The sequence below is a fragment of the Haliotis rubra genome, unplaced genomic scaffold, assembly GCF_003918875.1.
Source record: "Haliotis rubra isolate DU_JTF1 unplaced genomic scaffold, ASM391887v1 Scf1663, whole genome shotgun sequence".
Lineage (NCBI taxonomy): Eukaryota > Metazoa > Mollusca > Gastropoda > Lepetellida > Haliotidae > Haliotis > Haliotis rubra.
Window position 1 is genome coordinate 66,656 of NW_025765629.1, and position 66,239 is coordinate 132,894.

General features: G+C 44.2%; 1 protein-coding gene across 1 annotated transcript; it reads right to left on the bottom strand.

Moving 5' to 3' along the window:
* Window positions 1-8,484: 8,484 nt before the first annotated feature.
* LOC124272106 (low-density lipoprotein receptor-related protein 4-like) lies at window positions 8,485-56,360 on the bottom strand. The gene is given in 40 exon segments (XM_046707260.1): window positions 8,485-10,978; window positions 13,043-13,190; window positions 13,763-13,853; window positions 14,120-14,187; window positions 14,550-14,625; window positions 14,921-15,031; window positions 16,263-16,407; window positions 16,897-16,965; window positions 16,967-17,046; window positions 17,644-17,738; window positions 17,875-18,093; window positions 19,829-19,851; window positions 19,853-20,007; window positions 20,937-21,068; window positions 23,035-23,257; window positions 23,830-23,992; window positions 24,108-24,366; window positions 25,737-25,874; window positions 26,045-26,176; window positions 26,634-26,777; window positions 26,780-26,822; window positions 27,123-27,260; window positions 27,262-27,325; window positions 27,736-27,923; window positions 28,154-28,362; window positions 28,639-28,764; window positions 30,037-30,213; window positions 30,724-30,941; window positions 31,366-31,522; window positions 32,105-32,335; window positions 32,568-32,693; window positions 34,379-34,504; window positions 36,201-36,317; window positions 36,753-36,884; window positions 37,328-37,444; window positions 37,659-37,784; window positions 42,658-42,774; window positions 44,431-44,544; window positions 51,597-51,737; window positions 56,288-56,360. Coding segments are annotated over 40 exon segments (5,418 nt in total). The 3' UTR covers window positions 8,485-10,771.
* Window positions 56,361-66,239: the final 9,879 nt, after the last annotated feature.

Consider the following 66,239-nt stretch of genomic DNA (forward strand, 5'->3'; position numbering starts at 1 on the left):
ACACACACTGTCTCACACGCACAGGCACACGCTCTTTCTCTCTGTCTGTCTGTCTCTCTCTCTCTCTCATTCTATCTCTCTCTCTCACACACACATACACACACTTACACATTTACTGTTGATCAGGTACGTCGGGGGTTGCCGTTGTTTTTGGACTTCCATTGATCTGTGCCCTTGTTCATGATGAATCCTCTCTCGAGACTTGGTGGTGAGGTGAGACTTGATTAATGGCGGTTATGTTAGGTTTATGGGTGGTTTGTCAAGACGCCTGACAGACGAGAAACCAACCATGATTGTTTGGCTAATAGAAACAGATGAGTGATGTGTACAACCACGTGTATATGAAGACTCTCAGATACTTCTCCCTGACAGGTGCCCGTCATCAGATGGAGCAGGCACGTGAACTAACCCGGATGTACAGACAACGCTTGTCATACCGATCTTGAGTACACTTATACTCCGACAGAAAGTGTACATGGTGATAGTTTATGTCGATGTATGAAACATATACAATCCATGGCTTCACTTTCAAATTTCAAATAATTATGATACCAAGTGTTAAAGTGAAAAGATGAGCATTTCTCAAACCACCTGCGGTAATGGTCCAGACGGAAAGATGTGGTATAAGTCAAATAGGGAAAAGCTTCTTTTTCTCTTTATTAATAAATTAACTAGAGTTGGTTTTAAGCCTTCAGATTTTCTAGTTAATAATAAAATCCGAGTTCTGTCATCGTCATCATTAATACACACCGTCTTGTGAAAGCCTGTTTATGTGATTGTTAGGAGGGTGAAAAGGTTGGATAAGGTATTTCTAATGTTTATACAATGTAATATCTATTTCTTCTGAGGTATTCTTCAAAGTATATTAAACGAACATTTTCCCAAAACTATTGTGCGGCTGTGAAATCTGTGATTTTGTCGTAAGTGAATTACATACAGACATGCTCAGTTCCATCTCGGCAGGAGCTGGTGGGGTAGCCTAATGGTTAAAGCGCCCGATCGTCACGCTGAAGTCCCAGGTTCGATTCCCCACATGGGTACAATGTGTCAAGCCCATTTCTGGTGATCATGATATTGTTGGGATGTTGCTAAAAGCGGCGTAGAACTTAACTCACTGAATCAGTCCAAGTCGGCAACCCATCATGAAGATGATGGGAGAATGTGCTGGATGTCATGTGTGCATCATGACGTGTGCTTTAAAATATATTGAACATTTTTGTTAAACAGTGATACAATAGGATATTGTAAACTACCTTCTCTTCTTCAATGCCGTGGAATAGCAAGTTATTTCTCCTTGAACGGGACTCATAATCATCAAGTCTATCATTTAGCTGCTTTATCTGGTCACACATGAGTTTATTATCAGAACGGAGCTGGGTCATTTCTTCCCTCTGCTCGCTTGCCTGTGCCGCCATTCACAATTTAAATCTTTACTTAATGTCGAACACTACTTGTCATGTGATCTCCTCCCATATCAAAGGAAAGTTATGGCTATGTTCCGCTGTAACAACTTTAGATTAGCAGTGGAAACCGGCCGCCACACAAATACACCCTATGATCAACGTCTCTGCCTTTACTGCCACTCTGTTGGTTTAAACTATGTTGAAGATGAGCTCCATGTTCTACTCATCTGTGGTAAATATTCTGAAATAAGAAATAAATGTTTCACAACCCACCAGACCCACCCTCCAACAATTGAAACTTTTGTGCGTTTAATTACTCGCAACGACATAAATTATCTAAAATCATTAACTACATTCCTCTCCACTGTATTAAAACTAAGACATAAATCCACTACTACTATCAATTGACCCTGTATTCCAATCGTCATCCTATATCCAGCATATATGTATTCTTTATAATTGCACTATGTTGTATTATGGGCCAAGGGCCTACATTACTGAAATAAAATGTCTGTCTGTCTGTCTGTCTGTCTGTAAACTACCGACAAAACTATTTGGGAGTAACAAACATTGCAATGACCATGTTATGGTTTCATGGGGGAAATATATTTATCTTTGTCTCGGAATTCACTGAAAGGTTTGTGACGTGAAACAGCAAATTAGCTTCAACATAATCCTTAGATAGACACTCTTTCACAGTGGATCTTAATTTGAACGTATTGTTATCTTTAAGATTGGCTGAAATTGAATATAGCAGATACTAGCACATGAAAGTGTCGGAACGCAGAGTTGGAATGAACATACATGTATACCAAACCCCAAGTGAATGGTGTATCACATACATCTTGTATGTGTAGTTAACAAGACCCGTTTAATATGGTAATGTCGTTTTCAAGGGCAGGTATGATACATAATTTACCAATGTGTATTCATCCGGTAATGTAAGATATTCTGTTTGTGGACTACAACCCTATAACACGGCAGTGAGGCATCACACTACATCTACTGACTAAACACTGAATAATTGCTTTAATTCCACTTCCGAGAAACACGAACACTCTGGAACATATATCTCCCCCGACATTCTACAAGCGTTATGTCACTGGGTCGATATCAATAGCACTGTTAGCACCCCCTGCGTCGACAGTGACACCTGCATCTACTACACCACAGAACATCGGCATCGGCACACCTCCTCAGCTGATAGGCGCTTCAACTCGCCTACAGCAGATTATTCTGGTTTACACAGCACAACGGTGAGACTTAGCAGGGGTGTTCCGGCAAATACAACATTACATTTGGGGAATGCGTTATAAGATACTGTGGAAAAACAGGATTCCATGTTTATCTTGTACAAAGAGGATATACAGAGTTGAAGTAAATAAAAAGAATTCCAATTTCTCCCACTGGTCCAAATTAACTTCAGAGACAACCTTGTGATATTTACACAGAGAATCAAATCACGGAAAGGCATTCCAGAATCCTCTCCCCCTCCCGGCGCTGACGACCTGGACCCCTCCCCCTTCCCCTTCACGTGCACATGTCACTGCCCGGGGTACACAACAACACGCTGTGCTGACATATCCCACCGACATACGGAGTCACGTGACCAGTGTGATAACATCATTATTCTATAGGGCGTTTCTGGCTGTGGGTGGGCAGTTTTAATTTCATCCCTGGTCAGACCAGAAAGCGTCTACTATACCTCGAAGAAAAGATAAATTGGTAATAAAACCAGCAACACACTTCCTGAATCTTGCATTTTGTTGCTGTTGAGTTAGTCAGTTATTACGGTTTTGCGCCGCTTTTATCAATATTCCAGCAATATCAGTGTGTGTGAGTGAGCGAGCAAGTTTAGTTTTACGCCGCTTTTAGCAATATTCCAGCAATCTCACGGCGGTGGACACAAGAAATGGACTTCTCACATTGTACCCATGTGGGGATTCGAACCCGGGTCTTCGAGAGTGAACAATTTAACCATACCCCACCGCCCCCACTCGATGTGATGAACTCTGACAATTGAAGCAACATAAGGTATACCAGGAAACTAGGAGGTGAAACACTTCAACCACTTACTCTGTTCTCACTCCGTCACATTGTAACAATATTACATAGTATGATTAGATATTTAGCACAAATAACGCTAAAATTAAGCCTATTGTATATTTTTAGTCTGTCACAATCAAAGTAGCGGATACATTAAGGTTTTGATGTTAAAGTGATGACAAAGTGCACACTCCGGCACAGCGATGACTTAACATAACATCACTGCCACAGGCTAATTTGCATATCACGTGACCGGACTTTTCTCTTGTTTGTAATCAAACGCGCATATTCATTATAAGAAGAGACTGGACTCACGAGAGCTTTTCGGCGCTCTCTTCACAATGTTTTACATTGTTACATATATATTCTTCCACAACTGCGACAGTTACGTCTATGACAGTACATATTTAGATATCAAACTGGCTGCATCGTTTGCTCTCCGTCGGCTTCGATGACAGCACGTGGAGCCGTACAACCTATGTAAACAAAGGATCGCTACGCAAATCGAAATAGTGTTACATGTTTTTGGATATTTTCTCAGTGAAACTAAACCATTCTATTAAAGATGTTTAGTTAGATGTGTAGACTTGTCAAAAATAAAAGAGTAAAAGAAATCTGTACATTATATTGAATGGACGGTGCAAGATGTGACGAATCGTGACATTTTTCTGGCCTGTGGCAGAGGTACAATGCTGGCTTGCCGCATGGAACTCTGGGTAGGAGAGTGGACAAAGTGTATAACACAGTGACATGCGCTGTGTGGAAAACGTCGTGCTGGATTTGGGAGGACAGCCCAAAACACGCATATCGCGATCAGTTTCCATGTTTGTAAATCCGTCCAATCCCAGTCATGTACTGGCAAACCAAGGATAGTCACAATCAGATTAATCCAGGGATTCAGCACAGTTACGAGAATTAACTCAGGCGACCGCTTCCAGTATTTGTGGCTCGTCGTCTGCAACAGAACAGTAACTGAAGGAGAGGGGAGGTAACTCTCCTCATCCACCCCGCCATAAACACTTCGGCAGTGCATAAACCAACATCCGCAGTGGAGAACGCTCAACACTGATGCTAGTCAAGTAAGAATACACAAATCAGTGCCAAAATTAACCTTCATAATATTTTATTATGAATCTATGTACAATGAGGAGGCATGATAATATGGCAACATGTTAAAGGAACATTGGATGTAAAAGTTCTAAAACTCGAACAGAAAAATTCAGAATTGTTATTATAAATAATTCAAGAAGAATCATATCAACATGATTACACAATGCCATTTAGAAAGTGGTCAAATGTAACATGTGTTATATTTGGGATTACACTTCCTTTGTAAAGTACAAATTCTAGTACTTCTTGAGTTGAGCCCCATCCGGGATTCGAACTCACACCCTCAGAGTCACGCACCTAATCGCCAGCACACAAAGTCAGCCGCCTACTGAGCGGGTTAGGCGGCTGACTTTGTGTGCTGGCGATTGGGTGCCTGACTCTGAGGGTGTGAGTTCGAATCCCGGATGGGGCTCAACTCAAGAAGTACTAGAATTTGTACTTTACAAAGGAAGTGTAATCCCAAATATAACACATGTTAAATCATATCAACAGTCTTGAAGACGATACGTAGAGCCTAACCACTCCAAGAAGAATTGTAAATGTTATACCAACAAATACAAGTACATTAAACCTGAAACGAGAACCCATGACGTGCCTTCGCCATTTCTTTGTTTGGCAATCTCTCACTAACAGTGTAACGGTAAATATTAGTTTTGACAATATGAAATATACAAACAATACATTCATAAAACCTGTCCACCTTGAAAATAACATCTAATTCTTTGGCATAATTTGTCATGAAAGTCCTCAGTAACTACTATATTATCAATAACCACTTCATAAGATCTTACAAGATTGCATAAAACTATTACAAAGTTAAAACTGGTTTCATGTTAAAACCTAATTTATCAAATAAACCAAGAAATATTGACAGGAAAGTGTAGAAAATATTGAGTAAATCTGTAAGTCGAATACCGGAAAAAACATTGTCAAACACTGTACAAACATTGCAGGGTTATTTGTTTGTTGTTAAAACACAGACATCTTCAAACATCACCAGACTGCACGAGGCAGACACTGATTAGGGTGTACAATCCGAACTTTAGTGGAAAATTACTAACCCAAGAAGACAGGATATCAACCTACAGCTTCTCTTCTTGTTCTTATTAAAACTTTACCATGAACATGAACCGACCCACTCTGTAAGGTCGGGGTGTCTGTAAAACACTGCCAGGAATTGTTTCGAGGGTCAGTGACACATCATGGCTGAACAAAACTGTCCCAAACTGACGTCAGTACTGCGAGGTATACTATGCGACGTACCACTACTTGTATATGATGAGGTGGTATGGTGGAACTCATGGATATATAGTCCTGAATACAATATTTAAAACATAGAAAAAGATAATTTAATCTTTCAGTCTTCCCCTGGTAATCTGTCTGTCAGATGATTTCAGTCATGAAAATATGTAAAACAATGAACAAGGGAGATAATTCTATGAATACACAACTTCTTTCGTAAAATGAGTATTTCAGTGTACATACTACCACCATTATCAAGCCAGTAATGTGATCTATGGGTTGGAATCACTGTAGTACATCAGCTGTATACCCACAACACTATCATCCCTGTCCATCACACAACCTTCTGACTGCAATCTGAAGAAGTAAAGTGCGACATCCTCAACATGGGGATGGAAAGTTTTCCCTTAAAAAGAAAGACATATTTTTCCCTTTATTCGGTAAATTAGGAAGATCACATCTACAATGAATATGACACAGTAACAACAGAAAACCTGTTCTAACCTGCAGTTTCTTTCTTGTGTTTTCATGTGGTGGTGTTCCGGGAATCACTGACATGACCTCAATACACCCATGACCATGTTACAACCCAGGTGCTGCATGTTACATCCCAGGTGCAGCATGGTACATCCCAGGTGCAGCATGGTACATCTCAGGTGCAGCATGTTACATCCCAGGTGCAGCATGGTACATCTCAAGTGCAGCATGTTACATCCCAGGTGCAGCATGTTACATCCCAGGTGCAGCATGGTACATCTCAGGTGCAGCATGTTACAACCCAGGTGCAGCATGTTACATCCCAGATGCAGCATGTTACATCTCAGGTGCAGTAGGTCTATGGATCCCCTCCAGTTGTCACAGTCAATAAGTTAATACATAGATCTGCATAGAATAGAGATATCAGAGACCATATACACAGAGCTCACATGTACAATGTTTATACATCCTCTAAGTACAAGTACAATTGTATATGTTACACATAGTTCCTCCATAAAAAGGTCAGGATCATAACTTCAGTTTACAATCTGATCCCTTTGAGGGTTTATTTTGCTATTTTGAGTGGTGTAGTGGTTAGAGCGTCAGCCCGGAGAGCGGAAGGTTGCGGGTTCGATCCCCGACCGTGTCATACCAAAATACGTTAAAATATGGTACTTGTTGGTCCCTGCCTGGCGCTCGGCATTAATGGGTACAACAAGGACTGGTCAGCTCGAAGTCAGTATAATGTGTCTGAGTGGGGTATTCATGCTTCACTGCGGCATGGTATCTCAGTGGGCTAGCACTATAACACCAGCTTAAGTCTGGGCTAGTACAAGCAGCCGCAAATACACATACACGCGCATGCACGTCGTCATATGAGCGAAATATTCTCAAGCACGACGTTAAACCCACTTTCACCTCACCTCACTTACCCCCTGACCCTGTCATTACTCACCCCAGCCTTTATCATCACTTACCCCCTGACCCTGTCATTACTCACCCCAGCCTTTATCATCACTTACCCCCTGACCCTGTCATTACTCACCCCCAGCCTTTATCATCACTTTACTCCTGACCCTGTCATTACTCACCCCCCCTTCTATCATCACTCACCCCAGCTCATACCCCTGACCCTGTCATTACTTATCCTTTATCATCACTTACCCCCCCCTTACTTCATTACTCACCCCAGCTTTTATCATCACTTACCCCCTGACCCTGTCATTACTCACCCCCAGCCTTTATCATCACTTACCCCCTGACCTTGTCATTACTCACCCCAAGCCTTTATCATCACTTGCCCTAACCCTGTACCATTACTCACCCCCAGCCTTTATCATCACTTTACCCCTGACCCTGTCATTACTCACCCCAGCCTTTATCATCACTTACCCCTGACCCTGTCATTACTCACCCCCAGCCTTTATCATCACTTACCCCCTGACCCTGTCATTACTCACCCCAGCCTTTTATCATCACTTACCCCCTGACCCTGTCATTACTCACCCCAGCCTTTATCATCACTTACCTCCTGACCCTGTCATTACTCACCCCATCATTTATCATCACTTACCTCCTGACCCTGTCATTACTCACCCCAGCCTTTATCATCACTTACCCCCTGACCCTGTCATTACTCACCCCAGCCTTTATCATCACTTACCTCCTGACCCTGTCATTACTCACCCCAACCTTTATCATCACTTACCCCTGACCCTGTCATTACTCACCCCCAGCCTTTATCATCACTTACCCCTGACCCTGTCATTACTCACCCCCAGCCTTTATCATCACTTACCTCCTGACCCTGTCATTACTCACCCCAGCCTTTATCATCACTTACCCCCTGACCCTGTCATTACTCAACCCAGCCTTTATCATCACTTACCCCCTGACCCTGTCGTTAATTACCCCTATACACAATTACTACTGCTATTCCCTGTTGTTTCTTTCCCATACCGCCGTAAACTGCATCTTTATTTACTCCGTCAATACTACCCCTATCATTGTAACACTGATACCTTACAGAGGACTGACTGAGTTTAGTTTTATGCCGCTTTTAGCAATATTCCTGCAATATCACGGCGGGGGACACCAGAAATGGGCTTAACAAATTGTGCCCATGTGGGGAATCGAACTCGGGTCTTCGGCGTGACGAGCCAACGCTTTAACCACTAGGCTACCCCACCGCCCAGCTTACAGAGGAACTATGTGTAATACATGTACATGAGTACAGCCAATAGATACATTTACACGATCCTGGAGGCCGATATACACACTATACAAGTTCCAGACAGCCGATATACACAATGTACAAGTTCCAGACAGCCGATATACACAATGTACAACTCAAGATCAGCACAAACTACCAGCATGGCTCAGAGATCCAAGAATATCATTAGATCATGTGATTACTACAGCAGCCAATCACACTGCAGCTTATGATCACATGACTGAGGTGTGGGTTATGATTGGTTAAAATCAGAGACATTATGATCGGCAAGTCAAGGCAGTCACGTGTGATCAGCAAACCAACATTCAGCTTTGAGCAGAGATCAATGTCAGTCTTGTTTCCGTTGTCATACGTTCAAGCAGCAGCATCCAAGATTGATGAATTAGAAAATTAGATCATCATTTCGTACAGCAAAATAACTCTGCTATCTCTACACTAGTTATCTGTACAGTATAAGGGAGATAACCCTTCATCAGGCCACTAGACAGCAGACACATTTTGTACTGAGAACAGCTTCAAGTCTTCGTACAAACTAGTGGTCATGTCATAGAGTCATGTGTTGCATAAAACATAGGTGCTTGTCATAATATATGTATAAAATAACATCTAAAAGTACTTGGAGACAAAAATCCACAATGATATTTCCTGACAGTTGCCTGTGAATATAATGCATTGATGTTGACCTCAGGCCAGAAATCTTGACCATACAGTACAGAGATGACCTGAGGTTGATTTGTAAATTAACCAGTATTCAAACTATCAATTCAAACAAGTCATTATCTCTCTCTGCAGGTGTACACTATTACTGCTGTTGTCCTTTATGTTCCCATTGTTTCCTGGTGAGTATATACAGATATATCTCGGCTAAAATACCTGACAATCATCTTGTTAAAATTATTCATGTTGGTACAGAATCTGTAATGTTTTAACATACTGAGTTGAGCTTAAAATCTATAGTGATAAAAAACCCATAGCAAGTCACAACTGTCCAGTCAATAGTCATGACAAAAACCATCCTCGTAGCATAGATAATCATTATCCCTGAAACAAAACCTTACTTATCCCATGCCATTTCCTGGTACATAAGGCTAGAAGATGCATGACGACTACATTTGGCACAAGAGTTATACACGATCATTAGCATGATAAAATAAGTATACACTGTGAGTTGTATGTAAGTAGTAGATTCACAGCGTGGGCTGGGAGATACACTTTGTTCACCGCCATGAACTCTGCCATATTATCAGTCAGTGATACACAAGGATGCCAGGTTTCAGCCTAGTGACATCCTGGAGACTGCAGAACATCTTGAGATAAATCAATACTTGAGTATTGGGCAGTGATTCCAGTCGGGCTACGACAGCTACAGTGAGGTATGACACTACAATGATATGTTCCAACACAACCATGAAGTAATACAAGTCGGCCCAGTCTGCAGGCCCAAAAATACACCTTTCAGAAACGACAGATCCAAAATAGATACTGGTTGATACATTTACCAATATTTGTCCAAATTCCATCCAGATAAAAATATGTAAATTTGTAATAGCAGTTATTCAATTTGAAGGATTAGATTTGCAGATTTGCACCCTATATAAGACTGATTGAGAAACCATTACTGGGGCTTGTCAGTTGTTACAGGTGAGATACAGATGACTACAGCTCAGTCTCTGGATTGTCTGTGTGTCATGTTGAAGCAGTTCCTGTCTGTGGCCTGTTTGGAAGCACGTTGTCACACTTGAGTCAGGGAACAGCCACAGGGAACATGAATACAACACTTAGCAGACAGATGTTCCCAGCAGGAGAAGACTATCACAAAACTTGACTTAATCATATACGTCTTGAGTTACTCACAGAGCACATTCTCACAAGCATTCAACACAATATTCACTTGAAATCTGTCAGTAACCACTGTCACATAAGTTTTGTGGATAACACTGTCATTTTGAGGTATTCTCATAATCAGTTGTATGGAATATATCCTCTGGTCATTGGGAGGTTCAGGTGTATCCACAGATAATCACACAATCAGATCCACAAAGAAATACATCCATAGTGACACCAGTTGTATGGGAAATAGTTTCAAGTCTGTGGTACAGACATAATCAGTTGTATGGAATATATTATCAATTGAACACAGAATCACATCCACTCGAGTCAGATCAGCACTTGGTTTGGTGGGACTTCTCATAAGTTTCTCTTTGGATGGGTACTCCCACAATTAGCTTGCACCATTGTATCACAGGCTGGGAGCACTCACTCACGTGTCCACAGGTTTATACGGGATATTCAGTTTGGATGTTTCAGTTGTATATTTTGTATTATTTTTAAAGATATTTTTAGTGATGGAGGAATCTTCTGAAGCGTCGCCCTGCGGAGAGTTGCTGGTCTCCATCTGTTGTACGAGGGCGGCACGCTCCATGTTGTTCAGCTTGTCGCTGTCCACCGGAACCATGCTGAGCCGCTCCTGTCAACATCACAACACCACTTAAACATCCTGTCAACAACATCACTGGAACATCACAGAAACATCTCCTCACTTTCAAACATGAATGCTCACAGCAGGTGGGATGTTATCAACTGTATGCTCACAGCAGGTGGATTGTTATTAACTGTATGCTCACTGTAGGTGCGATGTTATTAACTGTATGCTCACAGCAGGTGGGATGTTATTAACTATGCTCACAGCAGGTGGGATGTTATTAACTGTATGCTCACAGCAGGTGGATTGTTATTAACTGTATGCTCACTGTAGGTGCGATGTTATTAACTGTATGCTCACAGAAGGTGGGATGTTATTAACTATGCTCACAGCAGGTGGGATGTTATTAACTGTATGCTCACAGCAGGTGGATTGTTATTAACTGTATGCTCACTGTAGGTGCGATGTTATTAACTGTATGCGCACAGCAGGTGGGATGTTATTAACTGTATGCGCACAGCAGGTGGGATGTTATTAACTGTATGTGTACAGCAGGTGGGATGTTATGAACTGTATGCTCACAGCAGGTGGGATGCTATGAACTGAATGCTCACAGCAGGTGGGATGTTATTAACTGTATACTCACAGCAGGTGGGATGTTATTAACTGTATGCTCACAGCAGGTGGGATGTTATTAACTGTATGCTCACAGCAGTTGGGATGTTATTAACTGTATACCCACAGCAGGTGGGATGTTATTAACTGTATACCCACAGCAGGTGGGATGTTATTAACCGTATGCTCACAGCAGGTGGGATGTTATTAACCTGTATGCTCACAGCAGGTGGGATGTTATTAACTGAATACTCACAGCAGGTGGGATGTTATTAACTGTATGCTCACAGCAGGTGGGATGTTATTTCAATGTATACTCACAGCAGGTGGGATGTTATTAACTGTATGCTCACAGCAGGTGGGATGTTATTTCAATGTATACTCACAGCAGGTGGGATGTTATTAACTGTATACCCACAGCAGGTGAGATGTTATTAACTGTATGCTCACAGCAGGTGGGATGTTATTAACTGTATGCTCACAGCAGGTGGGATGTTATCAACTGTATGCTCACAGCAGGTGGGATGTTATCAACTGTATGCTCACAGCAGGTGGGATGTTATTAACTGTATGCTCACAGCAGGTGGGATGTTATTTCAATGTATACTCACAGCAGGTGCGATGTTATTAACTGTATGCTCACAGCAGGTGGGATGTTATTAACTATGCTCACAGCAGGTGGGATGTTATTAACTGTATGCTCACAGCAGGTGGATTGTTATTAACTGTATGCTCACAGCAGGTGGGATGTTATTTCAATGTATACTCACAGCAGGTGGGATGTTATTAACTGTATGCTCACAGCAGGTGGGATGTTATTAACTGAATACTCACAGCAGGTGGGATGTTATTAACTGTATGCTCACAGCAGGTGGGATGTTATTAACTGTATACTCACAGCAGGTGGGATGTTATTTCAATGTATACTCACAGCAGGTGGGATGTTATTAACTGTATACCCACAGCAGGTGAGATGTTATTAACTGTATGCTCACAGCAGGTGGGATGTTATTTCAATGTATACTCACAGCAGGTGGGATATTTATTAACAGCAGGTGGGATGTTATTAACTGTATACCCACAGCAGGTGAGATGTTATTAACTGTATGCTCAGAGCAGGTGGGATGTTATTAACTGTATGCTCACAGCAGGTGGGATGTTATTTCAATGTATACTCACAGCAGGTGGGATGTTATTAACTGTATGCTCACAGCAGGTGGGATGTTATTAACTGTATGCTCACAGCAGGTGGGATGTTATTAACTGTATGCTCACAGCAGGTGAAATGTTATCAACTGTATGCTCACAGCAGGTGGGATGTTATTAACTGTATGCTCACAGCAGGTGGGATGTTATTAACTATATGCTCACAGCAGGTGGGATGTTATCAACTGTATGCTCACAGCAGGTGGGATGTTATTAACTATATGCTCACAGCAGGTGGGATGTTATTGTCTGTTCATGTAAAGTAGAGGCTCTCGGGAACACACTTACATCTCGTTTATGATATCGGAACCTCTGCCAGGGTCTCACAGACCGGCTGTGATCGGAATTGATGGTCTCAGAACTGGCTTTTTGATACGTTGGGTTGGCGTAGGTCAATGTCGTAAACTCTTCCACATTGTACTGACGACGCTTTTGTCTGAAATGTACAGTTTATCTGGATGAATGACCTGTAGCAAAACTATGCATAAAGGTTCATGATGATAAACGTGATATATCAAAAATAAGTATAAAGCAGGTGAAGCCCAGATCAGCAATATTCCAGCCATCACAGCAGCCTGGGAATAGCAGTCCAATAAGTTACTGTGTTGTGTGTGTTATCTGATCTTATTACTCGCCCGTGGAAGATACTGCAGTCTAATATTTTTACGGCAATATTACACTACCATAATATCGCTAGACATATGGCGTCATAATGGTTTACAGTTATGACGTCACAATGTTAATACCTCTGTCACAGTGGTAAAAGACCTTGCATGACTCGCAGAAAGCTGAGCGTCATAACACTGTAGGCAGTTTTTATCAATTTATGTTGGAGAGTATGTCGCTTCGGTGAAATACCATTCCTATTAAACTCGTGAACGATTTAGTATCAAACGAGCGAAACAAATAATTAAGTCTTTTAATAAAAATGAAATTACGCGGAGGGTCGTTTTGTATCCTCTATAAATGTAACTAACTGCTGTTGGCTATTGTATATTTGACACCTACCTTTTCCACAGAACAAAAAACACAATAAAGCCAATGAGGACGATGACCGTGATGATGCCAAGGACGATGTATGCTGTGCTGATCCTCTGAGCTGGAAATAGATAAACACTCATGTCATGGTGACCTCACAGGGAATATACTCTAGGTCATGGTGACCTCACATGGAATAGATTCTAGGTCATGGTGACCTCACAGGGAATAGACTCTAGGTCATGATGACCTCACAGGGAATAGACTCTAGGTCATGATGACCTCACAGGGAATATACTCTAGGTCATGGTGACTTCACAGGGAATAGATTCTAGGACCCTAGGTTGCCCCAGACAACACACACCCCTCCCCTATCAACACACTCACCATGGCTGGACACTGCCAGTGTGTCCTTGCTGCAGAGTCCGGTCTCGGAATCCTCATCCGTACATTCTCTGTAACAAGAAGCATGATGTCTGGGTGGGGTATTCTGTGTCAGGGTATCTCAGTGAGCCAGCACTATAACACTAGCTTCAGCCTAGACACATACAAGTACATGTACAGAAACATCTAACTGTGCAGTCAGTACACATGGCTGCTGAGGGTGTCAGCATGACGTTGATGTGAATCTTTTCAAAGTGTCTGACAATGAACCCACTGTGGTGACAGTAATATCTGTTCAAAACATAATGACGGGTCAAGAGGTGAACAATAGATGGCTTAAGACAATTTGCCAAGTTTTGCGATCAGTCAAGGTATTCAGCAGACTTAAGCAGTAGCAGGGCGAGATGATGGGGATTCAAGGGAGACAACTCACTCGTTTGGCTCCATGTGGGAGTTGATGTCAATACTTGGGATGTCTGGGTTGTGAGGAAGGTTGGCCGCTCTTGGAACTGAAACATGTAACTCCACCATTACTACCTGTTAACTATGGAGCGTGAGATCGTGTTTAGGAAGTAACATGACATATTGCTGTAGACTGGGTTCAAACCACTGCAAGATATGAGCTGTCTGATGACCACCACGTAGTCCCTACCCTTAAAACTCACAGTGTTTCTGTATGGAGAAACTTATATAGTCAAAAAGAATTCATGCACATTTCTGCAAAATACATACAGCTTGCTGCTGTAAAGTCAACCAGAGAAACCAGATCTCAGTTGGCATGACAACAGGTACGGAAACTCTCACCTGCCATACAGGGATGGCCATCAGGGATGTTTGGACACTCACACACGTAGCCATCAGGTCGGGCCAGACACAGGTGAGTGCAGCCCCCATTCTGGCTGCAGCCATTGGAACCTGGGGAGGAAACAACCGACTGAAAACATCTGTACATAGTCTAACATGGACAAATCAGAACAGAGTGACCCTCTCCTGTATATGCCCTTTTCCACTGAAATTAAACCGATATAGCTCCGCACTGTACGTTCACTACCCTCCCCACTTACACCACACGTCCTATATTGTTCCTCCCCCTGTTAGCTCCTCCCTGTGTGACCAATACCCTTACCACTGAACCAATACCACCACCACCCCACACACTGAGACCACACCCACTACAACTCCTCCCCATGTGTGACCACCACCCCACACTTAGACCACACCCACTACAACTCCTCCCCATGTGTGACAACCACCCCACACTTAGACCACACCCACTACAACTCCTCCCCATGTGTGACAACCACCCCACACACTGAGACCACACCCACTACAACTCCTCCCAATGTGTGACCACCACCCCCACACTTAGACCACACCCACTACAACTCCTCCCCATGTGTGACCACCCCTCACACTGAGACCACAACCACTACAACTCCTCCCCATATGTGACCACCACCCCACACACTGAGACCACACCAACCCACCACGACAACTCCTCCCCATGTGTGACCACCACCCCTCACACTGAGACCACAACCACTACAACTCCTCCCCATGTGTGACAACCATCCCACACACTGAGACCACACCCAGTACAACTCCTCCCCATGTGTGACCACCACCCCCACACTGAGACCACAGCCACTACAACTCCTCCCCATGTGTGACCACCACCCCTCACACTGAGACCACACCCACTACAACTCCTCCCCATGTGTGACCACCCCTCACACTGAGACCACACCCACTACAACTCCTCCCCATGTGTGACCACCACCCCCACACTGAGACCACAGCCACTACAACTCCTGAGACCCCCATATGTGACCACCACCCCCCACACACTGAGACCACACCCACGACAACTCCTCCCCATGTGTGACCACCACCCCTCACACTGAGACCACAACCACTACAACTCCTCCCCATGTGTGACCACCACCCCACACACTGAGACCACACCCACTACAACTCCTCCCCATGTGTGACCACCACCCCACACTAAGACCACACCCACTACAACTCCTCCCCATGTGTGACCACCACCCCACACACTGAGACCAGACCCACTCTGACTCCTCCCCATGTGTGACCACCACCCCACACACTGAGACCACACCCACTCTGACTCCTCCCACTGTACCTGTCTGTCTCTCTGGTGCCACCATGTGGATGTCCATCAGCCCCTCGAGGCGACTCTGTATGATTGTGCGGTCCTTGCCGTCATGTTTGCTGGCTCGCTCGATGTTCTCTGTCTGCCAGTCAGACCAGTAGATGTAGTCTTGATACTGAAACATGACACAGGCGCAGGTCAACAGGTATCACTCACAGCATAACAACAACAGTGGAGCAGGCACTTGTATAGACACAGCATTATATCCAGGCAGAGAGGCCAGTCCAGTGAATGACACCAAGACCAACGATCTACAGATCAACAAGACACAAACATAATTGTACAGAGGAAGTTGGTTGATATGTTTGATGGTCGACATGTTTGATGGACAATTTGTTTGACAGTTGAAATGTTTGGACGATATGTTTGATGGTCGATATGTTTGATGGTCGATATGTTTGATGGTCGATATGTTTGATGGACGATATGTTTGACAGTTGAAATGTTTGGACGATATGTTTGATGGACGATATGTTTGATGGACGATATGTTTGATGGTCGATATGTTTGATGGTCGATATGTTTGACGGTTGAAATGTTTGAAGCTTGATATGTTTGATGTTAAATATGTTTGATGTGTTCGATGCTTCTTCCTGGTGCCTACCACTGTGAGGCCAAATGGATGAGGTATCTTCTCCAACAGAGTTGCTCGGTTCTTGCCATTGAAATCAGACGGTCTCAATCTTGTCAAACTTTGCATCCACCCAGTACAAGCGTTTGGCATCGTAGTCCACCGACAGACCATTGGGGAAGCCTGCAACACCAGGAGGTAGAGTGAGAACCATAGTGTCATCATATGTCGGTCTACCTTCTGTCACAGGGCACCTGCCTGTCAATATGTATGTTACTGTATCTATCTCAATCTGTGTCAGTCTGCACTTGTCTGTCCATCTGTCAGTATCTGTCTGCCTGTCTGTTCATCTCTCCATACTTATCTGACATCATGCTGTTCTTTTCATGTTAATAATTGTGACTGCAGTGAACACCATATCTTTAGCCGTTCAAACGAACAAACATACCTCTGCCCCGAATCCCCTCAGGAGGTCAAATCTTATATGACATAAATAACGCACAACAGTAAAGAGCAATGAGTGAGTGAGTTAAGTTTTATGCCGCTTTTGGCACCATTCCAGCAATATCAAGCCGAGGGACACCAGAAATGGGCTTCACACATTGTGCCCTTGTGGGGAATCGAACCCGGGCCTTCAGCGTGCCGAGCGAACACTTTAACCACTAGGCTACCCCACCAGCCCTAAAGAGCAATGACATAAACAGCACACACTAACAAAGAAAAGAGACAATCATTTCAAAGTAGAAACTTTGTCATGCAATAAACAGATCATCTCCTCACCAAGGTTGCTGTGGACAATGACTTTCCTCTGTGCGCCATCCAGATACGCTCGCTCGATCTTTGGCTGTGCTCCCCAGTCAGTCCAAAACATCAATCTGAAGAATATATGACACATCGTCTCAGGAAAGAAAGATTTCGAATGGATAGGAAAAAAGTAGAGTTTCTCAGGAGAGAGTGAGGACAAGCAGTTACCTAATTTGGGAAGAGAGTGCATCACCAAGAGTTACCTACCCTTTCTTAGGGAAGAGTGCAATGGCCCTGGGTTCGTCCAGCCGAGCTGAGATGAGAGTTTTCCTGCAGGAGCCATCCAGTTTGGCTACCTCGATGACGTCACGGCCGGTGTCAGTCCAGTAGATGTTCCTGCCAATCCAATCTACTGCCAGGCCGTCAGTTGTTGACAACTGCTTCTCAACCACATTCTTGGTTGCACTGCCGTTGAGGTTTGCTTGTCTGTCACAATAAAAAATCCTGCTTATTGTGTATTAACTAATGTACAGCCCTCCCACTCATGTTCTACCTAATTGTGTTAGGCTGATGTGTGTTAGGCTGATGTACAGCCCTCCCACTCATGTTCTACCTAATTGTGTTAGGCTGATGTACAGCCCTCCCACTCATGTTCTACCTAATTGTGTTAGGCTGATGTACAGCCCTCCCACTCATGTTCTACCTAATTGTGTTAGGATGATGTACAGCCCTCCCACTCATGTTCTACCTAATTGTGTTAGGATGATGTACAGCCCTCCCACTCATGTTCTACAGCCCTCCCACTCAACCTAATTGTGTTAGGCTGATGTACAGCCCTCCCACTCATGTTCTACCCTCCCACTCACTAATTGTGTTAGGCTGATGTACAGCCCTCCCACTCATGTTCTACTTGTGTTAGGCCCAGCCCTCCCACTCATGTTCTGTGTTAGGCTGATGTACAGCCCTCCCACTCATGTTCTACCTAATTGTGTTAGGCTGATGTACAGCCCTCCCACTCATGTTCTACCTAATTGTGTTAGGATGATGTACAGCCCTCCCACTCATGTTCTACCCTAATTGTGTTAGGCTGATGTACAGCCCTCCCACTCATGTTCTACCCTAATTGTGTTAGGCTGATGTACAGCCCTCCCACTCATGTTCTACCTAATTGTGTTAGGCTGATGTACAGCCCTCCCACTCATGTTCTACCTAATTGTGTTAGGCTGATGTACAGCCCTCCCACTCATGTTCTACCTAATTGTGTTAGGATGATGTACAGCCCTCCCACTCATGTTCTACCTAATTGTGTTAGGCTGATGTACAGCCCTCCCACTCATGTTCTACCTAATTGTGTTAGGCTGATGTACAGCCCTCCCACTCATGTTCTACCTAATTGTGTTAGGCTGATGTACAGCCCTCCCACTCATGTTCTACCTAATTGTGTTAGGCTGATGTACAGCCCTCCCACTCATGTTCTACCTAATTGTGTTAGGCTGATGTACAGCCCTCCCACTCATGTTCTACCCTAATTGTGTTAGGCTGATGTACAGCCCTCCCCTCATGTTCTACCTAATTGTGTTAGGGCTGATGTACAGCCCTCCCACTCATGTTCTACCTAATTGTGTTAGGCTGATGTACAGCCCTCCCACTCATGTTCTACCTAATTGTGTTAGGCTGATGTACAGCCCTCCCACTCATGTTCTACCTAATTGTGTTAGGCTGATGTACAGCCCTCCCACTCATGTTCTACCTAATTGTGTTAGGCTGATGTACAGCCCTCCCACTCATGTTCTACCTAATTGTGTTAGGCTGATGTACAGCCCTCCCACTCATGTTCTACCTAATTGTGTTAGGCTGATGTACAGCCCTCCCACTCATGTTCTACCTAATTGTGTTAGGCTGATGTACAGCCCTCCCACTCATGTTCTACCTAATTGTGTTGGGCTGATGCCACAAGAAAACTAGAAACTACCAGCACGAGAAACACTTGAAACTCAGGAGATCAATTCATCAGTGGTGTCCGAGTCATTAGATTTCATCAAGAAGCTTGTCTAATAACATCAACCTGCTCATCCCTGCTACATTATCATATTCTGGGGATCGGGACAGCAGATATGGACATGCTGTCGTGGAGGTCAATACAACTTTGTTCAAATAACTGTGTTTGTCACTGTTTATGTCAGCCCCCAGTAACTGTCAATACCCTCAGAGTCTCCCTTACCTGATGACGTCAAGGTAGACGTCCTGAGTAGAACACCTTCTTCTCCTTGAAGTCAAAGTCGATGGCGACAACGTTGTGTAGGTCGGGGATGGGGAGGTAGACGTCTGTGTGGTCGTAGCTGTCCAATGAGATGCGACGGATGCTGCCGCGACTTGCAAACAGGAGATATGTCTTGGGAACTGAAGTGACACAGACGATCATAAACAAAACATAGAAGTATGTATAAGGATATACCCAGTATAGGATAAAACAGATAAACCTGGACTTCAAATAATACTGCATCCTTATGGGGAAATAAACTAGGTTTTCAGCACAATGTGCGTGCTCCGCTAAGTTCGCTCACTGCCATGTACTTCATCTCAGTGTAACCCCCGACTTACAATCTTCACATGTCTGACACAGTGTAACCCCCGACTTACAATCTTCACATGTCTGACACAGTGTAACCCCCGACTTACAATCTTCACATGTCTGACACAGTGTAACCCCCGACTTACAATCTTCACATGTCTGACACAGTGTAACCCCTGACTTACTATCTTCACATGTCTGACACAGTGTATCCCCCGACTTACAATCTTCACGTCTGACACAGTGTAACCCCCGTCTCACATGTCTGACACAGTGTAACCCCCGACTTACAATCTTCACATGTCTGACACAGTGTAACCCCCGACTTACAATCTTCACATGTCTGACACAGTGTAACCCCTGACTTACTATCTTCACATGTCTGACACAGTGTATCCCCCGACTTACAATCTTCACATGTCTGACACAGTGTAACCCCCGACTTACAATCTTCACATGTCTGACACAGTGTAACCCCCGACTTACAATCTTCACATGTCTGACACAGTGTAACCCCCGACTTACAATCTTCACATGTCTGACACAGTGTAACCCCCGACTTACAATCTTCACATGTCTGACACAGTGTAACCCCGACTTACAATCTTCACATGTCTGACACAGTGTAACCCCGACTTACAATCTTCACATGTCTGACACAGTGTAACCCCCGACTTACAATCTTCACATGTCTGACACAGTGTAACCCCCGACTTACAATCTTCACATGTCTGACACAGTGTAACCCCCAACTTACAATCTTCACATGTCAGTCCATCTTCCTTCAGCAGGAGCCCCGAGGGACAGGCACACGTGATCCCCTTGGGGCGTGGCAGGCACAGGTGGGAACACCCTCCATTCTTGTCTCCGCACCGGTTCACGTGAGTCTCTGGAAAAATGAAACACTGCTGATAATACAAAGGGTCCATAAGTCCACCCAATCAACATCCCACACACCACATATATAATCCTACTTACCAACCTTGACTGATCCACACTATGACTATTCACCCCACCCCTATCCAATCATCTACCCAACTGATCTGCTCTTTATCCACCCACCATGCTTCATCCACTATCCATTATCCATCATTTCCATCCATCCACCTATCCACCTTTCCCATGCCCATCCACAATCCAAATATCCAGCCTATCCACCCTGCCACAATCCAAATATCCACCTGCATCCACCCAATCCACCCTCAATTTCATCCACTCCTGCCAACATTATCCAAACACAATCCATTCTAAGCCAACATCCAAACATCACTCTATCCACCCCCTATCCAAAATCACCTATCCATCCACTTTACAATTTAGCCATCCACCTTATCCACCCCTGCCAGCAATATCCAACCATCATTCCCATCCACCAATCCAAACATCCACCCCACATCCACACAATCCAAACATCAATTCCGTCCAATTCTGCCACATTATCCAAACATCACCCCATCCACGCCAATATCCAAATATCACTCCCATCCACAACAATATCCAAACATCACCCCCATCCACCCTGCTCCACTCTCCAACATCCTATCCACCCAATCCAAACATCACCCCCCATCCACCTGCCAACACTATCCAAACATCACCCCATGTCCAACATTAATTCAAACATCACCATGCCCTGCCAACAATCCAAACATCACTCCCATCCACCCTGCCAACAATGTCCAAACATCCACCCTACCACCCACATACTCACTTTCCATCCTGCCGCTTTGATTCACCATCCATGCCTGCCACATACTACTCCATCCATGCCAACACCTCAAACACTCACCCCATGGGACTCCCTCAACACTATCCACTCCATCCACCCTGCAAAACAGGGATCAGTCCATCCCCTCCCATCCACCACTACTAACAAGGTCGCACTCCACTGTCATCACTACATCCACTCCATACCCACCCACTGCCATACTACCTGACCTGCTGGACTGATCCACCCCATCGACATACTCCATCCACTACTACCTGGCCTGCCAGATCCACCCATTTACCTACCCACATACTACCTGACCTGCTGGACTGAGTCCACCCCTCAACACTGGCCTCACCTACATGCACACCTGACCCTGGACTGATCCACCCCAATACCTGCTACCCACCCCATACTACCTGCTATGGGACTGGAAGCACTACCCACCATCCATTACCACCTGACCTGACACTGATCCACCCATAGATGCACTACTCCATCCATACTACCTGACCTGCTGGACTGATCCTGATCCACCCCACCCATTACTTCACTGATCCACCCATACGACTTCCTACACCCATACTGGGACCTGACCTGCTGGACTGATCCACCCTGCTGGTTGGGATCCACCTTCCACCCGTCCACTACCTGGCCTGCTGGACTGCCATCCACCACATACTACTCTGGACCTGGGCTGGGACTGATCCATCCCCTACCCTGCTACCACTGGATCCCCAGCCTGCTGGACTGGTCCACCCCATGCCTACCGACCTGCTGGACTACAGTGCCCACCTGCCCATCCATTTTCCTGTTGGACCACCACTGGCCTGCTGGACTGATCCACCCTTCACACACTGCCCACCCACCTACCTGACCTGCTGGACTGGGTTTCACACCCGACCCACTGATCTGCCACGTCCACCCTGACCTGCTGGACCATCCCACCCACGACATCTGCCCACCTGTCCATACCATCTGCCCAACACCTGCTGGATCTGATCCCACCCCTCCACCACCCCTGCCCATCCACCACCCACCCCTGCCATCACCATGCCATCGAACCTCCACCCACCATCTGGACCCTCAGCATCTGCTTACCGTAACCACCTGGCGTACTGGCCCCACCATCTGCCCATCCACCCACCTTGTCTGTTGACCTGCACAGCATGCATGTCCATGATCCCGGGCAGATTCTCCCTGATCTTGGTTGGGTTGGAGCCAGTGTTCTTGTTAGCCTTGTGCACCGCGGTGGCCTGCCAGTCTGTCCAGTACACATAGTTGCCGGCCACCGTCAGGCCATAGGGGTGGGCCACGTGGTCCACAAGCTTTCGTCGCCGGTGGCCGTTCAGGTCGGAGCACTCAATCAGCTGAGGTGATAGCACAAGATGTATGACAATACACAGTCGGAGAATGTAACAATATTACAAATGTTCAGCTCTATTTACTGTACATTTCCATGTGAAATATTGATTTCTTTAGTTCATATTTGTTTTGTTTATAACATGATAGTCTGATATTGAACTTCATAAGAATAATCATCTATTTACGGTTCTTAATTCTGCCATGACACCGACATGTGGTAGGATTTATATAATTTCCTGTAAATACAAAGCTGCACGTCTGTAGAGGTGACCATGCCAAAAAACTGACACTGACCTTGACCTTAGACATATGTTTTTAAAAGCCTTTCACAAAGGCAGGTCCATATCCAAAAGATAAACATGTAACACTTTCGGTAAAAGTTCACATTTCAGAGCAATTTGTTTTCTTGTGGCCCTGACTTCTCATAGACTTTGCCCAAAGCATTGAGGTGAAGCTCATGGAAGGACACCGACTGATGTCAGTAACTTCTGCACAGGACATGGATGAAGCATGTCACTGGCCGTCAGAGTTCAGCAGAGCTCATGTGTCTGAGGAAACTTGACTTTAAATTACACACCTCAGTTCGAGCATCTGCCCAGATGATGCGAGATGTTGGGATGTCAATCACCAGGCCATTGGGCCAGGCCAAGTTCTCCCCAATGATGAGATGACGGTTGTTGCCATCCATGTCAGCACGTTCGATCCGAGGAATCTTGCCCCAGTCTGTCCAATACATGTACCTGTACAACAAAGAAACATAGTTGTACAAAAATAAGACATGGACCTGTATAACCAAAGACATAGCTACCAACCAGCATCATAATGTAGGACTAGAACAGTAAACACTCAACGTACCCAGCATCATAATGTAGAGCTATAGCTCGGGGCTTGTCCAGGTCGTCCCAGATCAACACTTTCCTCATCTTGCCGTTCAGAGTGGCCACTCCGATGCGGTTGCGGCCATCATCAGTCCAGTAGATCTTTCCCCCAACGGCATCAACAGCAAGTCCATCTGCTGTGTGGAGGCCCTGGCTGATTACAACTTCATACCCAGACCCGTCCAGGTTGGACCGGGCAATGTGGTCCAGCACGGTGTCGGTCCAGTACATCTTACCTGAAACACAGTGTATAAGTAGGTGAAGGACATCATCACTCTATCAGCCATATCATGGTGGACCTCACAAACCTGGGACCGATATAACAAACAACATCCGTCAACAGAAGCCTGACCTCCAGGCCTACATCTAACTAGTTCAAAGTGGATGAAGTCTTGTATGCATCTTCATGCTAACATCCGAGGGGTTTCAAGGATCAGAAGTGGAACAGCAGAATTCAAGATGAATGGTTCTGTGAGAATTTGATGAAAGTCACTCTTAGATTTCTTGCAGTTAGTTACACCTACAAGCAAAGGACAGTCTGAAGTGCCAATAAATTTAACTATACATTAAGAAAGAGTCCACTCTCCACATCTCTGATACACACAGTTAACACTCAGCTTCCGCTAAATCATCATTGATGGCATTGTAGTAGCTCTCCAACAGGATCATGTCATGACATACAGTTGACACTCACCTTCAACACCGTCTACATCGATGGCGATGGCATTGTAGTAGCTCTCCAACAGGATCATGTCATGACATACAGTTGACACTCACCTTCAACACCGTCTACATCGATGGCGATGGCATTGTAGTAGCTCTCCAACAGGATCATGTCATGACATACAGTTGACACTCACCTTCAACACCGTCTACATCGATGGCGATGGCATTCTTCAGCTCTCCAACAGGATCATGTCATGACATACAGTTGACACTCACCTTCAACACCGTCTACATCGATGGCGATGGCATTGTAGTAGCTCTCCAACAGGATCATGTCATGACATACAGTTGACACTCACCTTCAACACCGTCTACATCGATGGCGATGGCATTGTAGTAGCTCTCCAACAGGATCATGTCATGACATACAGTTGACACTCACCTTCAACACCGTCTACATCGATGGCGATGGCATTGTAGTAGCTCTCCAACAGGATCATGTCATGACATACAGTTGACACTCACCTTCAACACCGTCTACATCGATGGCGATGGCATTGTAGTAGCTCTCCAACAGGATCATGTCATGACATACAGTTGACACTCACCTTCAACACCGTCTACATCGATGGCGATGGCATTGTAGTAGCTCTCCAACAGGATCATGTCATGACATACAGTTGACACTCACCTTCAACACCGTCTACATCGATGGCGATGGCATTGTAGTAGCTCTCCAACAGGATCATGTCATGACATACAGTTGACACTCACCTTCAACACCGTCTACATCGATGGCGATGGCATTGTAGTAGCTCTCCAACAGGATCATGTCATGACATACAGTTGACACTCACCTTCAACACCGTCTACATCGATGGCGATGGCATTGTAGTAGCTCTCCAACAGGATCATGTCATGACATACAGTTGACACTCACCTTCAACACCGTCTACATCGATGGCAATGGCATTCTTCAGCTCTCCAACAGGTATCACAACATCAGCGTAGTAGTCAACGTCCAGCGAGATCTTGCGGATGTCGGTGCGACGAGTGAAGATGAGGAAGTCGGTCATCTCTGGAGGAGCAGAAACACAAGCAGAGAATGAATGAATGCCGCTTTATTTCACAGTCAAAAGAAATTACATGATTCACAAAAATCTCAACAGTGACATTAAACTGAGGTTTAACGGATCATTATGAGAGTACAGTTATAAACAGTACAATACTCAGCTATCCCAGACTCACCTGCAGCACACGTTTTCTGATCGTCCTTCAGGAGTATTCCTGTGGGGCAGGCACATGCGTGACCTCGAGGTAGTGGTGCCACCAGACACAGATGACTGCAGCCGCCGTTGTTGGTGCTGCACATGGTGTGGACTGAAGAGAAGAGGCATGGATATAGATACTGTAGTTTAGACACTGCATCGACCTGATCTCACTCTGTACCTTCTACTTCAGCTGTCATGAAGTATTTACCTGATCTCACTCTGTACCTTCTACTTCAGCTGTCATGAAGTATTTACCTGATCTCACTCTGTACCTTCTACTTCAGCTGTCATGAAGTATTTACCTGATCTCACTTTGTACCTTCTACTTCCGCTGTGGTGAAGCTATTTACCTCTTTCTGCTACATGGATCAGCACTAAGCTGGACGCCATCTTTTCACCACAGTTTCATACATATATCAACATGTCCCACTTCAAGGTCAAAGAATCTATCAATAGCATCAAAGTCTCAAGATATTCCATTACAGATCCCGGCCATTTAACCCAGTGCAAGGTCAAGGTCACATGGTAAGGTCAGGGTTTACTTCTAACCAAGGTCTTGGCCTCACCTTCATCCCGTGACCTGTGGAAGACATGGATGTCCATCAGATGGCCAAGATCTCTCATGAGGATGCCCCTCTCTGACCCCGTGAACTTGTTGGCGAAGTGGATGCTCTGTGTTTCCCAGTCCGTCCAGTACATGAGGGACCCTTCAGTGCCAGGCCGAAAGGGTGGTGTAGGCCGAGGGCAATCACACTCTGCGGACACACAAACATGGCATGAATCCAACAAATGGCCTTTCACTGTAAGGCATTGCTACCACACAAAATGTATAAAAAAACCATTGAACAAAATTCAATAGTAACCAACTAGCACACATAACCAGCGATCAACCTTCAACAAACACCCTCACTCACTTCAGCTAGCCTTCAACAAATACTTTTTTGAGAGGAGCAACCCTCAATCCTCAACAGATGTTCTTTATAAAGGCAACTCTAAACAGACCCTGCATAAAGCTGGCCCTCAACAAACAGACTCTTGTGTGTTCTGGGACCTACCTTCCTCTCAGCTCCGTGTAGTGTACAGGACTCGATAGTTTTCTCTCCTGCATCCGTCCAGTACAACCTACTCTTTTCATAGTCGATAGCCAGACCATTTGGCCAGGTGAGGTTCTTGTTGATGAGGATGATGCGCCCCGCTACCATCCATCCCTGACCGCTCAATCTTCGGCTTCTTGCCCCAGTCCGTCCAGTACATGAACCTGGAGGTCAAGGTCACAGTTCATGACAGAAGTTATTCCCACCGAGAACACAACTTTTGTTTCATGTAAATCAAGAAAATGTGTGTTGACAAAGCATTCCGTAGCAATACAAGTTGAAATCAAGGTAAATCAGACATCGAAGTTGAAATCAGATTATGTAAAGTCCCGGGTCTTCGTGACGAGCAAACCCCTTAACCACTAGGCTACCCCATCACACTGGAGGAGCACCTGCATACATGTTCAACTCAATCACAGACAGTTTGGGACATTTTACAGCATCCCATAGTGCAAGCTCTATTTCCACAGCTCTAAAACAATATTCACAATGTTGGGACACATTTCAAACATGTTTCATGCTGGATTGACACCAGATGATTTCAAGAGTATTTGACCACATCCAGTATACTGACCCTGCCCTGGGATCCACGACAATGTCCCTAGGATGGTCGAAGTTCTCCCACAGTAAAACAGTTCTCATAGAGCCGTCTAGGTTGGCAACTTCGATCCGGTCATTCCCAGCGTCTGTCCAGTAGATCTTCCTGGCTACCCAATCCAGAGCCAGACCAGCCGGACTGTCCAGGCTCGACCCCACGATGTGCTGCAACAGGAGAGCTCTGGTCAAGGGGAGATAACTCTACACAATGCTAAATGTGTTGAAGAGAGAGTTCTTTACCTAACAGTAGGCAATATCTGTGTCTGTATACACAAGGACAGGTCAAAGGGAGGTAACTCTGCATGGGATCAGTCGTGAGAACAGATTTTAGTGACAGATGTCAGTAATAGCTCCAAGTCCTAGTAACACACCCCATTGTATCCTATACTCCTCACCTCGTCTCCTGTCCCGTCCCACCGAGCACGCCCAATTACATCTGAGCCGACATCCGACCAGAAGATGGAGTCGGTCTCACTGTCCCACTCCACACCCACCGCACGTGAGATGCCCGAGAGTGGGATGACGACATCGGTCAGGTCGGGTGTGTCCAGAGTCACGCGGCGGATGTCGGACTGGGTTGAGAACAGCAGGAATGAGTCAATGTCTGCAAAAGAAGACAATAATGAATTACTTCAGAAAAATATCCAAGATGGCTCCAACGCCTACAAGTGTATCCCATATTGACATGATGTAAGTTCTTGCATGAACATGAGGAGACATGAATCTTATCTCTTCTTCTTTGTTTCTTGTTGAAAGAAGCTGATGACAAAACTGGTGATGACAGTGCATACACTACACAAGCTTTAAGAAGCTTTATTGGGGGTGTGGTGGGCAAGCTGTCTAAGGAGCCAGGATTGTGATCCAGTGCGCTTGTACTCACTCTTGCTGCACTTCTTCCTGTCCGCCTGCAGCTGCAGCCCGGTAGGACACGCACACGAGAAGCTCTTCTCATTCGGGAGGCACAGATGGCTGCAGCGGCCATTGTTGTTTCGACAGTGGTTCCGGGCTGTAAATATATCAGAACAGTTGAATATCTGATGAGTGAGTGAGAGAGAGCATAATCACTGAGGCCTCTCATGGTTTTATGCTTGGTTAATTAGAGCATTGTTTAATAGGGTAAATATTGTGTTATGATGACTCAAAGTGAGCCAGGTCAAGTTACTGTATTTGTCCACTGGTGCTGCACATGATCATAGAAGATATACCTCTTATTATCTAGGTGCTGGCTCAGATCAGGGAGGCAGTCAGTGTTTGATATAGAGATGCTCTACCAGAACATGGCAGACAGTCAGTGTTTGATCTAGAGATGCTGCACCAGAACATGGCAGACAGTCAGTGTTTGATCTAGAGATGCTGCACCAGAACATGGCAGACAGTCAGTGTTTGATCTAGAGATGCTGCACCAGAACATGGCAGACAGTCAGTGTTTGATCTAGAGATGTTGCACCAGAACATGGCAGACAGTCAGTGTTTGATCTAGAGATGCTGCACCAGAACATGGCAGACAGTCAGTGTTTGATCTAGAGATGCTGCACCAGAACATGGCAGACAGTCAGTGTTTGATCTAGAGATGCTGCACCAGAACATGGCAGACAGTCAGTGTTTGATCTAGAGATGCTGCACCAGAACATGGCAGACAGTCAGTGTTTGATCTAGAGATGCTGCACCAGAACATGGCAGACAGTCAGTGTTTGATCTAGAGATGTTGCACCAGAACATGGCAGACAGTCAGTGTTTGATCTAGAGATGCTGCACCAGAACATGGCAGACAGTCAGTGTTTGATCTAGAGATGTTGCACCAGAACATGGCAGACAGTCAGTGTTTGATCTAGAGATGTTGCACCAGAACATGGCAGACAGTCAGTGTTTGATCTAGAGATGCTGCACCAGAACATGGCAGACAGTCAGTGTTTGATCTAGAGATGTTGCACCAGAACATGGCAGACAGTCAGTGTTTGATCTAGAGATGCTGCACCAGAACATGGCAGACAGTCAGTGTTTGATCTAGAGATGTTGCACCAGAACATGGCAGACAGTCAGTGTTTGATCTAGAGATGCTGCACCAGAACTTGGCAGACAGTCAGTGTTTGATCTAGAGATGCTGCACCAGAACATGGCAGACAGTGTGATCTACAGCTGCTGCACCAGAACATGGCAGACAGTCAGTGTTTGATGTAGAGATGCTGCACCAGAACATGGCAGACAGTCAGTGTTTGATCTAGAGACGCTGCACCAGAACATGGCAGACAGTGTGATGTACAGTTGCTGTAGTACTCACTCGGTGGCTGTCTCTGAGGGTGGAAGGTGTGGATGTCCATCGGGTAATGGAGGCGGTTCCGGATTGTCTCCACTTCATTGCCGTTGAACTTATTGGCCTTGTTGATGCTCTTTGTGTGCCAGTCTGTCCAGTAGAGCTCATCCTCAAACATCGTCAGAGCGAATGGATGGGGCAGACCTGTTGACAAGAAGTTGACAATTTCAACATCCACATCCTCATCTACATGCACAATGACTAGCAAGTCATACAACACCATTCCTTTATTACAAAAGTGTTGTTAAAAATAACATCTTTGCTTCATTAAACCACATATACAACTGGCAAATCCCCTCCACCATCTTGTCATATTGTAGGAAAATAAATAGAACAAGAAAAGTGAATTCTGTTGAAAACTCATATTGTCTCTACTTACCAAAATCACAAATATGCATCCAGATGTTTTTTCTTATTACTGCTTGTATCAATGGGGCACTGCTAGGGCCACCTTCTGCCCCTACATCAGGTGAAGTAACTTCCATGATATCTACAGATATGTTTACAGCTAATTTGTATTTGTAATCACAACAGTCTAGTCAGTCTAGTCTTGTTATTATCCATATAAGGTCAGTTCCCACTCCCTAATGCCAACATTTACAACTAAAACATTGGGAGAAGTTTCCACAGAAGTGATATCTTGTTTCACAATACCTTCACTGATGACCGTCCGCCTGTTCTTGCCTACGAGGTCGGAGCACTCGATGACGTGGTGCTTGGCATCGGCCCAATAGATGCGCTCAGCAGCGTAGTCGACTGTCAGGCCGTTGGGCCAGAACAGCGACGTGTTGGCTAGCAGCATCCTCTCACTGCCGTCCATACTGGCGCGCTCGATCTTAGGCGTGCTTCCCCAGTCGGTCCAGAAGATGGCCCTGTGAGACAACAACACAAGATGTCCACGTCACAACCTTCACAAACTATCTGCACATAATACATGATTACATCATGTCGGTATACTTGACTGACTGACTGAGTTTGGTTTTACGCCGCTTTTAGCAATATTCCAGCAACATCACGGCAGGGGACACCAGAAATTGGCTTCACACATTGTACCCATGTGGGGATTCGAACCCGGTCTTCGGCGTGACGAGCCAACGTTTTAACCACTAGGCTTCCCCACCACCCCGGTATACTTGAGATGTCAGGAGATGTGATATACAACACTTATCAGGAGATGTGACAATTTACAATACCAGGACGCAGAGTATTACGTCAACTTGTTGCCGAGAAATGGATAGATAGAAGGTCATTAATACAGTGTAGATCACAGTGAAGACATCACCACTGCTGACCTACCCTCGTTTGGGATGGGCTGCGATGGCGCGTGGTTTCTCTAGGTTCTCCCAAATAAGGACTTTACGATGGTTGCCATCCAGGTCGGCGACCTCAATACGTGATGTGCCGGCATCAGTCCAGAACAGCATGTTGTGCACCCAGTCTACTGCAAGTCCACCTGGTGGGGAGACAGGGAACTAGTGAGTGTTGGCTGTATCAGTAACTTACAGTCAGATTCTGTCACACACGGTCCCTTACATGTAGTCATACAGTCACACGATTTAACACACAGTCACACACAGTCCCATACAGTCATTTAGTCACATACTGCCACATACCTTCACCTACAGTTACCTCAACATGATTCTTGTCATTCACATTTTCATATCTAAGTACTCCCAACAGCACAGGCACCATCAACATCAACATCAATATCAACATCCAGTTCCAGCATCAACACCAACATCAATATCAACATCCAGTTCCAGCATCAACACCAACATCAATATCAACATCCAGTTCCAGCATCAACACCAACATCAATATCAACATCCAGTTCCAGCATCAACACCAACATCAATATCAACATCCAGTTCCAGCATCAACACCAACATCAATATCAACATCCAGTTCCAGCATCAACACCAACATCAATATCAACATCCAGTTCCAGCATCAACATCAACATCAACATCAACATCACCACCAGCATGATGGTTATCGTATTCTCCTGCCTTCAAGATCTCCCGTCATGACTTACTTGGACTCTCCAAGCCGTCTGCTACAATTTCCTTGATCTTGCTGCCATTGAGGTAAGCCCGCTTGATCTTGTCCAGGGTGATGTCCGACCAGAAGACCAGCCCCTTCTCATGGTGGAAGTCCAGGGCAATAGCATTCCGCAGCCCATCCAGGATGGACGTGTACTCGGACCGGTCAGTCGTCACTCTTCGGATGTCCACACGGTTGGCAAATATCAGATACGCCTCTCCCCCTGCAAGTGAGTGAATAATGATAGGTTCTGAAGTTCCTGAATAGTGAACACAACAGATCTGCAATTGACATTTGAACCTTTGTCTTCTTGCCTTTGAAATGACAAACATATTCCTGCAAGTTCCTTATTGGCTGAGACACAAGTTCAGAACTGGCCCGTGATGTTTACACCTGACTGCAGAGAAAATATTGAACTGTTCATGAACCTTCTACCTCCTGTTCGACATACTTACCTAGCGCCTTGCAGCCACGGCCGTCGGGCTTGAGTCGGTAGCCGCTGACACAGGAACACTTGTACGAGCCCCGTGTATTCTCACACATCTGACTGCAGGTTCCATCAAACCCACACTCGTCAAAGTCTGCAACAATATTTCAAAACTATTACTGTAAAGCTAAAACCAACACAACAGCTAAGATAGTCGTAAGTTAATATTAATGTATGGCACTTTTGACTATCTTAGAGCTAAGAGAGCTTCAACAATCTAGGCCCTGGTGTAGTTACATGCCTGTGTTGCCATTTGTAAACTTGTTCAACTAAAATGTAAAACTTGCTATACATGATGATGTACAGTTTGAATGCTAGCCATTGTTTTATGTGCAGATTAACATTAGGTTACCATGAGTATTTGTTTCACTAAGCCAGGAATAGGAATCAGCTGAGCAAAACCTTCTCCTTGGTCTACAGGTGATTTACTTAGAACAACAATAGAATCTGCCAAATATTGCCTAAGAACAAGCATACTAGTTTCTATTTTAGGCAAAAATAGTTAGCCTTGGTTCTCAGGTACCACCGCGTCATCAGAAAATCACATGCTTGTTTTGTTTTCATTTCCATTTTCAGAAGTAAGAGTCTGTAAATATTCAACATCTCGAAAACATGAACCAGTCAGTGAAATGCTTCAATACTATCAATAATTAGATCAGATATAGAATCAGTTACTTCCCCTTGCATGGGTGCACACTACTTGCCTGCACATCTCGTTTAATGGTCGTAGCAGTAAGAAAAGTTTGTCATTGAGCATTGGTTAATGAAACCATGGAAATTTTGATAGAACACTACCGGTATATAAAAAGATTGGAAAGTCACCATCAAAACACATATTCATCTGCTGTTAGTGTTACAGAGTTTAGTAAGTGGTTGGTAAGCATGAATATATGTTTGTGCACTCTTGATCCTATACACTGGATAACATAAGATTCAAGCTATCAGCATTGTACTCATCAAGGAAAACATTAATGCAGGCTTGCTCTCCCAACATACAGGAACAATACTTGACTGGCACCTCCTGCTTGAGGTACAGGTGCCTGCTGGTAGCACACATAAAATCTCCCTGCTCCCTCCACTCGTGAGTCAGGAATCTCATGTTGACTCACTTGTATAACACAACAGGCTGGGAGCAGGCAAAGAAACATTCAAAATACAAATTTGCAACTAAATATTGTAGATGAAAAAGAATCACTGTTTTCCCCAAGTCAGTAATGTGAAGATCAAAATATTATTGCCTGTCATCACTACCATGGAGACAAGAAGACAAAGTCATCAATATCCCCACAATGATAAAATACTTGCCATGAATATTTGACCTAGTTATGACTGTCAAATGTATGGTTTGATGTACCTGAGTAATGTTGATCTATATCATTAGGTTCTTGGATAGCAACAAAGTGGAAAGAGATTATTGGAGTACTTTCTCCGGAAAAGAGCACCACCACCAATTTCAGTTGAAGTCAAACTTGTTGCCATGGAAAAGCAAAAAATATTTCATTCAGAAATCCAAAACTACCAAATAGCACCAGTTCACCACTAGACCTGTCTATGTGCCAAGTTTGGTGAAGAAATATTGAACGTTTTTTATGTTCTGGATCAGAAAAGACGGACGAACACACGCACATCCATATTTATACCCCCCGAAAAAGGGGGAATGATAAAAAATGATGGCTTGTCATCACTAACATGGAGATAAAAAATGAGGGCTTGTCATTGCCAACACAGACATCAAACATGATGGCTGGTCATCACCAAGAAGATGGAGGAACTGCCTACCTTCACAGGTTCTCTTGTCTTTGGCCAGCTGGTAACCCACTGGACAGGTGCACTTGGCCCCGATACTTGTCTGCACGCACATGTGGGAACAGTTGCCTTGGTTACTGCCACATGATATCGGCAAGCCTGGACAAGAAAACAGAACTTACTAACAATCTATTCATGCATATTTGTACTCAGCCTGGATTTGTTATGGCCATCATGGCAATCTTCACCCCACTGAGAGCAGGATATTTGACAGGCTACTAGAATTGATCTATTCCACAATGATCTCATACCCATCAACATATCAGAACAACAATATGACTCCATAGCTGACAGGACTGGTTATCAACACACAACAAAACTCAGAAGGACCAAGCAGGATGGTCCCGACTTGACTACACAAGATAGTCTGGAGAAAGACGAATAACTACTAGTACTATTGTCAGAGCAGGACTAAGCAAGATCATCAGAGCAGGACTAAGCAAGATCATCAGAGCAGGACTAAGCAAGACCGTCAGAGCAGGACTAAGCAAGATCATCAGAGCAGGACAGAGCGAGATCATCAGAGCAGGATAGAGCGAGATCATCAGAGCAGGACTAAGCGAGATCATCAGAGCAGGACGGAGCAAGATCATCAGAGCAGGACCAAGCAAGATCATCAGAGCAGGACCAAGCAAGATCATCAGAGCAGGACTAAGCAAGACGATCAGAGCAGGACTAAGCAAGACGGTCAGAGCAGGACTAAGCAAGACGATCAGAGCAGGACTAAGCGAGATCATCAGAGCAGGACTAAGCAAGACGGTCAGAGCAGGACTAAGCAAGACGATCAGAGCAGGACTAAGCGAGATCATCAGAGCAGGACGGAGCGAGATCATCAGAGCAGGACGGAGCGAGATCATCACAGCAGGACTAAGCAAGATCATCAGAGCAGGACTAAGCAAGACGGTCAGAGCAGGACTAAGCAAGACGATCAGAGCAGGACTAAGCGAGATCATCAGAGCAGGACGGAGCGAGATCATCAGAGCAGGACGGAGTGAGATCATCAGAGCAGGACGGAGCGAGATCATCAGAGCAGGACTAAGCAGAGATCATCAGAGCAGGACGGAGTGAGATCATCAGAGCAGGACTAGCCGAGATCATCAGAGCAGGACGGAGGGAGATCATCAGAGCAGGGACGGAGTGAGATCATCAGAGCAGGACTAAGCGAGATCATCAGAGCAGGACTAAGCAAGATCATCAGAGCAGGACTAAGCAAGATCATCAGAGCAGGACTAAGCAAGATCATCAGAGCAGGACTAAGCAAGACGATCAGAGCAGGACTAAGCGAGATCATCAGAGCAGGACGGAGCGAGATCATCAGAGCAGGACGGAGTGAGATCATCAGAGCAGGACTAAGCGAGATCATCAGAGCAGGACTAAGCAAGACGGTCAGAGCAGGACTAAGCAAGACGGTCAGAGCAGGACTAAGAAAGATCATCAGAGCAGGACTAAGCAAGACGGTCAGAGCAGGACTAAGCAAGACGATCAGAGCAGGACTAAGCGAGATCATCAGAGCAGGACGGAGCGAGATCATCAGAGCAGGACGGAGTGAGATCATCAGAGCAGGACTAAGCGAGATCATCAGAGCAGGACTAAGCAAGACGGTCAGAGCAGGACTAAGCAAGACGGTCAGAGCAGGACTAAGAAAGATCATCAGAGCAGGACTAAGCAAGATCATCAGAGCAGGACTGAGCACAATCATCAGAGCAGGACGGAGCAAGATCATCAGAGCAGGACGGAGTGAGATCATCAGAGCAGGACTAAGCATGATGGCCTGAGACAGAGGGTGAGTACTTACTACAGTTCTGTTCATCCGAGTTGTCCTGACACTCGTCGATGCCATTGCAGACCTTCTGGAGGCCGATACACTTGTTGTTCTGACACCGGAACTGTCCTTGACTGCACTGCTTCACTTCTGCAACAACAGGAAACCAAACAACATCATCCTGAGTGAGTAACACCTGCTCCACTGGCAGCAACGTTCCAGCTACATCACTGCAAGACGGTCCAGGTTAGAACTGGTCAAGATAGATGCTCATGATAGTCAACCACTGGACTGTTTGCTCCAGACTGAATTATTTACATGAGTGAGTGAGTGAGTGAGTTTTACGTCACTTTTAGCAATATTCCAGCAATATCACATCTGGGGACACCAGAAATGGGCTTCACATATTGTACCAACATGGGAATCAAACCCGGGTTTTTGGCATGACGAGCGAACGCTTTGACCACTAGGCTACCCCACCACCCCGAATTATGTACAGACCACCATCTATCTTAGAGCTGGAATATTGCTGAGTGTAATGTTAAAACAAACAAAACGTGGAATGTGGAAGTGGATGCTACTTACTGCAGTGTTCCTCATCGCTGTTGTCAGAGCAGTCAATGTTGCCGTCACAGCGCTGTGTTTTGTTGATGCAGGGGCCGTTGCTGCAGCTGAACTGATCTTTCTTACACTTGCCCAAAGCTGTTGTCACTTTGGCTGCAGACAAACATTATACAGGAACAGGTAGAAATGGTTGTACTACATAATTCTTGCAAAAAAACAACTCATTTGGGAAACTTATCAAGTGTCAAAGAAATCTGTTTAACATACTGATAGCAAGAGCTTCAACAACACTTCATAAGGCAGTGAGTGAGTAAACATTTGTTCTGTGAATGAGTGAGTATGCTTTTACGCCACTTTTAGAAATATTCCAGCAATATTACGGTGATGGACACCAGAAATCCGCTTCACACATTGTACCCATGTGAGGAAAAGAACCCGGGTCTTCGGAATGACGAGCAAATGCTTTAATCACTTGGCTACCCCGTCGCCCCCGGGGCTGTGAAATAAGGCATATTGCAGATAGGGATATCTGTGGCATTTTGTTCTTGTCTGCCATTAGCCTCCAATCACGGGGACATTATACCGAGAATACTCACTGCAGTTGTGTTCATCAGAACCATCTTCACAATCCCAGTCTCCATCACAGCGCCAGTTGTCATGGATACATACGCCATTCGTGCAGTTGAACTCCCCCGAGTTGCAGTAGTTTGTGCCTGAGGAGACGGTGAGAAATTGTTCAGTCCCTCCCAGTTCAACACAACATCCACAAGCCCAACCAAACATAACTTTTAACAGTATCACATAATTTTGACACTTTGACTTATGTAGTTGTCCTTGATCCCCTATATTCAGAGAATGGAGTCATCCGTCAACACATACAGCAACTATACAAAGGAAAAGTCTACTGTGGGAGAGGTAGGTACTGACCACACTGGAGTTCATCCTCCCAGTCTCCGCAGTCGTCCTCGCCATCACACTGGTACACCTTGAGAATGCAGTACTCGTTCCTCGTACATCGGAACTCATCCTTCCGACAGCGCAGCTTGTATTGCTCTGGAAACACATTAACACCATCAACAGCATAGCATATCAGCAGTAACTACTCTCAACATCACAACATTTGCAAATACAAGTGTTTTTCCTGCCCAAAGCCATACTTCTGTGCTTATTGTTTTTCAGAGCAAAACACCCTAAAAGAACAAGAGGTTCTATAGCTTACCGACAATGAGATGCTCTGTAGCTTACATAGGACAAGATGCTCTGTAGCTTACATAGGACAAGATGCTCTGTAGCTTATATAGGAAAATATGTTCTGTAGCTTGCATAGGACAAGATGCCCTGTACCTTACATAGGATAAGATCCTCTGTAGCTTATATAGGACAAGATGCTTTGTAGCTTACATAGGACAAGAGGATCTGTAGCTTACATAGAACAGAAGGCTCTGTAGCTTACATAGGTCAAGAAGCTCTGTAGCTTACAAAGGACAAGAGGCTCTGTTCCATACATAGGACAAGAGGCTCTGTAGCTTACATAGGACAAGAGGCTCTGTAGCTTACATAGGACAAGAGGCTCTGTAGCTTACAAAGGACAAGAGGCTCTGTACCTTACAAGGACAAGATGCTCCGTAGCTTACATAGGACAAGAGGATCTGTAGCTTACATAGAACAAAAGGCTCGGTATCTTACATAGGACAAGAGGCTCTGTAGCTTATATAGAACAGGAGGCTCTGTAGCTTACATAGGACAAGATGTTCTGTAGCTTACATAGGACAAGAGGTTCTGTACCTCACATAGAACAGAAGACTGTAGCTTACATAGGACAAGATGCTCTACAGCTTACATAGGACAAGAGGCTCTCTCTAGCTTACTGATGACTGACTGAGTTTGGTTTAGAACAGAAGTTTTTAGCAATATTCCAGCAATACATAGGGGAACAGAAAGGCTTTGTAACCCATGTGGGGATTCGAATGCTCCCCGGGTCTTTACATGAGAACAAGCGCTTTAAAGACTGCTCTAGCTTACATAGGACAAGAGGCTCTGTAGCTCACATAGAACAGAAGGCTATGTAGCTTACATAGGACAAGATGCTCTGTACCTTACATAGAACAGAAGGCTCTGTAGCTTACATAGGACAAGATGCTCCGTAGCTTACATAGGACAAGATGCTCTGTAGCTTACATAGGACAAGAGGATCTGTAGCTTACATAGAACAGAAGGCTCTGTAGCTTACATAGGACAAGAAGCTCTGTAGCTTATATAGAACAGAAGGCTCTGTAGCTTACATAGGACAAGATGTTCTGTAGCTTACATAGGACAAAAGGCTCTGTACCTCACATAGAACAGAAGACTGTAGCTTACATAGGACAAGATGCTCTATAGCTTACATAGGACAAGAGGCTCTGTAGCTTACATAGGACAAGAGGCTCTGTAGCTCACATAGAACAGAAGGCTATGTAGCTTACATAGGACAAGATGCTCCGTAGCTTACATAGAACAGAAGGCACTGTTGCTTACATAAGACAAGATGCTCCGTAGCTTACATAGGACAAAATGCTCTTTACCTTACATAGAACAAGATGCTCCGGTGCTTACATAGGACAAGAGGCTCTGTAGCTTACATAGAACAGAAGGCTCTGTAGCTTACATAGGACAAGAGGCTCTGTAGCTTACAAAGGACAAGAGGCTCTGTACCTTACATAGGACAAGATGCTCCGTAGCTTACATAGGACAAGAGGATTTGTAGCTTACATAGAACAGAAGGCTCTGTAGCTTACAAAGGACAAGAGGCTCTGTAGCTCACATAAAACAGAAGGCTATGTAGCTTACATAGGACAAGATGCTCTGTACCTTACATAGAACAGAAGGCTCTGTGGCTTACATAGGACAAGATGCTCTGTAGCTTACATAGGACAAGATGCTCTGTAGCTTACATAGGACAAGAGGCTCTGTAGCCTACATAGAACAAAAGGCTCTGTAGCTTACATAGGACAAGAGGTTCTGTAGCTTATATAGAACAGAAGGCTCTGTAGCTTACATAGGACAAGATGTTCTGTAGCTTACATAGGACAAGAGGCTCTGTACCTCACAATGAACAGAAGACTGTAGTTTACATAGGAAAAGATGCTTTATAGCTTACATAGGACAAGAGGCTCTGTAGCCTACATAGAACAGAAGGCTCTGTAGCTTACATAGGACAAGATGCTCTGTAGCTTACATAGGACAAAATGCTCTGTACCTTACACAGAACAAGATGTTCGGTGCTTACATAGGACAAGAGGCTCTGTAGCTTACATAGAACAAGATGCTCGGTGCTTACATAGGACAAGAGGCTCTGTAGCTTACATAGGACAAGAGGCTCTTTAGTAGTTTCACTGAATTTTCTTTTCACTATTTGTATCAGCTGAAACGTCATGAGGCAGACGCTAATGCACGAGAAAAAGACACATCACAGAAATGGCAGCTGTACATGTCAAGTTAACAAATATCAGCATTACCATGGAAGAAGAACTTCAGTACATAATGCCAAATTAGATCTCAAATAATCAGCACTTCACATGCTGAGTCATTTACAAGAACATTCAAGCCTTAAAAGAGAAAAAAATTACCAAGGGAAATTACAGGAATCTTTTGAACAAAATCGTAGACCAAGATAAACACAATAAAAAGCCAACCAAAGGACATATACACTTTCCACAAGACATATTCTATTAAATTTTATGTAGCCCAAGTCGTAAAACCCTGACAATCTTGACGGTAAATATTGACAAAAACATAACATCCCCGTGGAAAGGCAGGCCGAGGTAGGGAGGTGGGGGCGCGCTGTGTAAATCTGCAGTACTGGAGAGGGAATCAATAAATGTCTAAGGAAACATGAGATAAACTCTACCCTGCTCTCTTATTCTCACACAAAACTTCTATCAACTGAATCAATTTTACCAGCAAAAGGACGTTCTGAACTTCAGCAAACCTAACTCAATGCAATAAGTTTTGCTACAAAAAATTTAAAATAAACGAGTTGATGTAAATTGCGTGTCATGATATGAATAGATTTTGTTTATAAACTGCAATCTTGAAGAATAATCTAATTTCAAGGGGATTATAACCGAGCTGTTTCTATAACTACCGCCAATTGATGCAAGAGAAAAAAAGATTAAAAAGGTTTAGATGTACGTCTACAACGTAATCAAAGCAAAGGTTAGGACTTGCTCTCGCTCAGTTTATTTGAAAGTTGTATCACTTTCTTTGTTCAAACAAGACAAAAATTCAATTTCCCCTTAAATTAAAGGCTTGCTAGATCAAGAAGTGCAATCACAGAGAGACAGGCTGCCATTCTCTTTAATTACGCAAACAAATTTGTTCAGGGTTTTCGCAACTTGTCTTCTCCAAATCAAAAAGCTTTCTGTATTATCTGTGGGACATTTTAAGTTGAGAGTCACTGTGAAGTTCTCCATGAGGAAAAGAAACACTGACACAGGCACAGACAATCTCATTTCTCTGAGGTACAAGGACCGGTCTACAGTGCAGGGAAATCTTACAGCTCGTGTCACGCTGTCTACTGAGCACACATTAGATGTCTTTCAATTCTTAGATCTGGCGCCAGCACACCAGAAATGTTCACATTTGAAATGTCTTCTGAAAACAACACTCTGTGAAGTGGCACTTGTATATTGGACATTATCTGTACCGCGCCGTGCATAAAGATTTACATTTTACAGACACTATTTACCACAACTACTCTCATCTAGATGGACATAGACCATATACTATTTACCACAACTACTCTCATCTAGATGGACATAGACCATATACTATTTACCACAACTACTCTCATCTGGATTGACATAGACCATATACTATTTACCACAACTACTCTCATCTGGATGGACATAGACCATATACTATTTCTCAACTCTCTTCTCTCATCTGGATGGACATAGACCATATACTATTTACCACAACTACTCTCATCTTGATGGACATAGACCATATACTATTTACCACAACTCTTCTCTCATCTGGATTGACCATAGACCATATACTCTCATCTGGATTACCACAACTACTCTCATCTGGATGGACAATAGACCATATACTATTTACCACAACTCTCATCTGGATTGGACATAGACCATATACTATTTACCACAACTTCTCTCATCTGGATGGACATAGACCATATACTATTTACTACTCTCATCACAACTCTCATCTGGATTGGACACATAGACCATATACTACTTACCACAACTTCTCTCATCTGGATTGACATAGACCATATACTATTTACCACAGCTGCACAACTCTCATCTGGATTGACATAGACCATATACTATTTACATCACAGACCATATACTATTTACCACAACTCTCATCTTGATGGACATAGACCATATACTATTTACCACAACTACTCTCATCTGGATGGACATTGACCATATACTATTTACCACAACTACTCTCATCTGGATGGACATAGACCATATACTATTTACCTCAACTACTCTCATCTTGATATAGACCATATACTATTTACCAAAACTACTCTCATCTGGATGGACATAGACCATATACTACTTACCACAACTACTCTCATCTGGATGGACATAAATCGTGTGAGTGAGTTTAGTTTTACGCCACAATCAGCAATATTCCAGCTATATGGCAGCAGTCTGTAAATAATCGAGTCTGGACCAGAGAATCCAGTGATCAACAGCATGAGCATCGATCTGGGCAATTAGGAACCGATGACATGTGTCAACCAAGCCAGCAAGCCTGACCACCCGATCCCGTTGGTCGCCTCTTACGACAAGCATGGGTTACTGAAGGTACATTCTAACCTGGACCTTCACGGATGGATGGACACAGACCATATACTAATTTCAACAATGACTCTCATCTGAATCATTGTAGATTATATACTACTTACCACAACTACTCTCATCTGAACTGTCCCCGCAATCAATGTCTTTGTCACACAGCCAGGATTTCATGATGCATGTTCCGTCCCCACACTGAAACTCATCTGGTTTACACTGACGCTTCTCTGAAACACAAACATCCAGCCAGGTGAGCCTGTGACCTCTGGTACCAGCTCCTCGTCACATAAACTCCACCTATTCCCCCAGGTCTCCACCACTTTGATCTCACATCAGTGCCTCCTGATGGCAGGGCATCAGATAAAGTCACTTGTTTCACCTTCGTCTACTTCTAGGTGTTCAAAGCCTCCGTGACTCTACTCACATCCTGTCTACACTCATGCATCATGGAGAAGTTCTCACACATACAAAACCTATATTGGACATACATACAACATTGTAGCATCTCCATACAAGCAGCTTTCACTCAGTTATCTGAAGTACGAGAAACTCTTCCACTCTGCCCAGAATCAATACCCACCATGATGACAATATTCTTGACTTTTAGGTAATGTTTTGTAACGCTATATAGCGCCAGTTCTAAGAAGGTGGTCAACAGGTATGACAAAGCTTAATCGTCACAATGCTGCTGTCGAACCCATTCAACAGAAGAGCAGCATAATGACATCCTCATTAATTCAGCAGGCTAAAGGTTAATGGATGTTGATGTTGGCTGTTGTTGAGTGTTGATTTGTGTTGTTGGGAGTGTTGATGGGTATTGATGTTGGATGTTGTTGAATGTTGTTGCGTGTTGTTGGGTGTTTACTCAGTGATGGATGTTATTGGGTGTTGTTGATGGATGTTATTGGGTGAGTGAGTGATGTACTCCATCAGTTAAACACCACAAGAGGAGTCATCCCCTGTGAGACCCATGAATGGCCCAAGTACTGAACCATCCAACATCCTTGCAATCAGTAAGTTTGCCAATTAAACACATGGAAATGTCTGACCCAAATTTCTTAAGTACTAATTGTCCATTCTAGGCTGCTTCATTTAATTATTTCTCTATTATCAGTCATGCTATTCTTACTTTTCCTGATGAATGTCGGCAGCCACGGCAAATTTTATTTCTATCTCAACAGAAATCATTGACTGATCATTCATCGTAGAATGCTGATGATTAAAGTTTGGACTAAACTCCCAGCTCCAGTGAAAGGGCTGTTGACATTTCAAAGAAAGGAGAAAGGATCAATTGTGGATCACTTCTGCTCAAGTGCGTTAGTGGAATTGTCAGCCAATCATCGGCAGTTGGCCTTCCTTCAGGACCGCCACTGCAATGAGCTACCTACACGCCATTACAATTACAGCCAGATTCAACAAGACGAGAACTCAATTCAATGCCAAAGAAAATCCAGATAATGTATTCCCAAGTTGAACCCGATGACAGTTAGGATGAAGCAGACATTGTTGTTCTGGTGAGATGGCATGGAGGCTCAGATCTGGATATCTCAGTGAGACCACCCGGTAGGATGGTACAGTGGATCATCGTCACACCAAACGACTGGGTTTGACTCCCTGCATGGGCACAATGTGTTAGACCCATTACCAAAACTAGACCCACTCATTCAACACCAACAATCCACTCACCCCTGCCCAGGCATACTCAACCACTCACTCCACCAACCAATCCACTCACCCACTCCTCCAACCATACTCACTCACTCAAACACCAACCACTCCACTCGCACTCTCCTCCAACCATACTCACTCACTCACTCACTCACCCACTCACTCAACACCAACCAATCCACTCACCCACTGCCATACTGGAAATGACAACTTACGACAGTTTTCATCTGACAAGTCCCCACAGTCATCGTCTCCGTCACACTTCCACTCCTTCGGGATGCAGTTTGTGTTCCGGCACCGGAACTCATCAGTCGTGCAGTTCCGTGGAGCTGAAACAAACAGCACTGGGTAACATGGCTGGCAGGCAACACAGGTCGACAAGCATCACAAGCATGACATCAGAGAGACCATGGTAAGGAAAGCATGTCCCACATAATACAAGTTGGTCTAATGTCCACGATACTGATGACTGGTACCTCAACAATATTCCAGGACACCTATAACAGGAGCCCCAGCAATATTGACTCCCGACGGGTTCTAGGTATACAGAGGCCTTACATTTCCAGGAAACAACTGGTCCCTACAATATTCCAGCAATATGTCATCTATATGACTGGTACCCCAGCAATATTCCACCTATATGACAGGTATCTCAGCAATATTCAACCTATATGACAGGTACCTCAGCAATATTCCAGCAATATCCACCTATATGACAGGAGCCCCAGCAATATTCCACCCATATGACAGGTATCTCAACAATATTCCACCTATATGACAGGTACCTCAGAAATATTCCAGCAATATTCCACCTATATGACTGGTACCTCAGCAATATCCACCTATATGACAGGTACCTCAGCAATATTCCAGCAATATCCCACCTATATGACAGGAGCCCCAGCAATATTCCACCTATATGACAGGTACCTCAGCAATATTCCAGCAATATTCCACCTATATGACTGGTACCTCAGCAATATCCACCTATATGACAGGTACCTCAGCAATATCCACCTATATGACAGGTACCTCAGCAATATTCCACTCTATAACAGGTACCTCAGCAATATTCCAGCAATATTCCACTTATATGACAGGTACCTCAGCAATATCCACTTATATGACAGGTACCTCAGCAATATTCCACCTATATGACAGGTACCTCAGCAATATCCACCTATATGACAGGTACCTCAGCAATATTCCACCTATATGACAGGTACCTCAGCAATATCCAACTATATGACAGGTACCTCAGCAATATTCCAGCAATATTCCACTTATATGACTGGTACCTCAGCAATATCCACTTATATGACAGGTACCTCAGCAATATTCCACCTATATGACAGGTACCTCAGCAATATTCCACCTATATGACAGGTACCTCAGCAATATTCAATATTCCACCTATATGACAGGTACCTCAGCAATATTCCACCTATATGACAGGTACCTCAGCAATATCCCACCTATATGACAGGTACCTCAGCAATATTCCACCTATATGACAGGTAATTCAGCAATATTCCACCTATATGACAGGTACCTCAGCAATATTCCACCTATATGGCAGGTACCTCAGCAATATTCCACCTATATGACAGGTACCTCAGCAATATTCCACCTATATGACAGGTACCTCAGCAATATTCCACCTATATGACAGGTACCTCAGCAATATTCCACCTATATGACAGGTACGCACCTCAGCAATTACCTCAGCAATATTCCACCTATATGACAGGTACCTCAGCAATATTCCACCTATATGACAGGTACCTCAGCAATATTCCACCTATATGACAGGTATCTCAGCAATATTCCGCCTATATGACAGGTAACTCAGCAATATTCCACCTATATGACAGGTACCTCAGCAATATTCCTCCTATATGGCAGGTACCTCAGCAATATTCCATCTATATGACAGGTACCTCAGCAATATTCCACCTATATGACAGGTACCTCAGCAATATTCCACCTATATGACAGGTACCTCAGCAATATTCCACCTATATGACAGGTACCTCAGCAATATTCCACCTATATGACAGGTACCTCAGCAATATTCCGCCTATATGGCAGGTACCTCAGCAATATTGTGAGTGTGTTCAGTTTTACTTTCAGCAATATTCCAGCAATATTCCACCTATAACCACTAGGCTCAGTAACCCCACCACCCCGAATGTATAAGAAATGACCCTTCTGTTGATATCTGCTGACATTCCATCAACACAATCACTGTTCCCTACCCACCTGACAACAAGCTAGGGTTTAGAGACAGAATACCACAGATAGGGTTTGACAGCACCACTGTCTTATGAACAACAGTTCCAGTTCTCCAACAACCAAGTTCATCTGTCACTGACAGCAGATACGACTCAGATATATTTGACACTTCACAGAATCCTTGGAATATCAAACATCAGGAATGCAATTACATTAATATTTTTGAACCAGCTTGAAGTTCCACCATGAGTGGTGCTGTTTTATCACAGCGCAGAATCAGCAACATAACATTTAACACAACATCCATAAGCCCTGAGCTGTCAGTTGGATGTCAGAAACATGGTATCACTGCATTCACATCTTGGGAAATGTCGCCAGCTTGATCTTCAATAATACAAGCCATGGGAAAATCCATTAGCAAGATCATTCTGAGATGAAATTGATTATTCAACCTGAGTGCAGCATGACTGTTTAATCCGCTGCATATCTGTCCCTGCTTGATGCCACAGATTCATAAACAGATAATTAAGTCAGGGAATGTGATAAGAGACATATCACACACTGAAGATATATGCATTACAGATAATATCCCACAAAGAGTTACAGCACTTGCGTGTTACAGCACTTGCATACAACAGAGACATGTCAAACAGCACTTATCACATCACAAAATAGATGTGTTACAGCATGTGTTACTTATCACACAACAGAGACACACAAAACAGATGTGTTACAGTACTTATCACACAACAGCAGAGACATGTCTTTACAGCACTTATCACACAACAGAGATGTGTTACAGCACTTATCACAGACTAGAGACATGTGTTACAGCACTTATCACACATCTCAACAGAGACATGTGTTACAGCATGTGTTACTTATCACACAACAGAGGCATGTGTTACAGCACTATATCACACACAAGCAGAGACATGTGTTACAGACACTTATCACACACAGCAGAGATGTGTTACAGCACTAATCACACACACAACAGAGACATGTGTTGCAGCACTTATCACACTTATCACAACAGAGGACATGTGTTACAGCACTTATCACACAACAGAGATGCGTTACAGCACTTATCACAGACTAGAGACTTATGTGTTACAGCACTTATCACACAACAGAGTGAGATCACACAACAGAGACATGTGTTACAGCACTTATCACGCATGTGTTACAACTTAAGACAGCACATGTTACTTATGACGCATGTTATCACTTCAAACAACAGAGACATGTGTTACAGCACTTATCACACAGCAGAGACATGTGTTACAGCACTTATCACACAACAAGAGATGTGTTACAGCACTTATCACACAACAGAGACATGTTACAGTATCACACAGCAGACATGTGTTACAGCACAACAGAGACATGTGTTGCAGCACTTATCACACAACAGAGAGAGCACTTATGTGTTATAGCACTTATCACATCACACTAGAGACATGTGTTACAGCACTTATCACACAACTTTATCACACAACAGAGACATGTGTTACAAGTGTATACAACAGACATCGCCTTATCACACAACAGAGACATGTGTTACAGCACTTATCACACAACAAAGACACATGTGTTGTTACTGGACATCTCAAACAACAGAGACATGTGTTGTTACAGCACTTATCACACAACAGAGACATGTTACAGTTACAGCACTTATCACACAACAGAGACATGTGTGTTACAGCAGGTGTGTTATCACACAAAGCGAGAGACATAAATGTTACAGCACTTATCACACAGCAGACATGTGTTACAGCACTTATCACAGGCTAGAGATGTGTTACAGCACTTACTTAGTTACACACTTATCACACAACAGACATGTTACTGGACATCTCAAACAACAGAGACATGTGTTACAGCACTTATCACACAGCAGAGAGATGTGTTACAGACATGTGTTACAGCAGTACTTATCACACAACAGAGACATGTGTTACAGCACTTATCACACAACAGAGACATGTGTTACAGCACTTATCATCTCAAACAACAGTTAGAGACATGTGTTACAGCACTTATCACACAACAGAGACATGTGTTACAGCACTTATACAGCAGAGACACAACAGAGAGATGTGTTACAGCACTTATCACACAGCAGAGACATGTGTTACAGCAACACTTATCACACAGCAGAGACATGTGTTACAGCACTTATCACACAACAGAGGCATGTCACACAACAGAGAGACGAAAGTTACAGCACTTATCACACAACAGAGAGATGTGTTAAAGCACTTATCACACAACAGAGAGACTTATGTTAAAGCACTTATCACACAACAGAGATGACAGCACTTATCACACAACAGAGTTACTGGACATCTCAAACAACAGAGACATGTGTTACAGCACTTATCACACAAAGAGACATGTGTTACAGCACTTATCACACAACAGAGACATGTGTTACAGCACTTATGTTATCAGCAGTTACAGCACTTATCAACAACAGAGACATGTGTTACAGCACTTATCACACAACAGAGACATGTGTTTTTGCACATATTACCCCAAAGATCTGTTACTGAACATACAACTAACTGGAGACACAGGTTAAACTGAGACGGCTCTGTCGTTCAAACACCCACTCACTAACTCTGACATATGTCCCCTTATTTGTGGACTTCAGTATATATATTCTCTGTAAGCAGCATATGGACTGTTGCTACTTACAGACCAGACAATCACAGCAAAATCATATTCACAAAGGTTCCACAAATAAATGAATTGTTTTTTTAAACTGAGAATAGACCACTTGTTGCTCCAGCCTCATAAATCTGTAAGGCATATGGCTGTTGCTAGACCGACCGTCTGTTCCACAAATAAATGAATTGTTTTAAACTGAGAATAGACCACTTATCTTCAGGCAGAGTGTCAGGCAGAGCGGCAGGACCAGGAATTACTCAATCAATACCTGTGTGGCAGACAATCCAAGCCAGGCAAAACAGATGGAATAGATTCCAATGTTGCCATTACTCTTCTCTAATATGACAGGTGTCACAAGTCAAGCCTCTAATCAGGTTTTGATTACAGTTTCACTCTCATCTTTAAGTATAATGGCCATGTACACATGAACACCTCTCATCACAGGCGGCGTGTCTGAAACCCAAACACAATCTACCGCTTCCTCGTTTATTTGTGACAACATCCATCAATAAAGGAATAATACAATACGGCCCAGCAAACACACCCAGGTACTGGATGCTAATATCTGGATATATCATACATATTGGGGTTGTATACGACTTATATCCACCAGATGTATCATCCATCAGGATATATCATAATACCTTCATCAAGATATATCAAACATATATCTTCTAAATACATCATACACACATCCATCAGGATTGACAGACATGTCAAACATGTTTCCAGATGTGAGTGTGTACACACACATGCATGCACACAAGGACGCAAACATGAACACACCAGAATTGTTCCTATTTGTCAGTTTAACGCACTTCTGACAAATATGTCAGCATAGAGATATATAACTGCCACGACATGTCAGACAAGATGTTGACACCTGTCACCACCTCCATCACGTTTGTTCGTCATCCGACTTAGTCATAAATCTTCAACCCAAGTAAGTTGTTCATAACACAGGCTCTTGTCTACATCATTTCCCAATATAGGGCTGTCATCAGAGGTTTTCTGTCATTGACAAGTAGTTGTGAAGACAACATCACGGCCTTGTGTGCCGTTAACACAAGCTGTCCCTGTCTGTGAGAGACGCTCCTGGCGCTACCTGCCTCAAAGTCACTAACATCACGTCAAGAAACAGAAACCACTACATAATCTTTGTTGGGGCAAACAGAAAATAGACACTTAAGTTCCAAACTTACAATTTGTTTATCAAAAGTTTATATTTAATTGTTTTCTAAATATTATAACTTGGTTTGAAATTAATCTGGTATATAATTTCACTAGAAATCAATGTGTATACATGGTACATATCAGGACAGACATCTGGAATAATGCTTTAACACAATTTCAATAGACCTGTTTCAACAAAAATATAATTATCCTGCAAAACTTCACCACATCCGACTTATGTCATCATATCCATGACCAAGCGTCATCACATCCCAGACCATACCTAATAACCTCACATCCCTGACAAATGTCATCACAGCCCTGACAAATGACCTCACATCCTGACAAATGTCATCCAAGCCCTGACCTCACATCCCTGACAAATGTCATCACAGCCCTGACAAATGACCTCACATCCCTGACAAATGTCATCACATCCCTGACAAATGACCTCACAGCCCTGACAAATGCCCTGACATCACATCCCTGACAAATGTCATCACAGCCCTACCTAATGACCTCACATCCCTGACAAATGTCATCACATCCCTGACAAATGACATCACATCCCTGATTAATGTCATCACAGCCCTGACAAATGACCTCACATCCCTGACAAATGTCATCACAGCCCTGACAAATGTCATCACATTCCTGACAAAAGTCATCAAATCCCTGACCAACATCACAGCCTTGATTAATGTCATCACATGACAAATGTCATCACATCCCTGGACAAATGTCATCCACCTCTGACCAAATTCAGCAACCCTGATAAAGTCATCACAGCCCTGACAAATGACCTCACATCCCTGACAAAGTCATCACAGCCCTACCTAATGACATCCCTGGTGACAAATGTCATCAACCCTGGATAAAGTCACAACATCCCTGACAAATGTCATCACACCCTGGATAAATGTCATCACATCCCTGACCAAAGTCATCAAATCCCCTGACCAACATCACACCCTTGATGTTAATGACCATCAGCATCCCTGGAGTCCAAAGTCAAATGAAATCCCTGACCAACATCACACCCTTAACGAAAGCCATCACATCCCTGACAAATGTCATCAACCCTGGATAAAGTCACAACATCCCTGACAAATGTCATCAACCCTGGATAAAGTCATCACATCCCTGACAAATGTCATCACACCCCTATCTAATGTCCACACACATCCCTATCATTTACCAGTTTGTATTCTGTACACGCGGCAGACTGAAGCCCAGACCAATGTCTGAGGTACATCTGACCATGTTTTGTATGTGACAAAAAACTCCAACTTACGACATCCAAGTTCATCGCTGTCATCACCGCAGTCATTGTCACCATCACACAGCCATTCCTTGTTGATACAGCGGCTGTTTTCACATGTGAAGTCATTGCCCGGACACGTGGGGACTTCACCTGCAACAACAAAAAACAACACTGTATAAATGTCAGGACTACAACACTGTACTAGTCACACACAAAATAACATTGTCGTCTTGACCCCAGTCACCCACTACTCTGACTCACCAGCCACACAAACGTACAACATATCTGGCTAAATAACGTTGTCGTCTTGACCCCAGTCACCCACTACTCTGACTCACCAGCCCAGCAGCATATGATGGTTCACAATTCTTGTCACCAGTGTCAGACTACCCAGATAACTAACTTCTCACCCGGGAAGGTCAATTGTAACTCAGATCTTCACTCGGAACCAGGGAGACAAGAATGGGCTCCTGAAGGTCAGTTTTTACCCAGATCTTCACTGGGAGACAGGAGGACAAGAATGGGTTCCTGAAGACCAATGGTAAGCCAGATCTTCACAAGGAGACTAGAATGATTTACTGGAGACCAATTCTAAGCCAGAACATATCTTGAAGTTTTCACTACTCACGGAAGACACATAAGACCGATCATTTCCATGATAACCAGCAACAGTGCTACTGACAACTTACTACTACCACAACAGAAATATCATAACTTCCGACAAAAGATATATGCTGCAGGTGTCTGGAATATACTTCCTGAGATACAAGCAGCATTCCAGTTTTTGTGAAGATCTCCGCCACATATCTGTCATATACCGCAACGTTAACACAAGCTCTCCCCTGCTAGTCGGCCAGGAAATACCTACGGGTATTGCTCTCCCCTGCTAGTCGGACAGGAAATACCTACGGGTTTTGCTCTCCCCTTCTAGTCAGCCAGGAAATACCTCGCACGGTATTGCTCTCCCGCTAGTCGGCCAGGATACCTCACAGTGGTATTGCTCCCTGCCTAGTCGGCCAGGAAATACCTCACTGGTTCCTGCTAGTCGGCCCAGGAAATACCCACGGTATTGCTCTCCTGCTAAGACGGCCAGGAAATACCCTCACGAAGATTATTGCCTCCCCTGCTAGTCAGGGAAATACCCTGGTGTGCTCTCCCCTGCTAGTGGGGCCAAGAACCAGGAAATACCTTTAATTGGTATGTGCTCTCCCCCTGCTAGTCGTACCAGGAAAATTCCTAATGGTATTGCTCTCCCCTGCTAGTCGGCCAGGAAATACCCCAGGTATTGCTCTCCCCTGCTAGTCGGCCAGGCAGTACCCATGGTATTGCTCTCCCCTTCTCTAGTCGCCAGGAAATACACCTCACGGTATTGCTCTCCCCTGCTAGTCGGACAGGAAATACCTACGGGTATTGCTCTCCCCTTCTAGTCAGCCAGGAAATACCTACGGGTATTTGTATATTGTTTTCACAATCTGTTCCTAGTAATGTTTCTGTATGATTGACAACCATCGCAGCAGAACCCAACAGCTTCTTACAGACCAACCACAAAACTGTCATAAAATCAGCACAGAAGATCACGGAATCTACAGGAAGTGTGATATGTCACAGACACTTAACATTGGCAAGACTCGTCACGCGACACAAGCAGTAAACTAAAGACTGAAGTTGATTTTTTCAGCAAAAACGTTGAAAGAATTCCAATTTCTAAACCATAAACTTCCCAGTTGCAACAATTGGTTAAAAATTTCAACTTTATGATGATGGAGAATACGTCAAAAGAATTTCTTGACTTGAAGCAAAAAACAGAAGGGTAAAATTCTATAGCAACCAGTTCAGGTCAGTTAGAGGTGATTTGTTTTTTGATGAAATGCAAGTAACCTAACACCATGCCTGCTGCCGGCAGATTGACACACCAGTCGAGATGAAAGTTGGTCCCGTTTTTTTTGTTTTTCTTCATTACTGTTAGTTTCTCCCAAGGCCCTGTGGTACTTAGTGACCTGCAAGATGGCGTCTGATGCCACCTGTGTCCCACTGGGCAGAGCAGGAAGTCATCGCAGGCTGTACCTTAATCTACACTCGATTACGTTGGCTGGCTTTTTTGTTTGCTTCTCAAAGAACGTAATTTTTCCGCGTTTCCTAGAGCTTCTCCAACTAATGTGTTTGCTGTAGACTGCTGCACACAGTCAATGAGCTGTACAACATATATACATAAATATATATACTTATTTGTAAATAGTCAACACTGATTTGGCACATTAGAAAAAGGTTGGCAACAATCTCAAAAACTGAACTGGTTACATATATCTGTATTAGCAGGGGCCTGTCCCACAAAGCCATCACTGGCTGTCCTGCATCTAACTATGACCTACAGATGGTGGAGTCTCTGTCCTGCATCTAACTCAGGACCTACAGATGGTGGAGTCTCTGTCCTGCATCTAACTCGGACCTACAGATGGTGGAGTCTCTGTCCTGCATCTAACTCGGACCTACAGATGGTGGAGTCTCTGTCCTGCATCTAACTCGGACCTACACATGGTGGAGTCTCTGTCTTGCATCTAACTCGGAACTACATATGGTGGAGTCTCTGTCCTGCATCTAACTATGACCTACAGATGGTTGAGTCTTTGTCCTGCATCTAACTATGACCTACACATGGTGGAGTCTCTGTCCTGCATCTAACTATGACCTACAGATGGTGGAGTCTCTGTCCTGCATCTAACTCGGACCTACAGATGGTGGAGTCTCTGTCTTGCATCTAGGACCTACAGATGGTGGAATCTTTGTCCTGCATCTAACTATGACCTACAGATGGTGGAGTCTCTGTCCTGCATCTAACTATGACCTACAGATGGTGGAGTCTCTGTCCTGCATCTAACTCTGACCTACAGATGGTGGAGTCTCTGTCCTGCATCTAACTAGGACCTACAGATGGTGGAGTCTCTGTCCTGCATCTAACTATGACCTACACATGGTGGAGTCTCTGTCCTGCATCTCTAACCTACAGACCTACAGATGGTGGAGTCTCTGTCCTGCATCTAACTCTGGACCTACAGATGGAGGGAGTCTTTGTCCTGCATCTAACTATGATGGAGGGTCTCTGTCCTACAGACTGACCTACAGATGGTGGAGTCTCTGTCCTGCATCTAACTCAGACCTACAGATGGTGGAGTCTCTGTCCTGCATCTAACTGGGACCTACACATGGTGAGTGGAGCTGCATCTAACTATGACCTACAGATGGTTGAGTCTCTGTCCTGCATCTAACTCGGACCTACAGATGGTGGAGTCTCTGTCCTGCATCTAACTCGGACCTACAGATGGAGGAGTCTCTGTCCTGCATCTAACTATGACCTACAGATGGTGGAGTCTCTGTCCTGCATCTAACTCGGACCTACAGATGGAGGAGTCTCTGAGTCCTGTCCTGCATCTAACTATGACCTACAGATGGTGGAGTACAGATGGTGGAGTCTGTCCTGCATCTAACTAGGGACCTACAGATGGTGGAGCATCTACTCTAACTTTTGGACCTACAGATGGTGGAGTCTCTGTGCATCCTGGACCTCTAACATCTAACTCTATGACCTACAGATGGTGGAGTCTCTGTCCTGCATCTAACATGACATCTACAGATGGTGGAGTCTCTGTCCTGCATCTAACTCAATGACCTACAGATGGTGGAGTCTCTGTCCTGCATCTAACTACCATGGGACCTACAGATGGACCTGCATCTAACAGATACAGATGGTGGAGTCTCTGTCCTGCATCTAACTCGGACCTACAGATGGTGGAGTCTCTGTCCTGCATCTAACTATGACCTACAGATGGTGGAGTCTCTGTCCTGCATCTAACTCAGACCTACAGATGGTGGAGTCTCTGTCCTGCATCTAACTGACCTACAGATGGTGGAGTCTCTGTCCTGCATCTAACTCTCGGACCTACAGATGGATGGAGTCTCTGTCCTGCATCTGACTGGGACCTGTCCTACAGATGGTGATGGTGGAGTCTCTGTCCTGCATCTAACTCAGGACCTACAGATGGTGGAGTCTTTGTCCTGCATCTAACTCAGACCTACAGATGGTGGGGAGTCCTGCATCTAACTGTCCTGCATCTAACTCGGACGACTACAGATGGTGGAGTCTTTGTCCTGCATCTAACTATGACATCTAACTTTCGGACCACAGATGGTGGAGTCTCTGTCCTACATCTAACTATGACCTACAGATGGTGGAGTCTCTGTCCTGCATCTAACTCTGTCAGACATCTACAGATGGTGGAGTCTCTGTCCTGCATCTAACTCAGACCTACAGATGGTGGAGTCTTTGTCCTGCATCTAAACTCAGATGGTGGAGTCTCCTGCATCAGACAGATGGGAGTCTCTGTCCTGCATCTAACTGGGACCTACACATGGTGGAGTCTCTGTCCTGCATCTAACTCAGACCTACAGATGGTGGAGTCTCTGTCCTGCACTACTTGACCTAACTCCAGACCTACAGATGGTGGAGTCTCTGTTGTCCTGCATCTAACTCTGACCTAACTATGACAGATGGTGGAGTCTCTGTCCTGCATCTAACTAGGACCTGCATCACACATGGTGGAGTCTCTGTCCTGCATCTAACTGTCCTGCATCTAAGGACCTACACAGATGGTGGAGTCTCTGTCCTGCATCTAACTCAGGACCTACAGATGGTGGAGTCTCTGTCCTGCATCTAACTCAGGACCTACAGATTGAGTCTCTGTGGAGTCTCTGTCCTGCATCTAACTGGGACCTACACATGGTGGAGTCTCTGTCCTGCATCTAACTAACTTACAGATGACCTACAGATGGTGGAGTCTCTGTCCTGCATCTAACTAGGACCTACAGATGGTGGAGTCTCTGTCCTGCATCTAACTCTGACCTACAGATGGTGGAGTCTCTGTCCTGCATCTAACTCTGGACCTACAGATGGTGGAGTCTCTGTCCTGCATCTAACTCAGACCTACAGATGGTGGAGTCTCTGTCCTGCATCTAACTAGGACCTACACATGGTGGAGTCTCTGTCCTGCATCTAACTACAGATGGTGAGTCTCTGTCCCATCTAACTATGAGATGGTGGAGTCTCTGTCCTGCATCTAACTATGACCTACAGATGGTGGAGTCTCTGTCCTGCATCTAACTCGGACCTACAGATGGTTGAGTCTCTGTCCTGCATCTAACTATGACCTACAGATGGTGGAGTCTCTGTCCTGCATCTAACTCAGACCTACAGATGGTGGAGTCTCTGTCCTGCATCTAACTATGACCTACAGATGGTGGAGTCTCTGTCCTGCATCTAACTACGGACCTACAGATGGTTGAGTCTCTGTCCTGCATCTAACTCGGACCTACAGATGGTGGAGTCTCTGTCCTGCATCTAACTATGACCTACAGAACACAGTTACACACACATCTCAAGGACACATGCACGCTTACAAAACAGCATTTTATCCAACTGTTAAACATATTCAAACACTGACTTGCAGGTTCTAAATACTATTAAATGGACTTAAACATTAACATGCAACAGATGGCTTTGTGTATTCCTAGCTTCGGCAATGGGAGTCATGCCAATTTCCACTTGTAGACAAGAGTACAAATTTGTCTGGAAGCTGCGCTGGCTGAGTGGGTTAGATCACTGACTTTGTGAACTGCGAACAGGTGCCTGACTCTGAGAATGTAGGTTCGAATCACACATGGACTCAACCCAAAAAGTACTAGAATCTGTACTTCACTGAGAAAGTGTAATCCAAGATGCATGACAGATGCTGCATTTGATTACTTTCTAAAAGGCTCTGTGTCATGACAACAATAACATGGATGAACAATTAGCCTTCGAGGACTGTTGTCAAGGGAGACTATGATAAAGACGGCAGTCCCTATGACAACTGTGTTTAGTTGCTGTCTGTGCACTTGACTTGTTCACTGTCAGTTGTCCCTAGCTCAGTCACACTCTGCTAAATCCACTTTGCTGACTACTGCGAGTTGTTGATACGTGCAACCAGTCAAATACTCTTGTATCTCCATGCTTCAGACACAGAAAGTGTGTGTAATAAGTGCTGGAAGTGAGACAACTAGTTCTTTGACGATGAATACTGCAGTAGGTTTCACTATCTCCTTCTGTAACCATCGCACCCTGAGCACTACGGAAAAGTATTCAATTCCTTTAATGACTTAAGCACAGGTGCATGGAAAACATCTGTAAGTGTCAACATGACAGGATGGGACAAGGTTTCATCTGTGGTTACCTGAACCTTAAACTGTTGGTGAAACTTTCACCTGTTATTAGATACCACAGCTAACCTCAACACCTAATCAATGAATCTACACTCCATTAAAGACTTAACAATAAACGGACATCCTCCCCACTGTCCTCCACCCACGGAATCAAGTTTAAACATCACTTTCTAGGGCCAGACTTTCACTGTACAGATGTCTAACTAACTAAACAACCGTAGGCCAGCAGGAGGTTGTTGCTTAGCTAAGGCACCACTGTTAGGCCAGCAGGAGGTTGTTGCTAAGCTAAGGCACCACTGTTAGGCCAGCAGGAGGTTGTTGCTAAGCTAAGGCACCACTGTTAGGCCAGCAGGAGGTTGTTGCTTAAGCTAAGGCACCACTGTTAGGCCAGCAGGAGGTTGTTGCTTAGCTAAGGCACCACTGTTAGGCCAGCAGGAGGTTGTTGCTTAGCTAAGGCACCACTGTTAGGCCAGCAGGAGGTTGTTGCTTAGCTAAGGCACCACAGTTAAGTCACCAGCACTGTTAGGCCAGCAGGAGGTTGTTGCTTAGCTAAGGCACCACTGTTAGGCCAGCAGGAGGTTGTTGCTAAGCTAAGGCACCACTGTTAGGCCAGCAGGAGGTTGTTGCTCAGCTAAGTGCACCACTGTTAGGCCAGCAGGAGGTTGTTGCTAAGCTAAGGCACCCCCACCTCCCTCCGTTCTACTTGCACACCCCCACCTGTCTCCCTCCCTCCCTTCCCCTCCCCAGTCCACAAATCCATTATAGTGCACAGTGCATCTCCCACCTCCCTGTGTAACTCACCAATATTACAAAGACCATGTCATTTTGTCATGTAAACACATCCATGTTACATTCAACAACCACATCTACAAAACTATCTTGTGTAATCAGTGTAGCAAACAATTACCCCAAAACCAACAGCTCCCTCCTTCAGCTGTTTACACAGCTGACCCCTGCTCTGCATGTCAGTTCTACACGTGACAATAATTCAAACTGGCAAAACATGCACACCGGAGACAATATGAGATGGAAACTTAGAATATATCAGATAAAATCGAGACACAGTCCATTTTTTAGTGACAAGCCACTCTATTGGTCGTGATCCTGTGGAGAAACACTGACAGAACGCATTATTCAACTGACTTTTTTACAATATTCAACATGAGTTTTTAATGAAGCTGGAGATACAAAGGGTTAAATCAACTGATCTCCAGGAAGATACTCATGAATAGCTTTCAAACAGTGTTGACACTATATCAATCACTTCATTTTATTCTGGGAGCAAACCAACAGGCAGCTGATCTTCATCAGAGAAACTTTCTGTCACACATCAGCAATTATGGTGTGAGGTTATAGGCGCTGCATGAATGGCTGTGATGGCCTTGGAGGTCGGGGGCACCGGTGGCTCCCACTTGTACATGTACATCCAGCTGATGAAACTTACACTGGGTTAGCCCTCCTTACTCTGACTCACACACACACAACACAAACAGTCTCATCAACTACAGAAAATAGGTTTGTCCAACATTTGCCCTGGTAATTAGGGAATATTTAGGTTACCATTATTTGTGTCCAATTCTAACAATAGTTATTATTACAACAACGAGAATGAATTGTGTAGTGTGCAGTTAGGGGTTAAAACTGAGAGCAATGCATGATTTCATCACTGGAAGCATCTTAAAAGAAAAGTTATGAAATTCAAATTGAATCTAATCAATAATGAATCTGTTCAGAGTTGACTTGGAAAACAGAAGCAAGAAATGTGTCATGTCACTTTCCACATCAGTAATCACATTCATAGAAAACCAAACACACCATATTGGACATAGGAATGGGACACTGTTCATCTTGTCTAAGTATGTTGAGTGAGTGAGTGTGAGTGAGTGGGAGGTGTGGTTGGTTGGGAGGTGAAATGACTGAATCGGAGTGGGAGGGTGGTTGGTTGGGAGGGTGGAAGAGTGAATATGAGTGGGAGGGTGGTTGGTTGGGAGGTGAAGTGAATGGAAGTGGGTGGGTGGAGATGAGAGTGAATGAGTGGGAGGGGTGGTTGGTTGGAAGGGTGAGTGAGTGAATGGAAGTGGGTGAGTGAGTGAGTGAGTGAGTGAGTGAGGAGTGAGTGAGTGAGTGAGGTGAGGTGAGTGAGCAAGCCAGGGAGGGAAAACTCTACTTGAACGTGAGTGGAGTGGAATCTCTTCCTGACAAGAGAGTGGGTGAGTAAAATGAATAAGAGAGAGTTCTGACAAGTGTGGTGAGTGAGTGAGTGAGAGCCAGCTGTCCCCGGGAGAGAGAGCACCATGATTAATGTTCAGTAATTACAATCACACATTTTTTCCCCAAATACAATCAGCAGTCTGTCTTGGAGAGCTGCAGTTTTTGTCAGAGCCTACTGCATACAGACAGCATGTTTATGGGTAGCTTTGAAGACCCCGCCATGTTTACAAGCAGAATTTGCAAGCTCTTCCCGCGCAATAAACACACCGATATTGGATAATACACTAGTCAGGGGTTGGTATGGGAGCCTGGGCAGATGGTTGAGGTGATGTGGGGGAGGGTTGTGGGGAGGGTTGTGTAAGGGGATGCAGAGGAGGAGGTGAGGACTGAGACTTGGTATTGTGGGACTGAGAGAGATGGTTTAGTTGGGAGTTGGCATGTAATATGGTGGTGGTGTTGTATGGTGATGTGTAGACTAAAAGGCTTAGTCTCTGAATATATATAATTTTGATAGTAACAAACAAGCCCATTTAAATTGAAAAGGAGCCCTAGGGAGACCAGAGATTCCTGAACCTGGGGAAATCTAGACTTGCTTCGTTTAGGGCTTTAGCACTACAGGGAAGGCTAGGCTGTAGGAAAAATAATGTGGTTCAGGGACTGTGAGACAGACTAGGTGATGTGATGAAAGGGAGGATGCTGAGATGGTGAGATGGTGAGATGGTTGTTAGCTAGGTGGTGTACTAGATGCTGGGTTTGGTGTAGGGATGCGGGATGGTGAGATGGTTGTTAGCTAGGTGGTATACTAGATGCTGGGTTTGAGTGTAGGGATGCTGGAGAGTTGGTGTAGTAGGTTGCTGGGATGGTGAGATGGTTGTTAGCTAGGTGGTATACTAGATGCTGGGATTGGTGTAGGGATGCTGGGATGGTGAGATGGTTGTTAGCTAGGTGGTGTACTAGATGCTGGGTTTGGTGTAGGGATGCTGAGATGGTGAGATGGTTGTTAGCTAGGTGGTGTACTAGATGCTGGGATTGGTGTAGGGTTGCTGAGATGGTGAGATGGTTGTTAGCTAGGTGGTATACTAGATGCTGGGTTTGGTGTAGGGATGCTGGGATTGGTGTAGGGTTGCTGAGATGGTGAGATGGTTGTTAGCTAGGTGGTATACTAGATGCTGGGATTGGTGTAGGGATGCTGGGATGGTGAGATGGTTGTTAGCTAGGTGGTATACTAGATGCTGGGTTTGGTGTAGGGATGCTGGGATTGGTGTAGGGTTGCTGAGATGGTGAGATGGTTGTTAGCTAGGTGGTATACTAGATGCTGGGTTTGGTGTAGGGATGCTGGGATTGGTGTAGGGTTGCTGAGATGGTGAGATGGTTGTTAGCTAGGTGGTATACTAGATGCTGGGATTGGTGTAGGGATGCTGAGATGGTGAGATGGTTGTTAGCTAGGTGGTGTACTAGATGCTGGGATTGGTGTAGGGTTGCTGAGATGGTGAGATGGTTGTTAGCTAGGTGGTATACTAGATGCTGGGTTTGGTGTAGGGATGCTGGGATTGGTGTAGGGTTGCTGAGATGGTGAGATGGTTGTTAGCTAGGTGGTATACTAGATGCTGGGATTGGTGTAGGGATGCTGAGATGGTGAGATGGTTGTTAGCTAGGTGGTGTACTAGATGATGGCAATGGGATGTTGGATGAAGCCAGGGGCTGCTGAACCTACTGGACAGAGGAAAAGGACAACATAACACTATAATTAACATGAGGGATGACAATGACAACCACATTCAAGAATCAGTGAAGCTCGATGACATCATCACTAGAGCATGGAATCTGGAATAACACACAGAGATAAGAATCTTGAGTGAAAACACAGTACCATGGAAGATCCTACCTCTCCTGTTGACACACACAGCCACCCTTCCATATCACCATCATAGAATGTGCCTGCAAAGGCTTCACTAGTTCACCCAAGTTGACAAGATAACACACTGTAAGACCCACCCCCTGACACAGAGCAGGTGGGGGTAGGGTAGAAGGGGGAGGAAGGAAGAGATAGGAGCCGGAGATGACATGCGAGACATGAAGTGTGTTTGGCAGCCTCTGCCACGGCTGACTGCCTCCATGGGGCTGAGCATCACTAATCTCGCTCCACAATACTTCTCCCTCATTGAACTCAGCGGCCAGATGAAAGAGACGGAATCAATGACAGAACTGATGGCTTATCTTGTTGGTCTGTTATCACCAAGGCTTATGCTCCCGATCTCCATCAGGATCTCCACCAAACCTGCAGCTCTGTCCTGACCTGAACACACACTCACCACTCATCACCGAGTCCTCCCTCCCTCCCTGCCATGTCCCTCATCACTCCACGGTCCTATACCCAGCACAGGAATTACAATTCTTCTCCGCACTGGAGCTGTAGACCAAGTACAACCAATAAACATTCCTTCACTATCAGCACAGACTAGATGACACCCATGTTATATCCCTTTGTTACATCCACTGTTATAGCCATTATGTTCTGTCATATCCCACAATATCCCATAATGTTCCTGTTATATTTCCTGTTACTTTTTCCTGTTATATCTGGTTATATCCAATTATATCCTGTCATATAGCCTTTTTAAATCCCCTGTTATATCCCATTATATTCCCTGTTATATAGCCCTTATGTCCCTGTTATATCCCATTATATACCCTGTTATATGCATTTGTTATATCCCACTTACATACTGTTATATCCCATATATCCCTGTTGTGTCCCCTCTTATAAAGCCTTTATGTCCAATTGTATCCCCTGTTGTATAGCCCTTGTTATATACCTTGTTCTATCCTATCATATCCCATCATACATCCCCTTGTTATGTCCCCTAGGCCTGTAATATCCCCCCCATGTTATATCCCTGTTATGTCCCTAGGCCTGTAATATCCACCGTGTTATATCCTTGTTATATCCCCTAGGCCTGTTATATCCCCCATGTTATATCCCTGTTATGTCCCCTAGGCCTGTAATTTCCCCGTGTTATATCCTCCTGTTATGTCCCCTAGGCCTGTTCTATCCCCTGTGTTATATCCCTGTTCTATCCCCCGTGTTATATCCCTGTTATATCCCCCGTGTTATATCCCTGTTATATCCCTGTTTCATTAAGGCCCACTGTGACCAGGTGACACCCTACAGATTACACCCACATCTGACCATCATTAATGGGAAGCCAACAAAATGTGATATTTCCCTCATGGCTCATTAAAATGTAAATTACATCATTTTCATAATGAGATGGTATTTTCAAAGACAAGAGACCAGCAATGGTTCTGTTATTTCATTACATGGCCATCTGTCCCCCTGCATCAGGGAGTATCTCGTTTACCACCAGTTCAAACTACCGACTCATCATCAAGGGGGTGATAATCTCCCACCCGACTCTGACAGACAGATTACACTCCAAACAGTCTGGTGCTACCAGACAACAACGTAAACAGTTCTAAAACTGTAAGGATCTGCTGGTCATTGGGGATTTCCAGGTTCTGAATATGATCTGTGAGCTATCTAGCAGCACAGAGGGAGCCATCAAGGCATGGCAAACATCTAAGGGGACTTATCAAGAACTGTAAAATAACCCTCAAATTGGGATGAAAAATGTTTATGTTCTTCCAGTAAGGGATTTCTTATTCTATTTTCCTAAATTCAGTGTGTATACTACTGTATGTTTCATTGGGTAATTTATATTTGTACATGCTATACAAAACTGATTCTTAAAGTATTTCAAATGTTCATTTTAAACAGAATGACGATATCTTATTGTTCTTAAAGTTAAGTGGGTTAAAGCAGCCTCTCCTTCCTTACTTGGTCCTGCTAACAGTGACATACAACCATCTTTTCATCTGTACACAGTTATAACATATGTTCTAACAACATCAACAACATATTTGGATGTTTTTGTTCAATTTGGAATATTTTACAAACATTAGCTTCAGGCTTGGGGTCAACCGATGGCCCATGGGCAGGTCAAGGTCTCTGCATCTACAAGCTGGCTTGAATCTGGCTTTAGCCCCAACCCACTCACTAACTCTACTTCAACCACAGCTGACCAGAAGCCACCTAAGGGGACAAGGAGGGAGATTGTCAAACATATCAAGTTCTGTTGATCAGATTTACAGCTATCCCATATACATGTACTTGATACCCTCAGCTCTTGGAGATACATCAAAGGGCAACAGCAGCTACAGCTTCATCACAACACTCCGCCACACAGGCACAACATCCAGCCTCCCTGGGTGGCATCCCTCCCCACCAGACCCCTTCACACCCACATCCTTTACAACATCCTGACAGGAACAGATCATCATTGACTTTTTACCACAAGAATTTTTAATCAACTGCACATATCATCAAATTTATAGATGATAAAATGATCCAGTAAAATTTAAATTTAACCTAGATCTAATGATCAAAGTTTTCACTATCTAAACTCTGAATGACAAAGTGTCCCTCCTTTTCCCAGGTCCGCACTGTCTGTCTGACCTGAACAAGCACCTGCTCTGCCTCAGTGACATAGTGTAAGTAGTAAACATGTACAGTACAACCAGAAATTATTGAGAATTTAAAGATTTGAAAATTTTCTTTTTTTTTAACTTACACGGGTTAAATGTGAATATTAGCAGAACATAACTCCAGATTCAAAGACAGGTGAACAGTTAGTATTTTGTCAAGTCACAATGGGCAGCAATCCAGGCTTCAATGCATGGGGGCATACTACTGATCAAAGAAGTTAGAAAGTCGTGGTCCATGCTGTCCCAATATTGACCACCCTCTTCTTTCATTTCCAGCAATATTTGTCAGATTTTTCTTATTGACACTTTCCCTTCATAAGTCCCCATTCATTTTCTATTGATTTAGGTCAGGGCTGTAGCTTGGCCAATCTAATAATGTAATATTTTGGGTGCGAAACCAGGCCTGTGAATGCTTTGAACGATGTTTTGGTCGCTGTCCTGCTGGAAACTCCAAACATTTCCATAGAACACGTGGAGCAGATGGAAGTAAATGTCCTCGAGAATATCTGTGTACCGCCACCGTTCATATTCCCTTCAATATACAGAGGGCTGCCCCTAACACAGATATGCCACCCCACACGTTAAATTTCGACTGTGCCTTTGGGTGCTGATAAAGGTTTTAGTTTGTTTGGTCCAGAATGTCAGTGTGTATTAGGAAACAGCCACACAGAACTCTTCATCTGAGAAAATCACATTGTCCCAGTTAAAATTTCTATGCTATAAGCACCAGTTCAACCTTCTTCTCCTTTGTTCAGGTTTCATGATCGGTGATGGAATTCCTCGACTTTTCTGCCAACCCATTGAATGCAGCTCAGTTCTAATTGTCTACTTCTATAGACAGCCACAGTTCTTCTATCAATCATATCCAGCCTTAGGTTTTCTAAACTCCTTCATTTGTTTTTAGAAACAAGAATACCAAGCCGGATTAACGGAGTTGTCTCTCTTGAATGAAACCAAGCACTTGATAGCTGGTCAAGGTGAGTTTATACTAGAAACCACTAAACATATTCCTAAAATTCTCAATAATTTCTAGTCATGTTATATATAACTCAAAGAACTGGTCATGAAAATCTTAAATATGCCTCCCACTCTGTAATAAATAAATAAATAAAATATACCAGTGTATCAGTGATGACCTTAACACATGACACTGCCCTAGTCATGACCATCTTAACATGCTACAGAATTCTCTGTAGGATGAAAAATAACTTTCCATTGAATCAAATATTCCTGAGAAGTATCCAAGATGATTCATAGTACCAATGCACACTTCGCTCTAATTACTAACTTCCACCTGCGGACTCCAGCAGTCAAAGCAAGCATTGCATCACCCCCACCCAACCAGCAACTAGTGCGCGCCTTCTGAAGCACGAAGGATCGGTAATGCTTTCAGTGGAGTATTGATGAATACCCCCGGTCCTATAGTAACATTCCTAAGCAACATCCTACCACAACTTCATCTTAACATAAACTTGATGAACAAAACAGTAAATATTATCCTTCATTCAAATGCTAAAAATATTTTACCCCTGACACGATAGAAATACATTCAGCCATATACACCAAGAGGAATTAATTTCACATTCATAGTCCCGCGATTATTCCAGCTATTAGAGGACTTGTAAGTATCAGATGCAGGACCAGGTGATTAGTGACCTAGCTAATCTG